We start from the raw sequence: 72,089 nt of genomic DNA on the forward strand, positions 1-72,089 counted from the left end.
ATGTTGTCATCAATAAAGGTGGGTGAACTGTAGTGGTGAAATTGCATGTTTTTGCACTAACTTTTTAGAACAAAATGCTTGCATGAATTTTCCTGGATTTGTGAAGAAATAGAACAGCTTGATGCGAAAATTTGCAAGCCGATCTTTCACAAGTTCGTCCGTCTCGAATTATTAAGCAATCCTGTTTATTTAGAATTTCTTTGTATTTTATAATAAAAGGCCAACCTGGCTTTTTGTGCAAATGAACACACCTTTTGTCTCAAGTCCATTATTACATGGAAAAACCCTTAAGCCAATGCTTGCTGCTTTAAACACAGCTTTTAAACATAGCCTGGGATGAGAAGCAACGCCAGTGAACCCACTCAGACTGTTTCGACCTTGTGGGTCTCATCAGTGTGAGGTTGGTTATACTGGCTTTGCAAATTTGCAACATGAGTACTGTAGGTCTTCACCACACATTATTAAGGTTATGGTGAGTAAAAAAGTGACTAAAAACCCTCCACCGTATAGCATATAGCATATAAAAATATTACTTGTGAGCACATTCACATGTCTTAGGTCATACCTTGATGATCCTGATCAGAGAGTGACGCCACGAATCGTGGTCTCCCAAGAATACACGGTTTATGACCCACTGTTTTTAACTCCGTTTTATCCTGTACGTGCATATATTGCCACTGTAACCAATTAATTTTTTGATACAAACTTACTATACTATGAGAGTTTTTTGAGCTTTTCTTTTCCACTTTCTCCATATCTGAGGCCCTGTGATCCCTCACGATTAGCAGCAGGCGCCTATTCCCGCAGGGAGGTTACCTGCTACATATTCTTTCATTATTAATCCTGTTCACATGCTTCACTTGTTTGCCTTTTTTTTTGTGTCTATTTTGCACACTTTTTATCCGATTCACTAATTTGGCTAGCTTGATTCACCAGTATGTATGCGTGTATGTGTGTATGTGTGTGTGTGTATTATGCGTATGTGTATGTTTATTATGTGTATGTGTATGTATTATTTGTATGTACACATGTTTTTGGGCTTTTGTTTTAGTTAGATGTGTGTGTATATATACTGTAATGTGTGTGACTATTTATATTTCGTTCTGAGGAATGCTTATAGGGAGAAGTGCAAATCTGATCTATAATAAAATAAACTACCATATTGGCCCGGATATAGTGCGGCCTCGCACATAATACGACCCCTACAGTTTTGAAGGTGTTCTACATGAAAAATAAAAGGTGTCAGGCTGCACATATAATACGAGTACTGTTTTCGGAAGGACCTTTTCAGGGAAAAAACATAGCACTATATTTGGGCCATTACGGCACTTAAAATGTTTGACGGGGGATATGCTTCAGTATTAAAGTGTTTCATGCTGTGTTTAACCCTCTCGGCACCAGAGGGAATTGCAGTGAAATGGTTAAACACGCATAACTATCCAACTGACCCGAGTGCATGAAACATGAGTGGGTTAGAGAAGTCAGCAGGAGACTGGCAGATGGGGCAGCATTGTGACAGAGACATCAGGACACTTGTACGGTGACACTGAGACATCTGGACACGTGTACGGTGACACAGACAACGGGACGACACTGAGACATCAGGACACTTGTCGGTAACACTGGGACACTGAGACACCGAGACACTTGTACGGTGACACTGAGACATCAGGACACGTGTACTGGGACACTTGTACTGTGACATCGGGACACTTGTACGGTGACACAGACATCGGGACACTTGTACGGTGACACAGACATCGGGACACTTGTCTGTGTCACCGTACATCGGGACACTTGTACGGTGACACAGACATCGGGACACTTGTACGGTGACACTGAGACATCGGGACACTTGTACGGTGACACTGAGACATCGGGACACTTGTACGGTGACACAGACATCGGGACACTTGTACGGTGACACAGACATCGGGACACTTGTACGGTGACACAGACATCGGGACACTTGTACGGTGACACTGAGACATCGGGACACTTGTACGGTGATACAGACATCGGGACACTTGTACGGTGACACAGACATCGGGACACTTGTACGGTGACACAGAGACATCGGGACACTTGTACGGTGACACAGACATCGGGACACTTGTACGGTGACACTGAGACATCGGGACACTTGTACGGTGACACTGAGACATCGGGACACTTGTACGGTGACACTGAGACATCGGGACACTTGTACGGTGACACTGAGACATCGGGACACTTGTACGGTGACACTGAGACATCGGGACACTTGTACGGTGACACTGAGACATCGGGACACTTGTACGGTGACACAGACATCGGGACACTTGTACGGTGACACAGACATCGGGACACTTGTACTGTGACACTGAGACATCGGGACACTTGTACGGTGACACAGACATCGGGACACTTGTACGGTGACACTGAGACATCGGGACACTTTGAATTTCTGTTTCAATTGCAAAATGAAAAGGCCTGGTGTTGATTACTGGACTGAGTTACATTACATTGCTGGCGCATCTTGTAGTTTATCTGCATTTTGTTCATTTGTGGACATTGAACCTCTGAGAATAACGTCTCGCCTGAATTTTAGGATTTTCTGCAGCAATCCCCTCCACTCCTTTTTGGAAACCCTTCTCTCTTTTTTTTTTTTTTTTAAAAATATCAAACGGGGGGTTCCCTGGAGCTGAACCCCACTGTTTATATGTTGGAGACCCCCCTCATCTCAGAGGTACAGTACTTCACTTTATATGTGCTGGTGTTCCTGGAGCCTTTTAGGAAATGAATATGGCTCAAAGACAGCACAAAGAAACGGCATTCTGCTGCCACCCGGCGGATGTAGGAAACACTGCAGCAATAGATGCCTTTATTTTCAATTGTAAAGCTCCCCTTTCCAGCTCACACTGTCAACCAATTACACTTCCAACTCAAGGAACATCACTTGGGATAACTAGAACACCCAGCACGTACGTACTGTATAGCCCTAATATATTTAATACATTAGTTAGTGCGGCCTATACAACATACTTTCTGTATCACTTGGGATAACAGTGTGTGTCCCCTGGAAGAATCTGCCTGCCCTACAAAAACTAATATCACCACTCCCACCCACAGGCTGTGCCTGATATATATATATATATATCTAAGTATACATTACCGCATAGCAGCAATTTTTATGTTGGCTAATTTTACTAGCTAATCACCTATCGGTCCACGTCACAGGGTTATCTATGTCCCCTGTTACTAATTCTATCACTAGAATCACGTGAGTGCAGTTGTAGGTCCCCCATCTTTTTAAAGGTACATAACGAATACAAATGATTTTTACTACTCTCACCACTTCATGGTGAGCGCTACACAGTATCTCATCATCTGGCAGACTCTACCCTACAGATTCCTTCCCTCTACATTACAGTACCTGCATACAAGCCACACTCCCATAAACCAATTGGAAGCCTCAATGTCATCATTGCAGGAAATTGTGGCCTCCTATTGGTCGACCCCGGCAACCGTCTTTTCATTTGACCTGCGCAAAGGTACACATCTCCTGAAGAGGGGTCCCCAGAAAATAAAGACTGCATAGAGGTTCCACTCTAGGGGACCCGCAGGTCATAATTCTGCAAACAAAATTGGCATGGGGGCTGCTACTGTGACAGATTAAGCAACTGGCCATTGAAGTGGATGGCACCCTTAATGTTCATGTAACCTTGGGCAGGTCACATTGCATTGTACACCAAACCATTAGATTAAAAGTTCCTGGTTGCTGGGATTGGCTGTATTGTTGGGCTGTATACAGCTCTGCTCGAGTACAGATTCTAATGACTGCTATCCAATGTTACTCCAGGGGGGATACTTCTCAAAGCATCATTTCAACCAAAGCTACAGTGAGTACTGTGGCAGGTCCCAGAAGGGCCCAGATCTGCCGCGGCCCCATCTCGCTTCTGCCATAAACGTTACACAGGTCTTCAGAGCAACAGGCATCAGTCGTCTTGGCAATTATCCAGCTGCTGCTGGTGCTGTTCTTGTAACATTCTGTCTGGTCCGAACATCTCTTGGTGATTATCACCTTGAGAACTTTGAGAGAAAAGAAAGCAAGAACAATGAATAAGTGTTTTTCTCACTTGGAGAAACTTCTGTGTAATATTTGTCTAGATGTTGGGTTTTTAGTTATCCTAGTGTCGTAATGTTCTAGATGCAAGATCCAGTTTCATCCACTTATTGCATTTGCTCTTCAACTCATTTTCCAAAGGGGCCAGATCAGTAAAGATTTAGGAGCAGAAGGGCCACAAGCTTGTTGTTTATTTTTTGATATACCAAAACATATGTTATTTAAACATTTTGAGCATTTATACCAGCTGTACCATAGACATTTACATGAGCGTATGCTAAAAGTACGTTTCAGTGTGACCAACTGCATTCGGATGCTTAAGCAACTGGTAAGAAATGACCAAGCACAAAGAGTCGAGGGCCAGATTGGTTGATCCGGGGGTGCCAGTGGAAGAGCCCCGCCCTATGTAATCATGTTTTATATTTGCTTCATACAGGAAATGTTATCCCTTTTTGGGATTAGATTGTAGTTGCCTCACTGACCATTCCTCCAATCAACTTAAATCATGAATCATTTTGTTTACCCCCTACCGGTAATGTCAATCCTGTTTCATACTTTCCCCGCCAAACAATTTGTAATGTCACTAATAAATGTCACCCATTGGTCCCAGTACAGATCCTGGCAGGACTCCACTGGTCACCTTCCTCCTCCTCTGAATTTAATCCTTTGAACACAACTCTGTTGCCTATCGTTACATTTACAGCATGTCTTATCCATTCTACCACCTTTGTGTTTTCACCTTTGAAAGTTTCTGTAGGACCTTCTCCTCTGTAAATTGACTTGTGTCCAAGTCATTTCCATTTATATTCCTGTTACTCAACTGTGGTCCCTCTCGTTCACCTTCTGCTGCGAAGTCTGTACAAAAATAATGAAGGTGGTCTGCTAAACCATCTTCACCTGCAACAAGTCTACTCCCTTCTGTCTTTAGTATAACTGTTCCTTTTTCTCCTATACCCCTTCTTCTGCTTGGACCTTTGCACATCTCATTATATGCTTACAGTTCTCTATGCTCCTCTCTCTGAGTCTTTGAAAACCGTAGCGTCTTTCTTTTCCTTGTAATTTTACTAACCTGCCTGACACGTCTGGCGCTTTTACTATTGCATCTTTTCATTTTTTCTCACTGTTCCTGCACTCCAATCAAATAATCCCCATCTCCCTTCCCCACCTGTCAAAGAGTCTGTTACATAATTTCCCAATCTGAAATGTCAGCCCTCCTAAAATGTAAATCTTTAGTGTTTGTGTGGTATGACTTGGCCTCTGTCTTTTGTATACTAAATCCCACAGATAATCACTGGAAACCAAGTTATCACCCACAAGTACTGTACATCTGATTCTCTGTCCCCATTGGTCAGTATTAAGTCCAGGATTGCGAGTTGGCTCTCTCACTGATAGTTTGAGAGATGTCCTCACTTTTGACTGTACTTGCGACACATGCCAGTCCCCGTCTGGCAGATTTAATTCTCCCATAATGATTACTTCTTTAATTGCTATCTTAGTGATGTTATCTATTAATAATAATTATTGTATCCAATGCCTCTGGAAGGTCTGTAGACCACCCCAAACACGGATGACAGCCTCATCTCTTTCTAGGGTTACCCAAAGGACTCGGTCTTTTTCTCCAGTACCAGAAACTGAAGTCGCCTTAGTTCTGTTGTTTTTCACAAATCTTCCTTCCTACCCTCTCCTTTCCAAACACAGTGTGACCTGGTATAGGTGTGTCCCAGTCCTGATTTTTATTGTACCATGTATCGTTCCTTGTCATTATTGCAATTAGTTATGGGATTTAATTTCCCTAAATACGAGCATTTGTACATATTGCCCAGAAGGGTTTTGTTACTGCCTAATCTTTCCTGTTTCCCTTGTACACCAGTTTTTTGCCTGAGTGTCTTGACCTGGATAGGTTTCCTGCTGCAATATCCCATCCAAGCATTACCAGAGGATAGGGCGTTGGGTTTATTGTGACTCGCTTCACTGCCTCCCATAGCTAGTTTGAATACTTGCTAAGGAAGCATCTGAACTGCTCATTAGGTATTCTGCTTCTCCTCCAATAAGGATGTAGGCAAAATCTTTTATATAGACCCATATCCTTCCAGGTAGAACAGCTATATCCAATAAATCCAAAACCCTCCACCTCACACCACTTCCTCAACCACACTTTAAAGTCTGTGGTGTGAAACACCGAGGATGCTACCTGCCTAAGAGCTGTCCCTAACTCACTAAAGTCCACCGACACTATCCTAATCTCATTCCTAGCCAAGTTATTATTTCCTAGGTGTATAATGACATCTACTTCAACCTCCTGTCTTGAGGCCTTAATCCAAGCATGTGTCCCTACCGCTCTGAGCAGTAGCTCCAGGAAGGCCCCTTACCTCACTTTTACCACTCACTACCTGCTCCAATAGCTATGCTGTGCCTCTTACAAAGGAATCCCCCAAGATGGGTTGCCTCCTTTTCTGGGATCCAGTTTTCCTCAGTTTCTTCCCTATTAATTAATTAAAGAACACCCCACTGCAGTAAGTGCCCCAGTGGTGCAGTGCTGCACTGCTAGTGCAGCATAAGGCCTCCTCCTCACTGCTCGCAGCTGCGTGTGCTACGGCGTGCATGGCACGAACAAGATATGGCCCTCAATGGGGCTGGCCCCAGTTACTACCTGCTCGCGCCGGCAGAAAGCGCAATGCGCGATCACCTTTCCCGAAAGACAAGAAGTTTGTCTTTTGGTGCGGCGGCCAAGCGGTGGCCATGTCACAACCGTGGGTCAGCAAATGAGGGCGAACCAGCCGCGCGACATCATGGCCACGCCCTGCCCCAACCCCCCGTCGTGATATCCTGCTCTTCTCTGGACACACGTCCCAGACCACAGATCGCGGCTCAAACTGGTGCATGCGCCGCCAGGCAGTGACTGGGGCCGTAGCCTGAGTTGTGAAGTGGTACAGATTGCGGGATGTCACTGCCAAAGCCCACTGAGGCAATGCTGGTCTCTGAAGTGGTGACTGTTTGGGGAAAGGGGATACAACAAAACCTGCCCATTTCAGTCTTCAGCCTGGCAATCTCCTCCTGCAACATAGAGAAATGCCTACACATGGGACAGTAACTGAACCGCCACAGTGTCGCACGGAGCAATACCGCCTTCCATTCACTGCACAACACCAAACATTAGAACAGATGGTATACGCTATTGTCAATGCTGTGTCAATTCCCTCTGTGTTGCAACTCCTGCTTGTGTAAGCACGCACACAGCTAGCTGGCAGCCCGGCACTTGGAACAAACAAACAGCTAACTGGTACTGTGAGCAAAGTGGACTGGTTTATGTAGGGCACACAACCAGTCACACCAGGGCAGCTCCGTCAGGCGAGGCCAATTTCAATTGACCTAACTCTAGCACACTCATAGCAATCGCAGGGAAGGAACATGTATACAAACAGCTCATGCATGCTTAATATAAAAACATGAAGGAAAAGGTACAAGGAAGGGGGTCAGCATTGCAATCTATAGCAGACTCCCCTGGAAGCAAATGGCTCCATACAAATGCTGCCGAGGGATCTGCAAGGAAAGGGTTAGTGCAGCACAGTATTATGTCCAAGTTGTTCTATTAGTCCGGGAGTGGCCAACTCTAGTCCTCAAGGGCAACCAACAGGTCAGGTTTCAAGGATATCCCTGCTTCATCACAGGTGGCTCGATCAGTGGTTCAGTCATTGACAGACACTTTATTGAGCCACCTGTGCTGAAGCAGGGATATCCCTGAAACCTGACCTGTTGGTGTCCTTGAGGACTACAGTTGGTCACCCCTGTAATAGTCTATTGCTCTTCCATAGATCCACATTGAGGCACCAACATAGAGTGTGTGCATCTGCTGCCTCTATAACTGTGTCTGCTAATTAGTGGCACCATTGGTTACAGTTTATTTACTATACTTTATTTATTTACAGTAGACTGTGTCAAGATGACCGTCCAAAGACTGAAAGCCAGCCCCAAACTGGGATACTCAATGATTATTTTACAGAGATGTCACAACATAAAGCAACCATTTGTTATACTGACTTTCCTACAAGTGTCATTTACTATCTCCGAGCTGCTATGAATTTTCATAAATATCATAGAAGCCAAATTAAAAATATATATATATATATTATGTGTGTATTTGAATTAAAGAAAGGTTTATGCTGGGAACATAAACCCCCATTATATAATAGAACATATAATATGCATTTTGGATGAGATTGTTAATATATTTGAACATGGGGAACACAAACGCTCAAGGGAATCCATGAATAAAATGGCTATAAAAGTGACATGCCCAGTGCGCTCATTTGCATGCCACTACCCAGAATCCTTATCTGCAGCTTAACCACTATATGACAGTGGGGGGAGTAAAGCAGGTTTGGGGATGTTGAAGACATCCAAATATGTGACTTTTTGTCACCTATGGGAGCAAAGTTCAGTTGTGTGTGCAGTGTACATTCCCTATCAATGGGAGAGTTTGTGGCAAACCATATAATACTCACATATAGTTTCTGTCCTGGATTGGCACATGGTTTGGTTCTCGGTGCATGTCTCGGGCGGTTTCTGGTTACATTCTTTGTTGTCTTTCACGTTGATGCATGAATAACATTGCAGGGAAGTTACTGAAGCAAAAGCAAGATCATGCAGATCGGTAAACGTTAGTTCACATTGACCACTCATTGACCACTTGACACAGCTACCATGTCATACTAACAACATTGCAGACCGGTCAGTAACCACATCTGTAGGATGTGTCCTGACAAATTAATTTGATAGATTTGGGCCTTGTTTCTATGCCGTCACCGATAAAGTATTTCATCCTTACCCCTTGAGTGTGGGGACAGCTACTGCTGCCCCTGTTGTAGTACTCCCAAGGGCTTTCAACTCGTTTTCTAAGGGAGATGGTGTCTGGGGCTACCAGTGAGCACCGAACGCAACCTGTAATGGAAGAGAAGGACTCCTCTTCCATTCGTGTCATCAGAGACGCCACAATCCCATGGTCGCTACGAGGAGGAATCGCGTGATCGCGGAGTGCCGGAGTGGTTGGGGCACTCTGCTGCCGCGACCCCAGGATTAGGTTGAGGCCCCGGTATCGACTTGCCAGGTTGGCAGCACATGCAGCTGAGATCCCCGGTCTGCGGTGAGCTGCAGGGGGAAAGCCGAGGGGCGTGCCTAGCGCTCCGTTGCAAGTCGTGAACACAGATTTCCTGTCTTCAGAGAAATCTGTTCGCACAACGCGGCGGGCAATGTAGGTAGCGGGCCCCATTGAGGGGCGGCTCTTGTCCCTGCAGCGCATGCCATGGCGGACGCTGCAGCAGGCAGCGGGGACCTGGCCTTAAACGGGAAGCAGTTCCACTAAGCGGATTAAAAAAAATGCAAATTTCTGGTGTGTTTTCCTGATCTATATTTTATTGGGGAGTTGTCCAGCAGTTTCTACTGTGGAGGAATATCGATGCAAATATATTTCCTGTCATAGTGATTTTCCAAACACTGTTAGAACTTTTCACTGATTACTGCAATTTTGGGAACATTTCTATAATTTTTCTTCCACTCACAATAGCCCCCAATTAAAAAAGGAATATATTTTATGTTGTGATGTTGTGAACTAATGATATGTTGTATAGGTAGATATACATATTTTTTTACACCAAAATCTTACAAAAGTATATGTGTTTTAAAATAAAGTTGACAGAAAATAAAGATCCCCCTTGTAAGCCCATTCACATGTCTGTCAGGTCCCCAAACCTGCCGTTCCCCATTATCGCCTCGCATACAGGGCTTCCATTGCAGCCAGGGATTCTGGGTAATGACATGCAAATGAGCACTGTGTGTCTCTTTACTAATCCCACTTTAACACGGGCCGCTATCAGCTTACGCTTGCGTATTACGCAGCTTTTCCAGCGCAGCTTGAATTAAAGTAAACTAATGTTTTAAACTTTTGTAATCTATCCTTAGTAACTCAAATTCTTTACCCAATCTCTTTTGTAATAAGACTATTTGTAAACTGTATGTAGCTGATCCAGACTTTCAGCCACATTGTTACTTTGCTTAAGCTACTGTAATTATGCCGCCCTCATTAGTCAGCGCAGAAGAGCAGTAATTAGCCGGGTTGCTTAGCATCACACAGCTGAACAAAATAGATTTTTTTTTTCTTTTCATTTTTACACAGGAAGCAAAAACATTTTGACTTTAAAGATGATTAAATCTGTCTGTCAGTGATAACGGATACGCTGCTTCTTTCAGTTAACCGTGTCCTGCTCTGCGGAGCTGCCCCTTTAACAAGACAGAAGCTGTGGGGAGATACTCCGCGTCCTGCAGTGTAACCTTCTATATGAGATGGGCAGATCTTATTACAGTCCTGCTACAGGCCAGTGACGCATACACAACTCACCTCTGTCTGTGCCCCAGAGACCAAGCACTAGCCAAAGGGCTGGAAGTAGCTGCCTCATACTGACTCCTTCAGCGGCGAATATCACACGGTCTTGTTCCTGGTTTGGTTCCGGAGTTTTGGGGAAGGCAGAAACTCAACCTTCAAAGTTTCCCATCAAACCGGGACACTCCTTGCCACTGACTCACAATGGAGAGGCTGGGAACACAGTTATTATTATAATAATGATCTCTAAAGATGACTCGGCAAGAGGTTGCGTCAAATATTCAGTTGTTTGCAGACAGTGCGGGTCGGCCGGCTGGTGCCGCTGGCAGCAAAAGCGTTAACGTTGTCAAAGCACGAGAGCCATGGTGGCCAACTCCAGTCTTCAAGGGCCACCAACAGGTTAGAGTTTAAGGATACCCCTGCATCAGCACAGGTGGCTCAATCAGTGGCTCAGCCACTGATTGAGTAACCTGTGCTGAATCAGGGATATCCTGAAAATCTGACCTGTCGGTGGCCCTTGAGGACTGGAGATGGCCTCCCCCGCACTAGAGGTTGGTATCACAAATAACTCTTTTACACACGGTGGAAAGCAACCCTAGGACTTGGTCTCACATCTGCACTCAGGGTTGCCACCACCCCGTTTTTGACCCAGAGACTACGGTTTTCGGGCACTTATTTCCGGGCTATAGGTTAGCGGGTGGCGGAAGCATGTCACCCTGCAAATCCCGTCAACATGGCTGCGCAATGTCAAATGGCGCCGCATTGCCATGTCTAAGGGGCACTACGTGACGTCACAGCTTCACGTGACGCCCAGTTTCCATGGCAACGGGACACCGCGTGACGCTACTATGTCACGTAGCATTGTGTTGCCATGACAACGGGGCGTCACGTGGCGCCACTATGGCAACTTGACACCGCGTGACGCCGTGATGTCACGTTGTCATGGCAACGCACTCCATTTCAAGTCGCGGAGCCATGCAGACCGCACCTTGCAGGGAGAGAGGATGCCGAGGGAAGAGAGAGGATGCCGCCGGTAAGAGAAATGCATATATAAAATAAATACATGTAATAAAAAAATGTATTCTAAAAAGTCTCCGGGTTAGACTTCAATAGAAGGTGGCAGCAATTTGTGCACTTCATACACATGCAGTGGGTTTGGTGTGTATCATACACACTCACATATTTATACAAGTGGAGTGTACTTATCTGTTATGAATTAGAGCCTTTAAATACAGGATTGGTATCTTTGTTGGAACATCCGCTTTCCTTTTGTTCTTTTTGTCAATTATTTGGAACTAGGTTCCTTTAAAAGCTGCTACACTTCCACAACAATATCCTGTTTAGTTGGCACGTATTGTGCATTGATTGTAAGGGGAACCTTATCACAGTTAATTTCATTCATTTTGTGCCAAGTGTTGTATATTTGCAAATTTAGTGAGTCACTAAGTCATCACACATTGGTCTTTATTTAATTGATATCCAAGTGATATATTACTACACCCCTTCATTCCCTTTCACCACAATTAAATTAATCACATATTTCATATTTCAGCCGTTGAGAACGTCAGCGCTGATATTATCTTGTTTGTTTTATTTAGATGTACACACATACACACACACACACACACACATACACACGCACACGCACACGCGCACACGCACACACACACACGTGGCAATGAACCCAGAAGAAAGCCCAGCTCAGCAGGGTCACGGAACCTAGCAACGAAACAGAAACAACCCTGCACCGCACAAGCACTCACAGAAAAAGTACAATTTAAAGGGGGAAAGGACCATGCAGATATCAAACTAAAAGGGCTCTCAAGGGATATTCTTCTCCCCTGAATGAACAAGAAAGTATCCTGTAAGTAGGGATATTCCTTTCCAGGTTGGGGCAATTGAGTCTGTATACTGCGCAATGGTGTTTTTTCTTTATCTGTAATTACAGACAGCACCTGGGAACTACGCCTAGAAGAAATTCCACCTCATTTTATTGTTGATGAAACATTCTACTATCAGGACTGACTTTTCAACCAGGACTGTCTTTTGATATGGTACTGTAATCATCATCACTACACTTTGCGCCGGGGACATTCTTTGTATTTGTATTTGTATGTTATTGGATTGGAACAATCTATTGTTTATTGCCCCCTTGGCTGCATATGTAATCACACCAAAGTAACTCAATTGATGTAATCACATACAATTAGTTCATCACTTGGATCAAGCGCTGATAGAGAGTTTTCTAGTTAGTATTGTATTAAAAGGGCTTTCAGCAGGCAAAGAGAAAACATTTTGATGGATTACATACTGTAGTCACAAATCACAACTAGATAGCAACGTAGTACAAACTAGGGGCCCTTGTTAAAGCAGTATATGACAATCAGAGCATGATAAATTCATGAATGCTGGGGTTCTCAATTCCCGTCCTAAAGACCCCTCAATAGTTCAGGTTTTCAGGATATGTCTGCTTCAGCACAGATGGCTCAATCAGAGCCTCAGGTGGCTCAATCAAAGACCGAGCCTCTGATTGAGCCACCTGTGCTGAAGCAGGGATAGCTTTAAAACCTGACCGGGGGGGGGTCTTGAGGACTGGAGTTGAGAACCCCTACATTAATGCATATAAGCGAAGCATGTATTGCGTACGAACAAGCACGCAACAGCGCACGACGTATCGCAACTAAACAGCACCGATCACAGGGACGCAGATCACAAGCACAGCCGGGCCCAGACACACAGAAACAGCATCATATACTGTAATCCCTGTGAGGTTCCATGATCAACACGGGATCCCCAGGCCGCCTTTCACTATGAATCCCGTAGGATCTATGTCAGCTCTGTATAGCAGCAGCATCCTCCTCCGCCTGCTTCAACGCTGGCCTCCTCACATAGGGGGAGGATACGACGTCTTCAGTGTTTGTACATACTCAGCTGTGCAATATGGCAGGCGTCAGCTTATAGGGGTTCTTGTTAAAATGAAGACATGCAAATGCTCCACAAGTGGTATTTTTAGTGAAGGGTTTTTGTCACTTTTTTAACCCAGCATAAAACTTATATAATGCTGGGTATCCATATTGAATGAGGCTATCTCTCTATACAGTCCCGGGGCAATTCACAAAGTCCGGTCCGCACAGCACGTCCCATGGTATCCATGGCAACCATGTACACTGCGTCTGTAAGGGCCTCTGTCCATGGGCAGGTAACACAGGTGTCATGCCCGTACTCGCTGCATGGGGTGTCATGGCGACCATGTAAACAGACATACTGCAGCTAAAGCAATCTGCGTGCTTTCAAAGCAGAAGATGTCTAAAGTCAAAACTTGATATGAAACTCACTTAGGAGTCAACCGGTAAAAAGAAAGCAGTTCTTTTCCATCATAATTAGCACAGTGGTCATCCACTTTAGCCACCAGAGTCGGCATCCATCCACTACGAGATATTGTAATCCATGTGGCCAGTCCTAGCCCAGGTTTAAGTCCAGACGGGCAAATAGAATTCAGAGAAAACTTTCAAGTTTAAAATCCCCGTTCAGACATCTGGGTGATAAATTGAGGCGGTAAGTAGGAATTTAGACCAGGGTAATGCAGTTGATGTGGTCTACTTAGAGTTTGCAAAGGTTTTTGATACAGTTCCACACAAGGTTGATGTACAAAAAAAAAGCAAATTGGACTCTGTAAAAATATTTGCACATGGATTGAATACTGGTTGAAAGATAGATAACAGAGGGTTGTCATAAATGGAACTTTTTCAGGTTGGGTTAAAGTTGTGAGTGGAGTACCTCAGGGATTGGTACTGGGACCCCTGCTTTTTAACTTGTTTATTAATGACCTTGAGGTTGGCAAGGAGAGCAATTTTGTAAATTGTGTAAGGTAGTAATCAGAGCAGGATGTAATCTCTCTCCAGAAGGACTTGGAGAGACTGGAAACTTGGGCAGGTAAATGGCAGATGAGGCTTAATACAGATAAATGTAAAGTTATGCATTTGGGAAACAAAAATAAACAGCCCACATACAATTTAAATGGGGATAAATTAGGGGAAGCGTTGATGGAGAAGGATTTAGAAGTGCTTGTAGATTGCAGGTTTAGCAATAGTGCCCAAAGTCATGCAGTAGCTGCAAAGGCAAACAAGATCTTATCTTGCATTAAACAGGTAATGGATGGAAGGGAAGTAAATATAATTATGCCTCTTTATGAAGCATTAGTAAGACCACACCTTGAATATGGAGTACAATTTTGGACACCGCTCCTTAGAAAATACATTATGGAATTAGAGAGAGTGCAGAGAAGAGCCACCAAATGAATAAAGGGGGTGGATAATCTGATTTATGATGAAAGGCTAGCTAAATTAGATTTATTTCCATTAGAAAAGAGACGTACAAGAAGGGATATGATAACTATATACAAATAGTTTAGGGGACAGTACAATGAGCTTTCAAAATAATTATTTATCCCAAGGACAGTACAAAGGACACATGGTCATCCCTTAAGGTTGGAGGAAAGGAGATTTCACCAGCAACAAAGGAAGGTTTTTTTTTTTACAGTAAGGGCAGATACAATGTGGAATTCATTACTCATGGAGACTGTGATGGCAGATACAAAAGATTTGTTAAAAAAAAAGTTGAACATCTTTTTAGAAAGGAAAAGTATACAGGGATATACCAAATAAGTAAACATTGGAAGGATGTTGATCCAGGGAGTAATCTGATTGCCAATTATTGGCGTCAGGAGGGAATTTATTTTTCCCCTTATGAGATATCATTAGATGATATATCACTGGGGTTTTTTTTTTGCCTTCCTCTGGATCAAAAATTAAGTACGGATATAGGATAAAGTATCTGTCATCTAAATTTAGCATACTGCACCGACACACTTTATTCGAGCAAATACCCGGTATGTACCTAGCAGATACCTGGAATGCGCCGCTCCTCACCTCTGACAAGCCCCGTTGCATTTGCCTTCCCAGCCTGGGTTCATGCCTGGCTGATGGGCGGCTGATCTGTTAAATGATAATGATTAGGATTTAATAGGCTGCAATGCTTCGCGTGTCTACCAGATGGCATAAATTCATGAATTGTAATGCAGTTTATATATATATACTGTGCAGTATTGCAGCCAGCGGGAATAAAATGCTTCAATCCCTGCTTGGAAAATAACTCAATGTACTCGGGCAGAAAACAGTCACAAACCTCAATACACCCGGGTATACCCGAATTCGTGGGACTAGCCAAGCTCGAATAAAGTGTGTCGCCAGTGTAGGTTGAACTTGATGGACATACGTCTTTTTTCAACCTCATCTACTATGTAACTATGTAACTTCTGTAGGTAACTATGTAACTAAAAGAGGAGTCCGGCTACCAATTGCAAAAGTGGCCTGTCCCTGTCCCCGCCTCTGTTTGAACGTGGCATGTGGCACGTGCGCATCAAGCATACACCTCACTGTGGCCAGGGAAAGTCCCCTTTCTTTGACGCATCGAGCCACAGACTGGGGCATCCATTCTGTAATGAAAACACCCTCTGCAACCAGTACATTTAAATAAAGAATACAAATAGAATACAATCACAAACCCCCAAAAATGTAGCCAGGCGTGCACCCCAGGAGAGCAATAAAGTATTGAAACAAGAAACAAAGATGGGGACGGGGGTGGGGGAGGGGGAGGCGGGACTCTCCAAAGAACAAAAAAGCACTTGGGGATTTGCAAAAAAAAAATATATATATATCACATATGGTTTATTATCCCATAGTCACAGGAATGAGCAACAAACAATTAAAAAAGAGGAACTTCAAAAGGGTGTCATATCAAATATATGGTAATAGCAATAAGAAACCATGATTTATTATAGGGGTTCTCAACTCCAGTCCTCAAGACCCCCCCAACAGGTCAGGTTTTGAGGATATCCCTGCTTTAGCACAAGTGGCTCAAACAGTGGCTCAGTTGAACTGAGTCAACTGAGCAACTGATTGAGCCAGCTGTGCTGAAGCAGGGATATGCTGAAAACTTGACTTGTTGGGGGGGGGGGGGGGAAGGGGGAGTGAGGTCTGGAGGACAAGCTGAGAACACCTGGTGTAGCAGTCGGGGAGCCTTAAGTACAGAAAGGCTGTCACACAGTCCCTCACTGAAAATATGTTAAACAGTATCCCGGATACTTGTTTGTCTTTATTTATTTATGTCTTTATTTACACTTTATACTTAGTGTAGAGAGGGCCAGATAGGTGCAAAAGCAGCTAGTCCAACAGATATGGCTCTGTGGCATGTAACAGTGCAGGACACAGAGTATATGCAGTCTGACCTGCACCCAGCAAAGCGATTGGATGAGCCGCTCTCACAGGTCCAGGGGTTGTGTGAAGGAAAGAATGTCCCGGAATAGTGAGGGCTGAAGTCTGGAGGATACAACAGGTTAAAGCCAAGTAAACATGGGAATCACATCATAGGCTCTCTGACCAGCAAGGACACCCTGGTGACCTCACCCACTACAGGGGCACACGTCATTGTGGCCAGGGAAGTTCCCCTTTCTTTAAAGCGTCTGGCCACAGGCTGGGTCATACATGTGTAACGGGTTTTCCCCCACCCACTCGAAGATAATACTGTGGAGGTGTAGGAACATACAAGGTTACTCAGGTGTGGTGCATTACCTGTTGGCTCACAGGAGGGCTGAGCTTCCGCCACGGGGAACCTGGGGTAATTGTACTAGGGTGATCACTTACAGCATCTTCTCTCTACATGCATGTTATACATCTCTGGGTGCAACGCCTCCACCTGGGAGGGATCCCAATGGAGTGGGAGGAGACCCTCACAGGAAACAACAACACAAAGCGAGCAAATATAAAACAGAACTGCCTTTACTGCATAGCATAACACATCAACATACCCATGACTCCTCTCTAGAGGAGCCACACATGGCGTCTCACAGGACGCTAACCACTATGCGCCACGGCGGACGCTAACCACTCTGCGCCACGGCAGGCGCTAACCACTCTACGCCACGGCGGGCGCTAACACCTCTAGGCGTCTCGGCGGACGCTAACCACCTCTAGGCGTCTCGGCGGACGCTAACCTCCCACAGAGTGATCCCACCCCGTGTCCAGTAACCCCACCCAAATGTCTCGCACACCCAAAGTCAAATACCACTGTGCATGTGTATGTGTGACTGCGCAGCCACTATGTCTGGTGATAGGCCTGGTTGGTGCACGTGAGTTGCAGGTTACCTGCCCGGGCTCCAGCCACGGGTACCGTGATATCACTGGAGATCCGCCCAATCCGACGTTGTCCTCCACACCGCGTTGGGTGAATTCCAGCGCGGATAATATCACCTTAGTCCCAGGGTCGTTGGTGGGGTTCTGAGCCCAGAACCCACCTCGCAGGGCCGCACGGATTCAGCACTGTGTCCCTAGCTAAGTAACCAATTAATGGGGCAGTGTCCCTATCTAGGGCCTGTCCATAAGCTCCACAAGCTACTAGGTGGCTCAGGACCTAACTGGGACTGGCCTAATGCAGAGGGTCACTGACCCCTGCATCCACCTCTTACCCCTAGCTGGTCCGGATCCTGACTGCCTGCGTGGCTGCAAAACCCTGCGAAATGTATCTATATCCCTCTGGGGAGATCTGCAGCCCTATTGGCTCCCTGGAGTCATGTGGCTCTGCCCCTGTGCACCCTGGGGGCTGTCCTTCCCGCCTTGCGCATGCGCGAGCTGTTTGGGGGCCTCTCGCGCTAGCTAGCCTCATGCGCATGCGCAACAGCGCTGAACATGGCGGCGCCCTGCTTCCCGAGCCGCCGGTACCCTCGCAACGCGACCGCGGCCTTAGTAACAGCCCGATCGCGTCCCCGGCAACCGGCCCGCTGCTTGCCTAGCAACCGCTCCGCTCGCGTTCCAGGCAACCGGCCGCAACTCCCAGGTAAATGCTGCTCGCGCTGGCAGAAGGGGGGGGGGGGCAACTATACCACGGGGGACCTGGCTACATCCTCCCCCTGGTGAAAAACCCCAACGACCTCGCTTGGGATAATTAACTCAAACTGTACAGAAATTATATAATAAAAATGAATCAAAATATATAACTTAGCACAGGTATAACTCTAAACGAGGTTGCATAACTCGGTGAGCATCACAATCACAGACAGTATCTTACTCCGAGAACACTGCTGAGCCTCATAATGGGGTGCCCCCATTTGATCGTAGGTGACCCGAGTTGGAGGGTACCGGATTCGTTGGCTCCGACGGAGTTGCTCTTCTGCGACTCCCTCAGGGGAGTAGTACACATAGTCCTGAGGCTCGGCCTCTTCCCTTGAGGGGAGAATTGTCTCTGTACAGTCTCTGTTAGGCACAAAGCTTGGGCTCTGTGTATCCAAAGGCTGGCCTGTTGGTGCCACATTAATTAACGTTGGCCTACGAGGCCCTTTACCCGTAGCTCCTTCGGGAGATGCCCCTTCTGGGGAATGGTCCCTTTGAGAGGGTCCCTCCATAGGGTCTTCATAAGCTTCAGAGTGGGTCTCGTTAGTTACAGTCTCTTGACCCACCTCTGATAGATCGAACTCACCGTTGAGCGGTGTGGCCTGTAGTTCCTCTTCTTCGTCTCCCACTTGGGGGATGGGAAGAAGGTGGTTACGATGCCAAACCTTTACCCTGCCATCAGTGTCTCTGATGCGATAAACCGGGAGGCCGGGCATCTGTGACTCCACCTCATATACGCCGTCTCTCCACCGGTCCGCCAGTTTATGTTTTCCGGGGATTCCCAAATTACGAAGTAACACAGCATCCCCAGGACGTAACTCTCGATACTTGACTTTATTGTCATATCGTCTCTTGTTACCAGCATTCAGTTTGGCTGTAGACTTCTCAGCCTGTTGGTAAGCTTGTTGCAGACTGTCCTTTAGCCTTTGCACGTACTTGAAATGAGTGGTATTGGGTATCCCATCCGTTGATACTCGAAGACTCACATCTACTGGGAGTCTTGCCTCCCGCCCAAACATGAGGAAGTACGGGGAGAACCCAGTGGACTCATGGCGAGTACAGTTGTACGCGTGTAGCAACGTTTCTACGTGACGACTCCATTCTGCTTTCTGCATTCCCTTCAGAGTTCCAAGCATGTCCAACAGGGTCCTGTTGAATCGTTCAGGCAAAACATCTCCTTCGGGGTGGTACGGAGTCGTCCAGGATTTGGCGATGTTCAGCATTTTAAGTAATTCTCGGATCAGAGTACTCTCAAAATCTCGCCCTTGGTCGGAGTGAAGTCGGTTTGGAAAACCGTAATGAACGAAGAACTTTTCCCATAGAACTTTCGCGACCGTGATTGCCTTCTGGTCTTTTGTAGGGAAGGCCTGTGCATAGCGGGTGTAATGGTCCGTGATGACCAGCACATTACCGATTCCTCGACTATTAGGTTCGATACACAGGAAGTCCATACACACCAGGTCCATTGGACCAGAACTCTTAAGATGGGCCATGGGAGCTGCTCGGGTAGGCAACGTCTTGCGTTGAACGCACCGGGAACAACGGCGGCAGTGTTGTTCCACCGCTTCCCGCATCTTGGGCCAGAAAAACCGGTCTCGGACTAGTCCAAAAGTCTTCTCTACACCGAGATGCCCGTGTTCGTCGTGTAGAGACTTCAACACCATATATCTCAAGTTTTGGGGTAGAACTAGTTGTCGCCTATCAGGGTGGTTATGATATTGGACTACCCTATAGAGCAAACAATTATCTATCTCGAACTTGTCCACCTCACGCATGAGTAACGCGACCAGATCTCGGGGAGCACTCTTCAATAGAGCGGGGTTCTTTCGCTGAACGGCTTGTCGGATGATGCTGATTACTGGATCTCTTAATTGATAGTCCACTAAGTCTTTCCATCTTATGACTTTGTCCTGGGTTATGTTCATCCCTGCGGGGTCGCAGTAGGCAGCAGGGATCGCCTGCGACTGGCACCCTAACGAATCGGCAACTCTTAGTTCAGAGAATGCGACCTGATCATTGATGACGGCCGCTATACTACACATTGCTCGCATCCCAGATCCAGGGATCTCTTCCCATTCATCATCATCAGGGGTAGCACTCAATCCTGGTCGTCGTGATAGAGCATCGGCCCCAATGTTCAGAGGCCCTGGCTTGTACTTCATGGAGAATCGGTAGTTACATAGTGTCGCCAGCCATCGATGTCCGGCTGCATCCAATTTGGCGGAAGTATTGATGTACGTGAGGGGATTGTTATCGGTCCTTACCTCAAACGTAACACCATAGAGGTAATCATGAAGTTTCTCCGTGATCGCCCATTTAAGAGCCAGGAACTCTAACTTGTGTACCGGATATTTCTGCTCACTGGGTGTCAGACTGCGGCTGACGTAGGCTACAGGCCGAAGACCTTCGGGGTGCTTCTGATGCAGGACAGCACCCAGTCCATTGAGACTGGCATCCACATGCAGGACATATGGTTGTTCTGGGTCAGCATATGCAAGCACTGGTGCTTCAGTCAGACTTTTCTTCAAGTTCAGGAAGGCCCGTTCACACTCAGGCGTCCATTTATCGCCAAACGGTTGACGGGCCGACGTGGCCTTTCTCCCAGTATCTTCAGGGTATATCTTCAGCAAATTGTTCAGGGGTTTAGCTCGTCTAGAGTACCCTTCCACGAACCGACGGTAATACCCACAGAAACCGAGGAAGGACCGCAGTTCCGTGACATTATCGGGACGCGGCCAGTTCACCACAGCTTCTACCTTGGCTGAATCAGTAGCAATCCCCTGGGCAGACACGATGTGTCCCACATAGGTCACCGAGGTGTGACAAAACCTACACTTGTCGAGTGATAGCTTCAATCCTTCTTGGCCAAGACGATCTATCACCTTCAGCAGCCTCTCCTCGTGTTCTTCTAAGGTCTTCCCGAAGACAATGATGTCGTCCAGGTAAACCAGACACTCCCGAGGGTTCATGTCCCCTATTGTCTTTTCCATCAGCCGCTGGAAGGTAGCAGGGGCTCCACATATACCTTGGGGCATACGCGTAAACTGGTAGAAGCCCAGGGGACAGACGAAGGCAGTCTTTTCCTGATCCTCTTCACTCATGGGTACCTGGTAGTACCCAGATCGCAAATCGAGCACACTAAACCATTGGCTCCCGTTCAGAGCATTCAGGATCTCTTCAATACGAGGGAGATTGTATTGGTCAGGTACCGTACGATTATTCAGCGTTCGATAATCGACGCACAATCTTACAGATCCATTCTTCTTCCTTACTACCACTATGGGTGATGCATAAGGACTCCGCGACTCCGTCAGTATTCCAGCGGTCTTCATCTCCTCCAGGACATCCCTTACGTCGTCCACATCCCTGGGGGCGATACGACGAGAACGTTCACGGAACGGAGTGGCGTCACTCAGCCTAATAGTGTGTTGGGCGCTGCGGCTGCGGCCCACATCCATCTTACTGGTAGAAAATACTGTTCTTCTATCCCTCAGCTTGGCCGTCAGTCGACCCTTCCACTCAGTTGGCAGAGTCGAGTCCCCGAAGTTGAAGTCCAGGTCGACTAACTGCTCACCTACTGCAGCGGCGTTCACCTGGGGCACTGTTTCTACCGGGCTGACGGGATATATACTGCCCAGACTTTGTCCTACATCGATGTCCATTGGAAATGGAGAGATGTTTTGAATATACACATGGGTTCGGAGAGGAATTCGGGTCGTCCACTCTCTTACTTCAGGTATTACCCTATATCCTCTCTGGATCTCTTCCTCAGGGTCACTTTCCAGAGAGAACAGATGATCCGTCTCCTCCCGATCCGGATAACAGCACCAGACGGCCAGGCGTTTCACTCCCTCTGGTGAAATGGTCGTCAGTCCGCGTTGACGATTGTAGAGGTCCCCATGACGCTCCAAGGCATATACCCGGTGGCACTCTTCTCGTAAGACGGGGTCTAGGAGCGAATCGGCCAGCGGCAGCTCGTTGGTCTCTTTCAAGTAAGCTCGGATTATAGCTTGCACTATGTCCTCGTTGGTTCCCAAGATGATGGGGTACTTGCAATGATCGTGGGGCTCCGGGCATACCATGGCCGCTACCTGCATAGGGTGCTTCTTGCCGGTGTTCAGTTGGAGTATGTCCAGCTGGACCCTTGCAATCCCATCGATGGGGTAGTCTTCATTACTCAATCCCCTAACCTTCATATGTTCGGCCGGCCTCAGAGGGCAGTGTTGAAGGTGCTGGTCATAGAACTTGCGATATATTATGGTCACTTGTGACCCGGTGTCCAATAGAGCCGAGGCGTATATCCCTTCTATTACCACGGGCACGATGGCCGCAGGGCCCACTTGACTGCAAGCTTCACCGGGTGAGGCGTCATCACTGGGGCCAGCGTCAGCAGGGGAATCCGAGGGGTGTTCACATCAGGCTCGACGGTCTGTGCTCAGCATACCATCGATCGGGCTGTGCTTCTTCTGTCGGGAGGTTTTTCTTCCGGTTGGTCCTCCTTCTCCGGACAATAATACGAGATGTGGCCCTTCTTCCCGCAGTTGTAGCAAGATACCTCACGGCGGTCCGGACGACCCTTATACGTGGATGAGGACCGCTCAGAACTACGACTTTCCCGAACAGATGACTTGGGGGTCGCTTCCTCCTCTGGTGTGGAAGGTTTCTTACTCTTTGGGGCCGAGGGGGCCACAGGGTCATTCTTGGGGGTAGTTTTGGGTTTCTTTGATTCATGGAAATGGCGCTGCACTTCATGGTCTCTTATGTAATCCATTAGTTCCCCGTATTTAGGGGGTACTGCCGCGACCGGGGCGGCCCGCATCATTATAGCTATGTTGTGGTCAGGCAACGACCCCTTGAGTAGCTGCTTGAACCGGTAGCGGTCCGCTTCGGCCGCGGAAATGATATGCTTGTCCAGGAGGGTGCCCAGGGACAGCTGTAGGTCACAAACGAAGGCAGATAAATCTTTTCCTTCACGTTGTCGGAGGGCTTTGAATTGAGCCAGTAGCTCATCTTCGTCGTATTTTCTGGCAAAGGATTTAATTAGCATTTCCACTAGTTCCTGGGCAGTAACTTCTCCTTCCACGCTCTGGTGCGCCCGCACTAACCGAGCGGCGGGGCCTCGGAGGCACTCAACCAGTCTTTGTCTCTTGCTGGCTTCAGAACACGACCACTCCTCTATGATTTGAAGCGTATGGTCCCTCCATGCCTCGATCCCCTCTTCTCCCGTGGGCGTCGGCAGAATCCCAGAGAAGGCCTTGAGTTTCCGGTAGTTCTGTGCTTGGGTAGAAATGGTTACAGCTTCTACTAGTTGGGAGGCTATCGTGTTCACGTCAAGATTCCCACTAAGGGCCTGACTACTGCTCCCAGTTCCTACGCTAGGCATGGTTGGGGTCCTGCCAGGCCGTTGATCAGGGTTGGGTGGGATGAGCGGGCTCCCTGCCCAGCTGGCGGCACCTCCTAATCCGCTTGGGGTGAAAGAGACCCTAGGGGGGTCCACCCGGTGAGGCGTACTGGTCACTCGTTGGCTTGGGTGTAATACAGTACTAGAGGACGCTTCTTCAGGAGATTGAGAGTCAGAGTAGCTCATGCGGCAGTCCTCTGCGAAGGGCTCGGGTAGGTTTAATACATGGGGGGCCGTTTCTAAGCATATGTCACTCATGGTGACCAGGAGCCAGGTGATCCCCTGGCCGGCAACATCCAGTTTATAGTCTATCACCCGGGCGGTGGCCAACCCCAGGCAACTTCTTACTTGTGCGCGCACTGCAGATAAGTCTGTATCAATTGCTACCCCTGTCACTGCAATCGCGCGTCTTGGGGATACTTGATGCGCTAAGGCCCAGGCATGGACATCCTGCGGTGACAGCACGGACATGATGAAAATATGAATCGGACAATTTAGAAAAAAATGGAACAGGGCATCCCAGGACTTGATCTCAGCAGCGCCTCCAAATGTAATGGGTTTTCCCCCACCCACTCGCAGATAATACTGTGGAGGTGTAGGAACATACAAGGTTACTCAGGTGTGGTGCATTACCTGTTGGCTCACAGGAGGGCTGAGCTTCCGCCACGGGGAACCTGGAGTAATTGTACTAGGGTGATCACTTACAGCATCTTCTCTCTACATGCATGTTATACATCTCTGGGTGCAACGCCTCCACCTGGGAGGGATCCCAACGGAGTGGGAGGAGACCCTCACAGGAAACAACCACACAAAGCGAGCAAATATAAAACAGAACTGCCTTTACTGCATAGCATAACACATCAACATACCCATGACTCCTCTCTAGAGGAGCCACACATGGCGTCTCACAGGACGCTAACCACTATGCGCCACGGCGGACGCTAACCACTCTATGCCACGGCGGGCGCTAACACCTCTAGGTGTCTCGGCGGACGCTAACCACCTCTAGGCGTCTCGGCGGACGCTAACCTCCCACAGAGTGATCCCACCCCGTGTCCAGTAACCCCACCCAAATGTCTCGCACACCCAAAGTCAAATACCACTGTGCATGTGTATGTGTGACTGCGCAGCCACTATGTCTGGTGATAGGCCTGGTTGGTGCACGTGAGTTGCAGGTTACCTGCCCGGGCTCCAGCCACAGGTACCGCGATATCACTGGAGATCCGCCCGATCCGACGTTGTCCTCCACACCGCGTTGGGTGAATTCCAGCGCGGATAATATCACCTTAGTCCCAGGTTCGTTGGTGGGGTTCTGAGCCCAGAACCCACCTCGCAGGGCCGCACGGATTCAGCACTGTGTCCCTAGCTAAGTAACCAATTAATGGGGCAGTGTCCCTATCTAGGGCCTGTCCCTAAGCTCCACAAGCTACTAGGTGGCTCAGGACCTAACTGGGACCTTGGGGGCTGCTGGCCTAATGCTGGTCACTGACCCCTGCATCCACCTCTTACCCCTAGCTGGTCCGGATCCTGACTGCCTGCATGGCTGTAAAACCCAGCGAAATGTATCTATATCCCTCTGGGGAGATCTGCAGCCCTATTGGCTCCCTGGAGTCATGTGGCTCTGCCCCTGTGCACCCTGGGGGCTGTCCTTCCCGCCTTGCGCATGCGCGAGCAGTTTGGGGGCCTCTCGCGCTAGCTAGCCTCCTGCGCATGCGCAACAGCGCTGAACATGGCGGCGCCCTGCTTCCCGAGCTGCCGCTACCCACGCAACGCGACCGCGGCCTTAGTAACGGCCTGATCGCGTCCCCGGCAACCGGCCCGCTGCTTGCCTAGCAACCGCTCCGCTTGCGTTCCCGGCAACCGGCCGCAACTCCCAGGTACATGCTGCTCGCGCTGGCAGAAGGGGGGGGGGCAACTATACCACGGGGGACCTGGCTACACATGCGTCAGTAATGGTGGTATGGTGCTTTCCCTGGCCACAGTGAGGTGTGTTTGCCTATAGTGCACGTGCCATGTCTGACCAGAGGAGGGGACAGGGATAGACTACTTTATTTGTCCCTTGTGCTGCAGACGTTTGCTTGTTCTTCCCAAGGACAGTACATCTTTCTACGTGTGTGTGTGTGTGTGTGTGTGTGTGTGTGTGTGTGTCAATCATGTCCCTCCAGTTTTTTTGCGGGGACTGTACTTATTATAGATGCTGCCTGACAGGTATTTTTCAGCGTGACTTGCATTTAATTAAACACTTTGCATAGAGCCCATGGCTGCTGGTGATACAACATATTCCAGTATTATTCAGAATATCACAAGGTTTTCATTAGGATTGGATTCCCATGTCACAGAATATCACAACATATCCTATCACAATGCTCCCGAGCGAGCAATGACTCCTGCTACATGGTGTATGTGTATCACACTCTGCTCTAGAAACCAGACAGTTACATGTGCACATTTTCAGGAAACATGTGTGTTGTCTGACATGGAAGGATTGTTGGAACAACAAGGGGAAAACTTGAATAATTTTTCTCAGTCCTTCTTCGGTAATCATAATTCAGGCCTAAAAAGGAAATCAATATTTTGCCCAAATTACAACCGGGGACCCTTCATTACCACTTTTGAGGGCCTAGTAGAAAGGGACTTGAGGTTATTAGCCCAAGGTTTCTCACAATCCTCCATACAGGCAAAAAACTTAACATACACTGAATATCAGCAATTAGAACAACTTAAATCTAGAACAGATATCATGTTTCGTAATGCAGATAAGGGTGGGGCTTTGGTAGTTCTGTCCACTGCACAATATAGACAGGAGGCTCTGAGGCAGTTGAGTGATGTCACACATTATAAACCCCTTAGAGGGGATCCTACTGTGAATTTTTCTCTACAATTAAAAGAACTTATTGATTTTGGAAATTTTTTATATGTTATTGATAAAAAGGAAGTAGATTATTTGAGCTGTCCACATCCCGTGATTCCGGTATTCCACCATCTTCCAAAGATCCATAGGTCACTGGTCGACCCTCCGGGCCGCCCTATAGTGGCTAGTATTGGATCTTTGGGAGATGGGTTATCGCGGTATGTGGACAGCTATCTCAAACCACTGGTATTTCAATTACCATCATACATTAAAGATTCAGCAGATGTCATGATCGATCTAGGGGACGTGGTCTGGAAATCACATTATAGATGGGTCACATTAGATGTGGTTTCTTTATATTCAATTATACAGCACCAACATGGGTTATCAGCGGTTAATCACTTTTTAGATATGTCACAATTATCCACTTCACTTTGCACTTTTCTTTTAGAATCTATCTCTTTTTTACTCACTCACAACTATTTTTTATTCGATTCACGATTTTATTTACAATTATTAGGCACTGCAATGGGCACGAGTTTTGCACCATCATACGCAAATTTATTTATGGGTTTTTGGGAGTCACAGTTTATATATCACAGCACCAACACTTATCGTTCTAATATCATATTCTTTAAACGATACATCGACGATCTCATAATGATATGGGACGGAGATGAATCGTCGTTGAATTCTTTTGTTAACACATTAAATAATAATGATTTAAATATCAGATTTGTCCATGAACAGAATATTAATTGTATTAGTTTCCTAGATCTCCTCCTCTACATCGATCATGACATGACAATTCAATCACAAATATTCCGCAAACCAAATTCCAGGAATACATTGCTCTCTGCCAAGAGCTGTCACCCACGGTCATTGGTTAAAAGCATTCCCAAAGCGCAATTTTTGAGATTGCGCAGATTGTGCACAAATGATGAGAGTTTTATTGTACAATCGAAGGAACTGACAAATAGATTTCTGGAAAGAGGATATACCCAGATAGATATCCAAGAAGCGTTTGAGTCAGCTGAGTCCATGGATAGACCAGTACTCTCAAGAAAGCAAAAGAGACCAAAAAGTAAACCACCTTTAGCATATGGTGAGGAATGTCCATTGTTTATTTCCACATATAGTCGCCAAGCACGGAATATACGTGACATAATTATGAAACATTGGGCTACTTTATCTTTAGACAAAGATCTAACAAAATTTGTAAAAAATGGTCCTAAATTTACATATCGGAAAGCGCAGACATTGGCGTCACATCTTTCACCCAGCTTATTCCAAACAAAATCAGAATTTACAAACATAAGGGGGATACCCAAAGGTTTTTTCCAATGTGGAAACTGTTCAATGTGCAGGTATGCATGTAAAACCAAGACCATAAAGTATGATGATAACAAAAAGAGCCATGTTATAAAAACATTTTTAAATTGCAATACCACCTTCACTATCTACTTGTTACAGTGCGGGTGCTCTATGCGGTACGTTGGCCGCACAAAAAGATCTTTAAAAACACGCATCGCGGAACACGTTCGCTTAATAAAAAAGAATGATGTTACACATCCAGTGCCCCGACATTTCTCTAAGTGCAGTGAGGGTGGTATTGAGAATTTTTCATTCATGGCCCTTGAACATGTTCCTCCACATACGAGGGGAGGAGACAGGGAGGGTACGCTTAATCGGCGTGAAATGTACTGGATATACACCTTGCGCACTCTCCACCCACTTGGCATTAACCAGGAGTGGGAACTTAAACACTTTCTGGCTGCTTGAGTGGAGGGGGAGTATGTGTGGGGGGTGTTACTCCAGTATATTTATAATTATGGAATATTGCTATGTGTGAACAAGTCCTATCTAGGAAGTTTTGTTTGGCTTTGGTGTATATATTATGTCTGCCACATCGCATTTCAATTTATACTGTTATTTGATCTGAATATGTTATGCCTTGTGTATAAGGATATATGCTATTTCTTTATAAATCCATCAGGAGACGGTTGATCCACATCATCCGATTCTAATATGACAGATTATGTAATTCGTGTTGTTCTATTAATTATATATTATGTGATTATGTACTATGTGAGCATTACAATGTCTTTGTTTTTAATCCCAAGCTTTTTACTGGTAATAGGTGTTTATGTATGTCTATTAAGTTTATATATGTGGGTAATATGTATTTGGTCCCTTTAATAGGATGACGTCCAACTCTGACCCTGTGTTGAGATGTGGGAGGCACTTGCCAATTAGGGAGGTGCCTAGTGTACACGTCATTTCCTATATAAGATCCGGTATTGTGTGGGGATCTTCACTCTTTGAAAAAGTCTTTCTATAGACGAAACGCGTCAGAGTGGTGCTATGTATGCTCACTGTGGAGCTTAATAAAGTTTTTTGAATTTTCCAAGCGTTGGTTGTGTGGAGTGCTGTGACCGCGGTTACCAGATCCTCCCTCTTACACGTCATATCCGGATAGGAGCACGCCGACACCACGAGGAACAAAGATGGCCACCGGAGCGTTCTTGTAGCTACAGTGCAGAACGGGTGTCGTGAGTACACAAGAATATATGCAGTTATGTTTTAGGCAGTTGTGAGGCTACTTGGCACCGCACTGTGATTTACTGTGGGGTCTTTTCTTTGAAGAGGCTCCGCTGTATCTCTATGGATTGACCAGCCCACTGCCTGCATTCTCACTGCTTTCCTCACTAAGGACTGTATAACTTACTTATCAGTGGTGTCAGCTCCAAGTTTTATGGGACATATGCAGACTCAATAGTGCTGTGGTTTAGGAGACTCGGTACTCAACGGGTTAACACCCAAGTGTTTTTTATTCAGAATATCACAAGGTTTTCATTAGGATTGGATTCCCATGTCACAGAATATCACAACATATCCTATCACAATGCTCCCGAGCGAGCAATGACTCCTGCTACATGGTGTATGTGTACACTGGCGACACACTTTATTCGAGCTCGGCTAGTCCCACGAATTCGGGTATACCCGGGTGTATTGAGGTTTGTGACTGTTTTCTGCCCGAGTATATTGGGTTATTTTCCAAGCAGGGATTGAAGCATTTTATTCCCGCTGGCTGCAATACTGCACAGTATATATATATATACTGCATTACAATTCATGAATTTATGCCATCTGGTAGACACACGAAGCATTGCAGCCTATTAAATCCTAATCATTATCATTTAACAGATCAGCCGCCTGTCAGCCAGGCATGAACCCAGGCTGGGAAGGCAAACGCAACGGGGCTTGTCAGAGGTGAGGAGCGGCGCATTCCAGGTATATACCAGGTACATACTGGGTATTTGCTCGAATAAAGTGTGTCGGTGCAGTATCACACTCTGCTCTAGAAACCAGACAGTTACATGTGCACCCCCACAAAGTCAGCGTTGAATTTCTTAGAGGCTTCTGAATGGAAAAGTGTTTTGTTAACGAAGTGCTTTCTCGCCCCCTTATCTCACCCAGTCCTTATCAGTGAACCAGTAAAATGAGTGGGAGGGGCGACTCTTGTTCTTGCTGGAAACAGTGACATCACACAATGACATCACACAAAAGGGATGGAAACCAAACCCCTCCCAAGTCTAACTTGAAAAAAGAAATATAAAATACTTATAGGTGTCAGATTTGGGTAAAAAGCTATCAATCCCCCAAGATGAGACCCCTTAAATATGTCACTGGAATTAGTACACCTTGGTCCTGGAAGGGTTTGCCCCTTTAAGTGCACGTACTGAACCACCACCCACAGTGTTATCACAGCATATAACAGCTATACCGCAGGAGCAGGGTTTGCTCTGTGTGCGCTATACAAGACATTGAGATCCATAGTTAGATATTTAGCTGTATTTAGAACAAAAAAAGACATCTGAAGGTTGATACATCGCCTTTGGAATGTTTGCTGAGCAGTGCTACATTTTATTGAACCAACATAGCAATAATTCAAATATATATTATAATATCTCCATAACAATGTTTTCAAGACTGCAACTATCTTCAAATATTATGCCAGCCATAGATATATAACATAATATATTAACTGCTTTACACACAGATGTTGCCAACGTTATTGCATCACATGGCGCTCTGCAGCGGGAGAAACACAACGCACGAGCGCGAGAAGCCGCCATTATTTTGAACCAGCCGCATGTTAGGTCGGACTTCTTTCCTATTTAACCTGCGGGAGCGCGCCGCAGGACGCTAACGTTTGGGTAAATCTGCATGTAAAGCAATCTGTATAATTATCTGTAGTTAAACCGTATCTCTCATCTGTATCAGTAAAGAGCTCTAACCCAGGCAGTCTTCAATGTGCAAAAGCGGAATCTTTTGTATTCCCTTTTTTAAATTTTATTTTTAATTAAAGAACAAAATAGGTATTTATTCTGGTGATTCCATCAACGTTTGGGCACTTAAATACTTTCTTTAACAGGTGATGCTGTCGATATAAACGCGTGTCGGTGAAGGAAAGAATATGTAAAGGAGAGCAGGATACACGTGGCGATCTATCCTTCCTCAGTATATAGTTATATAGTATATAGCGTAAGTATAGTTAGAGTGGATACAGCAGCGAGCAATGCGGTCCCCCTGTGAGTATCCGAGGCGCTACTGAGGTCCCCCTCCTCCGTTTTAACGCCCATGTTCTCCATTGTGTTGCAGAAGTTGAAATTGCAGCAGTAAATGTGTTTCTTTGGCTTCCAAATGCTGTCATCTAACCCTTCACATTCAGCAGAGCTGGCACATCCCTTGGTGGTTGAGATTTTGGACACTGGAAATGTAGAAATGAGAACAGTTACAATGAGAAATGTAGAAACGGGCCATTAGTGATTGGACAGCTATTACAAAAAGCTAAAGAGGGCTATATACTAAGGCAACGGTGCAGGTAAATGGATACAAGTAGCGTAATTTTCATCTTGCGCCTCTGCTCCAATATGTCAAGCGGTTCTCTGCCGTTATTGCCACGTATGTGTTATTGCAATTGGGGAATGTCAAAGGGATGAGTTAGGGAGGAGTTACATGGGGCACAGATCCGAATGAGATGCATCTTATTGTATGACACCTTTTCACCCTCTTATCTGCGTATAGAAATCCGCCAGGTTTTAGGTGCCGTAACTATCTGCCTAAGATGTAAAAACTGTTTTGTTACATTTGACGCAGCTGTCCTCCATAAATAGTGCAGTGCATTAAGGCAATTTTGGAGCAAAGAGCGTGCGTTATAATACATAGTCCGCTTAGAGAAGAACAGCGGAGAGAATCACTCGAGGCCATGTTAAAAGGACTGTTACTAACTAAAATATACTGAGATTATACTTAGAAAACAAGGACCGGATAACAGTGTCATTATGACAGTGTCATTATGATTATGACCATAATGTTTATGGCACTGGAAGTACAATGGAGGGGGAAGTGCAGTGAGATTCATTACAAATTCTTCTTCTGCTTCTCCTGCTAAATCACAAGCCTCTGTTCCTAGCCCCAAGCCCCGCAGGACAGGCCGGTGCTATTCCAGTAGGGGTGGGATCCAGTAGAATTAGTAATGAATCTCAATGCCCTACAGCATCTCATCTACTTCCATTGACATAAAGGACAACACACAGAAACATATGACCGCCTCTCGAGAAGTAATTCACAATCTCATTTGATTTAATTAAAAAAATATATATAATCCTATACATTTCTTTTAACACTTTAAAGTTGATTTATCAGGGTCCTCTTGCTGCAATATGAAGGTATTAATTGTGTAAAGACAGCACCAGGGTTCTCAACGCAAACAAGAAACCCTACTGAATTGGCACCGGTAATACCCCAATTTTGCAGCTGGAATTTGGATCCTGCAAATAAACCCTTATAATGTTCCTTTTTAAAAGACGTGTTCCCTGTCAATAATGTTTTAATTGGAGAAAAAGCTTTAAATCTTCAAGGGGAATGTCCTATGTTGTCCTTTGATGGATTTAATACAATTGTATTGTCACACCGTGTGCCCATCATGGAAAACCTTTTTAACATCTTTGCTGCCAGAACAGCAGTTTTGCAAGGTGTTTGCAATACAATTTTGTATCAATATACACAGAATAGCTACTTTGCACTCACAAATGTTAATTCCTGGGATTCCAGTCTTTTTCTGTTCGATTTTGCAGAAGGGTTTTTCTTCGGTGCAGTTTTCTGGAGGCCGTTGGTCACACAGTGTGGTGTTGCTCAAATTAAGACACGAGTAGCACATGGTGGCATTCCCTGGCAAAGAAAGAGATATGGCTTCTTAACCAATTGTACACTGATTTCAGTCTTGTCAAGTTCCATCAGTCTCACACATCTGTTGCTGAAGTCACACTGCCCTGATAGTTCCGTCTCAGTATCTCACGTTGGGTGTAATTGTGTGTTTATGTCATTCGCTCAGCTATGAACCAGCATCACACTAAGTTAGTTTGAAGACGGGACATCTAGTAGAGTGCTGGTAACACATATTCTGACCATTGGATCCCAGATACCTGAGCTCACGGTGGGGAGAGTTGGAGAATTTGTGAATCCCATTCATTTGAGAAGGATTTGATCTCTTCTCCAGCAAGAGGCAACAACTCCATAAGGCCCCCTGAGAGCTGAGTTAAAGAATGAGCACTCATCTACTAACAAGAAGACTGTGTAAGGCTTCTACCATCTCAGTATCTTCTATTTCAAGGGTTGCCAACAGCTACCAACAGGTCGGGTTTTTAGGATATCCCTGCTTCAGCACAGGTGGCTGTCTTTGACTGAGCAACTGATTGAGCCACCTATGCTTCAGCAGGGATATCCTGAAAATCTGACCTATTGGCAGCTCTTGAGGGCTGGAGTTGGCCACCCTGCTCTATCTAGCTGCCGCGACTAAGGGCAGCTGATACTTTCTCTTTGCATTTATAAACTTAATTGTGCTAAAGCTGCAGTGCCACGCAACTCACAATCCTGGAATTGCAACAACAAAAAGTTAAACAGTCCCATTACATTTGGAGGGGTTGGTAACCCTAATGAAATCTTATCATTTTTTGGTGGCTGTGGGAAATTAAAATATCAGGCAAAAGATAGTGATTACCTCATGGGGAGCGCCTGACCAAAGACCAAAATCAGTGAGATTTGGGGATTTTGGGCTGAAAAATTGCATTTTAATAGAAGAGTACAGATTTTTTTCTTTTATCAATGAGACTCCATTGAAGTTTATAAGACCGCTGATGCTAACAATCAGTGAGTGACTCTAAATGAATGAGAGTTGACAGTTCTGTGGCATGCAAATCCCATGCGCTAGGCTGTCTAATAATAAGGTCATAATAAAGGATGAGCTCATTTAGACGTTGAAGGTCCAGTTGGGGTTAATACTTGTACCTGATCCCTTATCGTGGGTTGTCTAAACAGTGTAATGGTTATAATGAACCTTGCCCTTGCTTTTAATAATACTACATGTTTTTACTAACGATATATTTAAAAAATCCATGACCCACAGAATGGTGTTAGACAAAAAGATGAAAAACTTTTTATTGGATAATTATCCTTATGTGCCCTAATAAAGCTGATGCGTAGCCTCTGTAGTATTGCTATGATTGGTATAAAGCTATATTGAATTTGTATTTGCTACAGACACTTTTGTTGCTTAATATAAATGACCCATAACAGGTAGTACAAAATAATACAAAGGAATATAATGTTCGTGGCTGGGTGAATAGAGCTAATACAATGTTTATTATGGTGTTCAGTTTTTCCCTATTCATCAGTTGTCTACCCTTTTAAGACCTGTGCATCATTTGAGGTATGTTAAAAAAGCTTTGCAAATTCAGAACTGCCTTTAACTACTAATAACAGCAAAAACACAACAGAGAATACATTATACATTATGCTTTTGGTAGCACTCACATGGGCTCATACCTTAAGTTTCAACATTTACTGTGATCATGGCTGAGTTTGTGTCACTTTATTTGTAGACTCAAATAATCTGCCCTGTATGCATCAGGATCTTGACTCTGAGTGAGGAATTGGTATAAAATTTGTGATTAATGGCAGGGGGAGGGGGAGAATATGATGTCTGTGGTTAGTTAGTAAAGTCTTTGCTTGGAGTCGATAACTGGGCAAGTCAGTGGACAGGGATGTTTTTTGGGGAGATGAAAGTTGAAAGCTTTAAACTCCATCCATGTCTCAGATCACTATGTTCACAAACTGCCGTCCAAAAAATGATGGAAAGTGTGTCAATCACCCAGATGTGACACCTTAAACATGTCACCACTATTAGTACTGTACTCTTTGGTCCTAGGAGAGACTGCTTCTTAAACCATTTGAGTGCCACCGGTGTGTCCGCACTCAACCATGTGATTGCTTGGTGTAGCCATCACGTGTGGGCCAGCAGGACATCAATGGCCGTGGAGGGTTTTCCCCTTCCGTTGTGATCACGTTCACCACTTCATTTGATTGGCAAATGTGATCTTATCCTAGAAAACAAGCGTTTAATTCCCATAGAGTGCCATCCTTTACGATATGCCGAGTACATCTCATATCTCTATATCGCAGATCGCTGCACTCTTAATAATTGTTTGGAGAACCAGTATGCATACAGTATGTGGCTTCATTGTCCTTATGATGTTCACTGGATGTCTCCAGGACGGACAATGAAGTGCAGAATACCTTCTCACATGGATTAATTACTAGATTTCTATATATTTATAACGTATAGAGTGGTCCTTTACATTAGGCCTGTATATATAAAAAAAACTGATTTCTGCACTAATAATAGTCATAGAAAAGCTGCAGAAAGAGATACTTGCAGTGAAGTGAAAGGCTGCGCTTGTAGTGCCTGGCGACGTCGACGTCGCGCCAGAACAAATACATTGAAACCGTTGCATGTGCTTATTGTAGGCGCGACGGCGACCGCTATAGTAAGTAGGGGTTAACCCACCCTCCCCCGCCACCCACCAGGGAGGTCTAACACCCACCCCGGCACAAGTACCCCCACCCTCTACCCATTGATTGCCACAGTGATATATCATACCCATATACTATGGGCATGATACGCCACTACAGCAGTCAATGGTCAACCTATTAAAACAATCAAACACAACAATACACAATGAAAGAAATAAACAAGCACCTAAACACCACAAGAATAAAAGAGGGTGTATCCAAACGTTTAAACACTCTTTATATAGGGTGATATTCTTCAAAGTATCAGTGCATCTGACTCGATGGTCATTAGTATTGTTGCGCTGCAAGGACAGCACATGAATCCCTATCGATGTGGTGGGAAATGGCAATAAAGTCCGCCATACAAGTGTTAGAGAACAGAAATGTAAAGCGGCTGAGTCCAGTTGTTCAATCAGTACTGATCTTCTATACGCCACCCTCAGTGAGTACCCTTAGACGTCCGGCTGTAATTGTATATACCGGGTAATATATTGCAGTTATATGCTCTCAGCTAGTGAAGCCACCTAAGATTATTGTGTAATTGCTCTATTTAGTGGCAACTACACTTATATTGATGTGGTGTGTTACGAGTGCTTCATTCGGTAATTAGGAGGTAAAGGAGTTTACCACCTAATTATAAAATAGTTTATTATCCTAGCTCCGAGAGATCAGCTACCTGGGGAAATACACTAAAAAGTTCTACTATACTAGATGGATAGTAGGTAACTTTGTTACTCCATAATATGATATTTGTAAGGTTGTGTCCCACCCTGGCAACAAGCAGCTCATTTAAAAGCAAAAAGTAATCCAGTTGAAATTGCTGTAGTCAAATGTACTGTAGGCTGTGCCTGAGGCTAACTGTGTTATGGGGTGTTTTCAACCCGTAACCTCGAAAAATCGCAGCTTATATCTGTCTGACCAGGTTTGGGAGATTCTGTGTGCTCCAGAATAGTGCTGCTTGCCTATTTATCAACTCCGGTTGGTTACGGGAGTCGTATGGAGGCTATGCCTGAGGCTAACTGAGTTATGTGGTGTTCAGAACCACTAACCTCGACAGTCGCAAACATTTAGCGTATCTATTGAGGCATTAGAGATCCGTAAGCTCAGAGTGGTACTGCCTGTGTGCCTGTCAGCTGACGGCTTTCTCAAGGCTTCTGTTATTATTCTAACACTAAAACCGCAAAAGAATTAAAATGTATATTATACCAAAATACTGCAATACAATTAAAGAAACACCAAACCGACAAAACAAATCAAGAAATAAAACCGCTAACCAATCCAAAAATGTACTAAAAACAAGCCATCCAAATACCAAACAACTTAGTGAAAACAATAAACAGAAATAGAAAAAATAACAATCAATTGTAAACAAGCATTTGACAAAAAATGCATTGCCTGCAAATGCTTGTTTTCATTTGATTGTTATTTTTTCTATTTCTGCTTATTGTTGTCACTAAATTGTTTGGTATTTGGATGGCTTATTTTTAGTAAATTTTTTGATTGGTTAGCGTTTTTTTCCTTGATTTGTTTTGTTGGTTAGGTGTTTCTTTAATTGTATTATAGTATTTTGGTATAACATAATTGTAATTTTTTTGCGGTTTTGGTGTTAGAATAATTGTATTGATGTGTAGTTAAGGCTTTTTAGTTCTTTTATTCTTTTGGTGTTTAGGTGCTTGTTTATTTCTTTAATTGTTGTGTATTGTTGTGCTTGATTGTTTTAATACAGTAGGTTGGCCATTGACTGCTATAGTGGCTTATCATGTCCATATTATATGGGTATGATGTACCACATTGCCAAATCAATTGGTAGAGGGTGGGGGTACTTGTGCTGGGTTGGTGGTTAGGCCTTCCGGGTGGGTAGCGGGGGAGGGTGGGTGAATACCTTAATTACTATAGTGGTTATGAATCACTAAGGTGATTAAGGGGTTAAGGGCCATTAGATTGTATTTTTTCTTGTACTCTTGCTGCCAACGGAGGACATGGACCTGGAGTATGCTGATGAGGATGCCCTTCATGATGGCAGGGGTAAGTAGAAGTTGTATTTACTTTATGCTTGCTGGCTAATGTTTAATTTTGAATGGGCAAATGAGCGATTATAATAGTAATTTTGCCCATTACTGTACTGTACGTGTTGGGGTTGGCGGGGCGGGGGGGTAGTTGGGGTTAGAGGAGGTGGGTAGTAGGTTTGTTATGTTTTTGCATGTTTATTTTGGGTAGCGAGGATGGGTGAAGTTGGCATTTGGCCCTTGGTGGGTGTTTAGGCCTTGCGTTTGGGCAGCTGGAGGGGTTCACCCCTACATTACCTTAGCGGTATTAACATAAGGTAATGAAGGAGTTAACTCCACCCGCAACCCCCCGCAAGGCCTAAGCACCCACCAAGGGCCAAATACCACCTTCACCCACCCCCGCTACCCACAATAAACATGGCACCGGTAGTTAACTCCTTCATTGCCGTAGCGGTTAGCCACTAAGGAAATGAAATTGGCTGTAAATGCATTTTTCCTGCATTTGATTCATGACAGGGTTCTCCGGTGCTGATATTAATGTGTATCAGCTTCGGAGACCCCTGGCATCAATCCAATGCAGGAAAAAAGGAATGTGTTTTTCTAAGTCCCTCTCTCGCCGCCGCCTCAGAAGCTTCTTCATAGCATCACGTCAACTTTTTCTGGCGAGAGGAATTTGGGAGGAAATCGCCATACTAGAGCCGGAATAGGCCTCGATAAGCTAATCGAGGCTACTAAAATTGCACGAGTTTCAAAACTTGCCGATAAGGGGCTTATCGCGGCTCACTTGGAGATGTGTTTTGGACAACTGCAAAAAAGTGCGATTAATGCATTTGCCGCCCACTTATCGAGGCTTACTGAATCGCTGTAGGCATTTTTGGCCAATAACAGCTAAAAAGCCTCGATAAGTGGGTTATGAAGGCTACTAGAATAGGCCCCTGAGTTTGAATCAGGGGACAATGGTTACTTCCCGGTGTCGGCTCCTTGGGTCCTTGGCAAGTCACTGTAAACTAATCTGGACAGGGATTGTGTCTATAACAATCCTATGTGCTGCGTATGAATCGCTGTCCTGTAATAGTGAAGCAGGAGAAAAGCGCTATATGTAATAAGATGTTATTATTATTATTTTCTAAATAGATACTGGCATGTCCGTTATTTGGTATTTCCACCCCTTTCTGACCACTGTTATTTTGACCTGTCAAAGTTCCCCATCTGGCTGTGAAAAGGTTAATGTGTAAAGGTGCCAGGAGTAGTGCCACTAACAGCACTTCTTTACAGGTGTATGTGACGCCCAAAGTGGATGAACAAGATTGTTCTGCACCGCCCGCGTGTGAAAGTGAATCGGATCACTGAGTGCTTAACCACACACACACACACACACACACACACACACACACACACACACACACACACACACACACACACACACACACACACACACACACACACACACACACACACACACACACACACACACACACACACACACACACACACACACACCATTCACTAAAAACCGCAGTCTGGAGGACAGTAATAACCCATCACAGAGATTTAGGATTATAGTGTTCCCAGTGTGTGTATTTAAGTGAATTTCATTCAGAGCACACAATCTAGTGTGCTCACCACTTTAGTGTTCCCACGGGAAAGAAAAAAAACATTCATTATCATCCTTAAGCAAAGAGGCGAAGCATTCATATTAAGGTTTATTTAAAACCGCTTAAAGCAACAGTCCAAGCTACCATTTATTTATTTTATTATTTCCCCCCCTTTAATATGCGCATTAATACAATCCATACAATGATAAGTAATTAGCTTAGTTGCCAATCGATTCATTCTCCTGTGATCGATCGGCGGAGATTCGGCTCAGGGGGTTGACTAAATGACTGCAGAGGAGTATTGACTCAGTATCTGTGACTTTATAAATGGTTGCTATAGAAACAAACAAGGCTTGTTCCATTATAATACATTAAAAATGTCATTCAGAGATGTTTAAAGAAAAAAAAATGCTGAAAGTATTTTCACATAGTACAGAACTGATTTATTAAAAACCACACATGTAGGTTATTGCTCGGTCTGCAGCTGTAAGGAAGCTGATTATGCTGCTACAGTAAGTCGTTTCACCTCTTTTCTGCCAGAGAGGCTGTACAACAGTTACCCGCTTTAATGCTGCAGAAGCCGACAACAGTAACCCCTTTTGCATCAGAGAGGCCTGCAATGCACTATGGCAGGGGTTCTCAACTCCAGTCCCAAGATCCCCCAACAGGTCGGGTTCTAAGGATATCCCTGCTTCAGCACAGGTGGCTCAGTCAAAGACCGAGCCACCGATTGAGCCACCTGTGCTGAAACAGGGATATCCTTAAAACCCGACCTGTTGGGGGTTCTTGGGGCTGGAGTTGAGAGCTCCTAGGTTAAGAGTGGAACAAATACTTTCTAAGTTGGATGGCTCACCTAATCTCTGCAGGGCATTTGAACCCATTTTCTTTTTCAAGTAGTCTTTGCCATAAGTCACCTTCTGGTGCTATGGGACGCCTTCCAGCTCATTGATTTGAATGGGGTGTAAGGCGTCTTATGGTAGAAAACTGCGCAGTAAACATGGCCCTAAATGTCAAGGCGTACCTTGTAGATGCTTAAAAAAATAACATTGCTCCATACACTTCTAACATATCTTTGGTTACAGGGGATTTAGAGAGAGGTCAACAAGGAGTCGCTAGAAAAGGTCAAATAATACGTTTAGGATGACGATCTTACTCACCTGTGGCTGAGCCCAGCAGAGCAAAGCATGTTAAGGCTGCTAGGTGCACAAAGGTCATTTTCATCCCGGCAAAGACAATCTTCTGTTTTTTATGAATTGCAACAGGTGTAAGCTGTGTCTCAGTAATAAATCACCAGGGTCCCATCTAAACCCCAAATCCCACAGTGGCTCAATAATACTGGACTGTAGCAAATGAGACAGAGATATCGGGCACTAACACGTCACCTTTGTCACACCTCAAATTTATTCTCCTCTTACACAATCTGGCTGTCGCTGGCCAAAATGACGATCCCATTGGAAGCTTAGTTGGCTATTTTCGACATCGTTAATTAAACGACCTCGACCAAAAAAAAAAACTAGAATATGTTGTCACATAAAATTGTGTCGTCATCGGCTTTGCAAATCACTCAATGCTTTTTAAATGGGATAGACTGATATAAAATGAAATTGTTATAGAGCACGTTACAGGGTTTATATTGGGTATTATAGGGTGTGAGGGATTCTGACATCCAGGAATTCCACCGAGTATTATTAGTGAGTATTATTAACACAAAAATTAACAACATATACTCTCCAACTACACGTATACAGGATTTACCAGGTTTTCTACCTTTTTTGGGGGTCCTGCACCTAATGAAGGTTAGTGGTACCAGTACCTGTAGTAACCATTTTTGCCTGTGTGAAAGAGCAGGGGATTGATCCTCTGCTACAATTGGTTGAATCTCGGATCCTGCAGCTATAATTAGAGCAGCTGGCAACTGATGTTACATGCTCTACATGTACATGAAAAAGGAAATCAGATACATTCTTATGTCAGAGGGTTTTCAACTCCGCTCCTTCTGTGCGTCTACATACAGTAGTAACATAGAAATAAATCAAATACTGAAGTTATATGTTAACATAGCACTCTGTAGGTTGTTCTCCCTTGCTTGGAATCCTCAAATCCGCATAGAGAAAGGATCTAAAGGGGATTTATTTGAAAGCAGCTGTCCCAAGACTGATTCCTCAGCGTACTGAATGGGGTACCGGGTCTGATTAGACCCAAGTACTTTATTTGTAATCTTTTCTTTTCATTCAGTCCTCACTCTTACATGATCTGGATTTAGCAGGACGCAATGGTCCAGATAAACTTGATAAATGGCGCTAAACCAGATAAAATAGCGCTAAACTTTACAGTATGATTCATACGAAAGGGAGTAGAGAAGTGTGAAAGTTTAACACCCTTTTCTGGATCTGGGCCAATGAAACTAAAGCATTAGCATGTTGTGTACGTGTACATATCCCTGCTTGTTATGCCACCTCTGACCTTATTGCAGGCTTGCCTTTTTCATAGCTAGGATTCCTTTATGCTTATGTCGCCATGTAGCCCCCTGCTACTAAAATCCTTTGCCCTATGTGCTGTCTGTTTAGGATCACCGAGCAGTGCTAGGGTTAAGTCTCTTGCACATGGGCCTGCATGTGTGATGTCTGACCAGAGACACAAAGTAGCCAAGTGCAGGTGGAGGAGTCTGGCGCTGGAGTCACATGTGAGCAGGATTACCACCTCTCCGGGTTTGACCCTGAGACTCCAGGTTTCAGCCACTTACCTCCAGGCTACGGGTCGGCGTCGTCAATCTCAGGGTGGCGGCGGGGTGCGGTGTGGTGTGGCGGCGTCTCCGGCATTCTCCGTTCTTCTCCTGCAATTTTGCCCTTCAACTGCAGTGAACATGGCTGCCCGGAGTAAAATGACGCCACGTTGCCATGGTAACCAGACGCGACGTGACGTCATGACGCTACACGACATCACATTGCCATAGTAATGTGGCGCCGTGAAGCTTCATGACGTCCAGTAGTGTCCAGTTACCATGGCAACGCAGCGTAATTCGACGCCGCGCAGCCATGTTCCCTGCAATTGGAGTGGGAAATTGCAGTAGGATGCCGGGACATGCCACCGCACCACCACGCCACACAAAGTAAGGGATGTTTTTTTTATCCAGGTTGGCCTTCAGTAGAAGGTGGCAACCCTGCGTGTAAGGGGGCTTGGACGACAAGGCCTGTGATGTCAGCTGGGCCTGCCCAGATATTGAGGGAGAGGGATTAACCCCTCCCCAGGTATAAAGGGCGAGGGCCCCCTCACTAGTGGTCTGTGGATGTTCTCTCCCCTCTGGGGGAAGAGAGTTCTGAGTGAGTCCTGTTCTGCCTTACCCCTTAGGGGGTGAGATGTGTCTGAGTACAGAGAGAAGCCAAAGCTCTGGCTGATCTGCCTCTCCCCGTAGGAGAGAGGGAAGGATACCCCTGGGCCAGGATGCATTGTGAGGAGAAGGACTATGTATGCTGTAAGGATGTATCTGTGCTGTGAGACCCCGAATAAAAGACCAGTTGCATTGTAGCTGGAACTCCAGAGTGCTTCTTGCTAGAAGGAAGGTTTCTGTAGGGATGAATCTCTGCCCCTGGCAGAGCCCTGTGGGATGGAGGTGCTGCAGCAACCTGAGGAAAAGACCCCTTCACCCCAAGCGCCCTACTACCTCTGCGGAGACTCAGCCTCCTGGGAGCCAAAAGGTTAGCACCATAACGATCTGTAACACACAAATCTCCCTGGGGGTGAGGGGGGGGGTGAGGGGGCGGGGGGGGGAGGTGAGGGGGCGGGGGGTCGAGTAGCTTTGAATTTTTTACTGTACTAGCCTCCACCACCTCCTCTGGGAGCCTGTTCCATGAATCCATGAAGGACTTCCACAAATGTCTAATTGACCCCCCACGCTCCAGCTTCGGACCTCTTGCTTTAGCGTCAGACTTTCCCTGAAATATGTTTTTTCTCCTATACCCTATTTATTTTCCCCAAAAGATTTTAAACATTCATCTACATGTCGAGCTCCTTTAAGTCTTTACCTGATTATTTTTACTCTGTAGACCAATGTACGATATACAGGTGGAATTCCCCGCAAAGTGATCTAGCTGTTTTTCGCTTACAAAGGCAGAACACCTGCAGTAGAGGGTTCACAGGACAACCCCGGTTTTTATTTCTATGTGGCTTCTCCCCACCAATTGGAGAATAGAAGCCTGAAGAAGCTCCATGCTGCCCTAAGCTGGCATGGCCCAAGGAGGTTATTAGTGTAGTATAGGTATCCGGTGGTGGTGCAAGGAAAGTAAGCGCAAACCTTAACAATATATATAATATTAAAAAAAAACTAAATTAATATCACCAAGAGGAGATGCAGCTGGTGTGACCCAAAGTAACGTCTGGGGGGAGGACACAAAGCGCAATAATCCTCTCCAAGTTGGAAAGTCACTGGGAATCTCAATTTGAAATGAGCAGCAAATGTAAAGAAAAAATAAAACATATAGTGCAACACAATTTAATTAATAAAAACACTCGAGCAAGGAGGCTCCAATACACTCACATGCTCCAGGAATAATAAAGGCAATTTAACCACTCTGGGTTCAGACGCAGTAGAATGCTCCGGTCAGCTGCTACACATCCACCGCTTCCGCATGCAGACGGCGTCTGACGTCACGGCCCAGCTCTCTCAGCGTTCCAGCAATAGAGGAGGATCGTCGGGCTCCGTGGTATTAGGTAGTATAGGTATCCACCTATGCGCTAACAGTATTTACACTTTTAGTGGGAAGTGGGTTAACTAGTTGCCGAAAGTACAGCAACCCATAACCTCTCCGCCACTCAAAGGGTTAATAATATAATCAAATCCCATACCAAAAATTGTAATGTCAGCAGGTCAGATGCCACCTGATGACAACATCATGGCTAACGTGTCGAGTAATTCCTAGTAATATAAACATTAGACGACAGCTGTGAGTTTAGAATTGCAAAGCCAAGAACCTCTGGTGGTAACTGTACAGCACTCATACGTTTAAGGCAAAGGTGGGCAACTCCAGTCCTCAAGGGCTACTAGCAGGTCAGGTTTTAAGGATATCCCTGCTTCAGCACAGATGGCTCAATCACTGGTTCAGTCAAAGACTGAGCCAGTGATTGAGCCACCTGTGCTGAATCAGGGATATGCTCCCTCACTGGCTCAGTCTTCAATGGAGCCAGTGATTGAGCCACCTGTGCTGAAGCAGGGATATCCCTAATACCTGGCCTGTTGGTGGCCCTTAAGGACTGGAGTTTCCCACCCCTGGATTACGGTGACACATTTAATTGGGAGTGACTGATTGGCAGTGTAATTAGAATTAACATATATTAATAGATTGATATTACCATTAAGACATCCTAATGACTAATGAGTCATGTTAAAGGTGTCAAATAGAGAAAACAATCCCATGATCCCAGTTGCCAGTTCAGACCTGAGATCATCCAACACTGATCACACAGTTGTATTTTGTGTCTGTAGTACAGAAGCAGTCCTCTCATCCGTTTTATTTTGCAGGATGGGAGCCAGGGGACTCCTTCTCCATCAGCTGCTTAACGACCGTGCGATGATGAACGCGTGGCCAGAATTCTCCTATGGTAAAATAATACCATTGCATTGCCAAAATGTGCGGGTTTGGCACACTGCACCGACTGGCAGAGCTGAAATGAAATGGCTTCTAACAAAAGCCCTAAAGCCCTAATCACACTGTTTGGAAAGGGCCGTGTGTCTGTGTCTGGGCACGGAAATGCACGTATCGCAGTTAGTGGAATAGGCCTCTGTGTCTCCATATTGGAGGTAAATCACTAGAGGCTGTGTGGGAAGAGTGCACGTCGCATCTCCAAATGACACTCTTAAATTGCACTTATTAGTAGATAATCCACACACCCTTGTTGTGTTAGTGGAAATAATCAACCATAGTACATAATTAGAGATAGGCGGAACAGTCAAAATCCGTTCCCTGGAATTTCCCGGACTTTCCATTCACAATCCGTTCCATGGGGTTGGGAGAGGGTAAAATCCATTAGAGTATTGGGTTAGAATCCGCACTCAGATTCTATATTGAACCTGAAAACTGCACTGCGGACTGTTAAAAATCTCCTATCTCTTCTCTCTCTCTTCTCTCTCCTCTTTCCCCCTCTCTCCCCTCTCTTTCCTCTCACTCTTCTCTCTCTCTCTCTCTCTCTCTCTCTCTCTCTCTCTCTCTCTCTCTCTCTCTCTCTCTCTCTCTCTCTCTCTCTCTCTCTTCTCTCTCCCTCCATTTCCTCTCTCATCTCTTTCTCTTCTTTCTTTTCTCTCTCTCTAACTTCTTTCTCTCTCCTCTTTCTCATCTCTCCCTCCTCTCTCTCTCTCTCCAATCTCTCTCTCGCTCTCTCCTCTCTCTTTCTTCTCTCTCCTCTCTCTTCCCTCTCTTTCTTCTATCTCCTCTCTCTCCTCTCTCTTTCCTCTCTCTCCTCTCTCTTTCTTCTCTCTCTCCTCTCTCTTTCTTCTCTCTCTCCTCTCTCTTTCTTATCTCTCCTCTCTCTCCACTCTCTTTCTTCTCTCTCCTCTCCCTCTCTCCTCTCTCTTCTCTCTCCTCTCCCTCTCTCCTCGAATGTTCTGAGTGTGGATTATTAATCCACCATGTGCATTGTCAGTGATAGAAAATGCAAACCCGGAAAAGGGGAGGTTGGCCTTTTTGAGACAGATTCGCGGATCAAAGGAACCTGTCGATCTGAGGAGGATCCAAATCCGTCCCAACATTTTGCCCATCTCTATACATCATATACCACGACCTGGCAGAGTTTCATGTTGTGCATGAAGTAGTCATGTCCACCACACATTGTGTTGCAAGTTATTCTTTACGCCATGATGGTCTGTTGGACCTTGTGAATACTGGCCTTTGTTTGGTCAAGAAATCCATGCAAGTTATATTACACAGGTGCCTGCCTGTGTGAACGAACCAATGACTTCTTAGCTGCATAGACCGGAGTCGAAGTGTCTTCAGAGAGTGGTGCTATGGTGTTCAATTTGAATAAATTGTACATCTCCTTTGGGCAAAGCTCAACAAATTCATAGGAGATTTATGCTTTAAAAACAAGACTGTTTTTAGAAAAAAAAAAAACATATTCTTTTTTTCTTCTAAAAAGGATGTTGAACTACGGGTTTGTACATTCAAAAGTAGTGGCAACCCATACCTAAAAATGCTTTTCTCCCCCAAGCGTCCCCTACCGTAGCCTTTATTTCAAATAAATCCCAAGTATCTCTCCACGTTTGTATAGATGAATGTTTTTGGAGGTATATAAAGCTCAGTCTCACTCCCCCTGCTTCAATCCTATAAATATATATATATATATATCAGGATTTAGTTTAGGACCTTTGACCATGGCTATTTCCACCCCCACTACAACTCACCGCTGGGCAGTTCGCCGCTGTACAATTTGCCACTCCGAAATGAACGTCGGCTGCCTGGTCCTGTGCCCTATGGCACGTGGCTGCAGCTCCACCGCGTCATCTTTAAATGTCCCACGGGCATTTAAAGAGGTCGTGGGTGATGGCCATGTGCACCATCGGAGTGGGACCACTGGATTAGGAGCAGTGGGTTACCGGACAAAGTTTATTTTCGGAGGAGCTAATTATACAGCGACGACCTGCTCGGCGGTGAGTTGAGCGGCGGCGGACCGCCGGCGGCAAATGGTCCCATTCTGAGCAGGACTGCTGCTTTAAGGAATGAAGAAAGAGCAGAGTTAAATAGTAATATTAAGGTTTGCATTAATTAAATATAGATTTATAAATCACCGGGCGATGTTTGGGTTCAGATCTGATTATCTCTACTATATTCTGTTTTATCATTTGTGCTGCTTCTCTGTAAGCAACGTGCCCTTGCATATAGCATCATAATGATGTAATGTCAGTTATGTTCAACAATTGTTACAATCTTTGTCATTGATGCGTGTATGCCACTGTACCAGGGAGACTATCCCAGAATCCTTTGTGTGTCTCATCCTCACAGTTTGTTGGCTCTCCCTCCCAAGTGTTGGCAATGACATCATCCAGCTCAAATTAAAGCTGCTGTTCAAGCTGTCATTTTAAAACAATCTACACACTGACAAGTGATTAGCTAAGTTGCCGATCGATCTGTTCTCCTTTAATCGATCGCTGAAATTCGGCTGGGGGTTTGCTGAATGCATCTTGGGTAAAGTTCTGGAAGGAAGATCATGTGACCAGGCAGTCATTAGATACAATTGGTTCACTGCTAGAGAGAAGGCAGGGCTCAAAACGGTGATGCTGTTTCAGAAGGGGAAGGGGATGTGACTTTGTATATGGTTGCTATCGGAACAAAAATGCCTGTTACATTAGAATACATTAAACATTTCTTTAAAATTGTTTACTTTTTTAAATGCTCCAAGTATTTTCTCATAGTACAGAACTGATTTATTAAAACAAACACACACATGTAGGATATTGATTGAACTGCAGCTTTAAACCTTCAGATGATTCCATCTGCCATGTTTTTGTATCCCGGGCAACAGCTATTTTCAGAGACACTTTCCATGAGTGAAGCACACGTCTCAGAAACTATTCATATCATAGAGATGTTGCCCTAATATTGGATTTATAAAAAAAGGTGGGTTCTCAGATTCTCAATGCCTGTTTCATGGAATATTTGGCAGTTCCTATAATCCATGCAATGTTCCTGCGCCATCTAGTGGAATGTTACTGTAATACATTGTAGTTGAACGTTCCAGTAGTATCTCACACCTCCAACGATCATGTGGCCACTTATATGTCTATCTCTGCCCCATGCAGATGTATTCATTAACATTATCACTGATAGCTAAAGTCTGAGGCATTTGGCATACTATTGACCGGTGATTATCTCTCGCTATGGCCCCTACCCTTCGCAATTTATGCCAATCCGCCAGCGGGCACTGGTTTTGCATTAGATATACTCTGTCACCCCGTGCTCAGTTTCTTGAGGTGTCTCACTGATCAGCGGGGACAATTATCTGCTGTTACTCACCGATGTGAAGGCTTTCTATTTATTTACTATACCCCTTTCATTTTATCTTGTTAAGAATCAATGCAAATTGTTTTTATTTTCCCGATTACACACACACCCCCTGTACGCTCAGAACCACCAATCCATCCACCAATCCATCCACCAATATTTGTGTCAAAAAGATGTGCTACTAGGTTTGTGACCTCAGATATAAACAAAAAACAAATACCCATCGTGCTGCATTCAGTATGACCGATTAGGGCCGTGACGTGGCTGAAGCTTAAAATACTTTGGCAAAAAATGGAATTAAATAACCCTCACTTATGAGAAGATAAACAAATAAGTATTTAACTATTTAATTGAATGTGTCACATTGGATGTAGCACTATCGCTTTTTGTCTTTTCTTATATATACTGTATGAGGTCACCATCCTAATAACGCTCCTTTAGACACAAATATACATGGTGTGGTGGATTTGGGTTCTGAGTTTACAGGGGCTGTGTGTGTTTGTAAATTTCTATTGGTAAAACAATTTTGACGTTAGAGAAACCTCCTCTCTGTTTCCAAGCTCAGCTATCCCACCTTTTTAATTGCAGTTCTTGATAAGCGCCTGTGTAGGACCAGTCCATTACAGACAGCTCTCCCCCATTAGAGAGGTTCTGAGAGCTTTGTGCAGGTGCAGCAGTGTTAGGACCTGCAGCATTGTTAGGACCTGCAGCAGTGTTAGGACCTGAAGCAGTGATAGGACCTGCAGCAGTGTTAGGACCTGAAGCAGTGATAGGACCTGCAGCAGTGTTAGGACCTGAAGCAGTGATAGGACCTGCAGCAGTGTTAGGACCTGCAGCAGTGTTAGGACCTGCAGCAGTGTTAGGACCTGAACCAGTGTTAGGACCTGCAGCAGTGTTAGGACCTGAACCAGTGTTAGGACCTGCAGCATGGTTAGGATCTGCAGCATTGTTAGGACCTGCAGCATGGTTAGGACCTGCAGCATTGTTAGGACCTGCAGCTGTGTTAGGACCTGCAGCATTGTTAGGACCGTGATGTGGCTGTAGGCTTAAAATACTTTGGCCATCGAATTGAACTACAGTAAATGACCCTCACTTATGTGAAGATAAACAGTTAGGTATTTAACTATATCATTTGTCATGTTGGATGCAGCACTGGCGTGTTTTGTCTTTTGTTGTATTTTTACAATTACTCACATTTCAGTCTTAATTGTTCTACTTTTTAGCTATTATTTATTTATTTATAAAATATTTTTCCAGGATGTAATACATTGAGAGTTACCTCTCGTTTTCAAGTATGTCCTGAGCACAGAGTTATAATGACAAATACCTGGTTACAAATACATACAGTAGTTACAATGAGTGAAAAGGGTTTGATAGTACATTATATACAAGACATTGCATGCACAGTAAGGTCGCGCTTAAAATGCCGGCGACGCGATCGATGACGTCAGCCGTCGCCGCTCGCGAAAGTTGTAATTCACTTTCTGGCGATGTCACGGGCGACCAGGTGATTGCTTGGTCCAGATGCTGTAACATGTGGCAACAGCCTCTAAAATATCAAAATTGACCAGCTTCCAAATTTCGCGTTGCCACGTTGCTCCCGTTGCTTTGTCACCATCGCGCTTACTGTTACCGCTTGCGACAATGCATTTGATTTGGAGCGACGTCGCCGTCGACGGCACTATACGTGCAGCCTTAGAGATAATATATATTATGGGCGTATGTAATAGTTACAGACCAGATTAAAATGTGAGACAGCTTTCGTTTTGAAAGAACTTAAACTGGTGTGGGCTGTGAGAGTCTCTGGCGGGTTGTTCCAGTTTTGGGGTGCATGGTAAGAGAAGGAGGAGCGGCCGGATACTTTGCTGAACCTTGGGACCATGAACAATCTTTTGGAGTCTGATCTCAGGTGATAAGTGCTGCATGTGGTAGGGGTGAGGAGCTTGTTCAGGTAGCTGGGTAGCTTGCCCAGAAAGTATTTGAAGGCAAGACAGGAAAGGTGAACTTTATGCCTAAACTCAAGTGATGACCAATCTTGTTCTTTGAACATTTTGCAGCGATGTGTGTTGTAATTGCATTGGAGGACAAAGCGGCATATAGAGTTGTAGAGGGTATCAAGTTTGCTGAGGTGAGTTTGGGTTGCTGAGCTGTATGCTATGTCCCCATAGTCTATAATTGGCATCGGCATCTGCTGTGCGATGCGCGTTCTTACCAGCGGGCTTAGGGAGGATCTGTTCCTATAAAGTACACCTAGTTTGACATAGGTTTTGGATATCAGGGTATCAATTTGCAACCCAAATGTTAAATGGGAGTCAAACCATATGCCCAAATATTTGAAACTAGTAACAGGGGCTAGGATAGTATTAGAGTTGGTTCTGATCTGTAGCTCCTTCATTGGAAGCGTTAAAAATGTAGTCTGGTCCCAAATACCATTGTTACAGTCTTGTCAGTGTTTAGATTGTGGTATGATGATGGTCAGCGCAAACTTGTGAAGCTCCAAGTAGTGATGAATGATGAAGCAAAGCCGAATAAAATAAAATAAAACACAATAATTAGTGCATGAATCTGTATAGTCAGGGAAGGGGGGGGGGGGAGGAAAGGGGAAGGGGAGGGGTAGGAAAGGGAAAGGTGATAATAAAATAATGCTATATAGACAGCAAATGAAACATAGGGTATATGTTTCAATGACTCACACGGGCTTGTGTGAGTCTTCACCCTCAGCGGTGGATGTGGTGGTTAGATACAATTTCCTAAGGCGGAGGAATGATAAATAAAAGAAAAACTCACACGGCCATATGTGAGTTGGCTCCCTTAATGGGTGTTGTCAGCATGCTCTGATGGTGTGGCTGCGTCTCAGTGTTCAACCCCAATAGGTAAGGTGTGTGGGTGGTTCCTCTCCCAGACGCCCATAAACCAAAGGATGGGCAAAGTCTGGATTAGTGACTAATACATTTTTTATTGATAACAGTAAAAAGGTATAAAAACGCTGAACACACTCACACAAATGACAGACGTTTGCCCAGCATCAGCCGCGAAGCTCTCCGGCAAAACCTCCTCCTCCGTTAGTGCTCTCACCGGCGCGTCCGACAGTGGAGCCGGAAGGGAGGATCTGGACCGGATGTCCGGCGGCTGTCGGGGTCCCTCTCTCAATGAGCTCCGGCAGGGAACTACGCGTTTCGCAGTAAGCTTCGTCAGGTTCCTGCCGGATGCTCATTGTATCTGGTATATATAGGCGCAGGGATAGCCATAACGTAATTACTTGATAGTTTAATTAAAAGCAATCAGAAACCTGACTGTCTATCACCTGCTTAAATTGACTCCCTTTCTGCATTCAATGTGAAGCCCAAAAAACAAAGTGGGTTATTTTAGTAATTAAAGGGATTAGTCGATCATAATATATTCGTTTAGACATTGTTCTTAATGTTCCCCTGTAGTAATGGAACTGCTCATAATGCTATTGTTAACGGACCAAAAAACCCCACATACAATTAAAACAGTACTGCTTCAAAGTTTAGAATGATAACACACATTCAATAATAAAATTGTGGCTCAAGTTATTAAGCCTACTGTACAAGGATCACTTATTTAAGGAACAGTCCTTATCTCACATAAAATGAGGATTTAATATCATCAAGCAATTTCTATTTATAGTATTTATCATTTCTATGTTAATAAATTTGCAAGTTGGCATAACTTGGTGGAAATTTGGTACCCATGGCGGTTCCACACTTCTGCATAAAGTAGGCTCCATCGAAATTAAAAAGGTTATGCTTTAAAATGAAGTTTATACTTTCTAAAATGAAATTATTTTGTTCGATATGCACAGTGGGATCCCTATTGAGTGTTCGTTCAATGGATTTGATTCCATCCTCATGTTTAATGGATGTGTATAGCGAAGTGACATCGCAGGTACACATGACGTAACCCTGTTGCCAATCAACCTGCTCTAGTAAATTGAGTACTTGGGTAGTATCTCTGAGATAGGATCGCATGTCCGCCACGTATGGCTGTAAAAAGATGTCTATATATTCGGATAATCGAGACGTGAGCGAACCTATCCCAGAGATAATGGGTCGTCCTGGAGGTGCCTTGACGTCCTTATGAATTTTGGGCAAGAAATAAAATATGGGCATGACAGGGAATCTAACATTGAGGTATTCGTATTCCCTTTTATTCAGAACCCCTGTCATGCTACCCTTATCTAGGAGAGTTAAAAATTCTGCACAGAATTCTTTGTGTGGATTTGTTTTTAGGCGTGCATAAGTGATGTCATCAGATAGTATCCTTTCTGATTCCCCCTTGTAATATTCAGTGTCCATAATAACCACCCCCCCCTTATCAGCTTGTTTAAATGTGATTGCTTTATCCTTTTCCAGCTTCTCTAAAGCAATTTTTTCTTTGAGAGTTTGATTGTTCGTTGTTATTTTGGTTTTACTTGAGGTAAGTTTTTCAAAATCCTCTTGGATTTTTTGGTGAAAGACTTCTATGTTGTGCCTTTCGCCCAACTGGGGTAAAATTTGGACTTCGTTTTCAGATTTGAATGTTTAAATTCATCTTCCTCTATTGTGGCAATTGTGTTGTTTCTCACTATTTCTCTACTCTGTGCATCTTTTGATAGGAAGAATTTTTTGAGGGTGAGTTGTCTGATGTATTTGTGCGTATCTATATATAAATTGAAACTGTTGGCTTTGGCAACTGGTGCAAAATTAAGTCCCTTTTGTATCAGGTTGCATTCATCTACATTCAGTTCTCTCTTACTCAAATTAAAAATGTTACTCAGATCGCTATTTTTTTTCTGTGTGCGTCTTCCTCCCCGCTTTCCTCGTGGGGCCTTTTTCTGGTTTTTGTATTCGGGGAATCTTTCTCTTTCTGGTCTTCCAATGCTAAAAAGCGATTCTGTGTGACCAGACGGGGTGCTTTCAGTGATGGTGCCTTTTCTAAAAAAGGCCCTTGGTGCTGACGTGGGGATCTCTGCTCTCTCCCTTGACTCTGTTCTCTGTTTAGTGTTTAGAAACAGTTTGTTTTGGAAAAACCAATTTTCAAGTCTCAAAAAGTCAGTTTGAAGTATGTGTCCGAGATCAGAGAGGTTAGGGCTGTGTTAATATAAGATTGTGTCATCCGCATAAATGTGTGTTGAGGCTTCTTTACAAGCTGTAAGAAGATCATTCATGAACACTGAGAAGAGTAGGAGCCCCAGAACAGAGCCTTACGGGACAGTGCAGGTGATATCCATGGATTTGGAGTTAGTGCGCGAGATAGACACATGTTGGGATCTACCTGATACGTAGGAATGAAACCAGTTTAAAGCATGCTTACCTATTCTAGAGCTCTGGAGTTTGTTAAGCAGGATAGCATGATCAACAGTATCAAAAGCCTTTGCAAAATCTAGGAATATTGCACCAGTGAGTTGTCCCCGTTCCATTCCACACTGGATTTCATTGCAAACTTTTAGCAGGGTAATTACCGTGGAGTGTTTGAGGCGAAAGCCAGATTGGAAATGGCTAGGGAAATTTGTCTTGGTATAGTAATCGCTTAATTGGGAGTGAACACATTTTTCCATGACTTTGGATAGTATTGGGAGAAGAGAGATTGCAAGGAACAAGGTATATGTGATGCTCTGAAATTGTGACCAGTCCCTAAAATGGAATATCCAAATACATAAGTCCACAATGGGTTAAATGACCTTGATAAAGTAACTTGTGTACGAAACGCGTAGGTGCGTTTACTTAGTCCATTTTTGCTGTATGTCCAGCATGCAATAAATCAATTCTTTTTTGTTACTCCTGGAGTGGCCTGGTTTTCTCTCTTTTTCCTGGACGGAATATACAGGACATCCCTGGCTGTGCTCTATCTACGCTCTCTATCTTCGAGAAGAGAGATTGGCCTGTAGTTCGAGACAGTGTTATTGTTCCCACTTTTGAAGATTGTATCAAGGCATATTGACTGTACCCCTATCTGGTACTTATTTATGGACCTACACATGTTTAGTGTGCATACAATTGGGGGCTACCCTATTTCTCCATCCTTTTTGGAGGTTTGAGATACTTTTTTTTGTGTACTCCTCCCCCTAATGCCCCCATCTATTTCTCAGGCGAGGAAGCGTGGGTATCATCTTTTTGTAGTTTGGCATTTTTATTAGTCCTGAAAAAAAATAGTATATTCGATATGTAGGTTTGTTTCTATCCCTTTAGAGTGGGTGGTCCCTTCTAGACTCATGGTGTACAAAAGGAGGGCCCCAGAACTCAGACTGGGGTAGCAAGACTAGGTCACCCACCACCCCAGTACAACCTCGGGGTTAAAGCAAGGTGCAATTCCCCAAAATATTTTGAAAGTGAGCCCTATGTGACACCCTTTGAAGTAGGTTACCAACCTTATTTGTATTATTTTTTTCATAGCGGTTTTTTACTTTTAGTTTTATTGAACAAGGCCCAAAGCCTACAGTAGAGTGTTCACATGGCAACTTATGCTGTTTATTCTCACTTTCTCCACTAAACCAGCCTGCACAGAGCTGTCTTCCATGCTGGTGACATAGGATCAAATGTCTTATCTTAATCTTCTCCGATAAGGTTCTTTGAGGTTTACTGACATGGGTGGATTGCTCTATCGGGTGATCTGGGCTGCCATCGGGTGTTCTGGGCTGCCATCGGGTGTTCTGGGCTGCCATCGGGTGTTCTGGGCTGCCTCGGGAGGGTGGAGAGAGGGGGAGGGGGAGAGTCAGTGTGGTGGATCATGTGGTTGGCTGGTGCTTCTGCCAAGCTCCCTGACAGCCTGCGATATTCTTTCCTCCCCCTGTCAGCATCGGGATCCAACTTCCACCCGACTGGAGGATGGAGCTGGAGGAGGGAGCTGCAGATTCCCCGAACCGTCACAAGGCCGCAGAATCCCCTGCAGCCAGTAAGTCCAAGACAGTTGTCTCAGCTCTCCCCCCACCCTGCACCCCACTGTACCATTTAACCAACAGACAGAGCTCATGAGTTTTAGTCTTCAATGAGTTACAGTGCCCACTGGTCGGAAATAGCTTACAAAGTCCATCAGTGAATTCAATATTCAGACTCACATTTTTCCATTTCCATTTTTATTATATGACGCAGGTATGTGAATTATTCCCACTGCATAAATCTCAGAGCATACATATATGTATATTTACATTTTTTTTTACTTAAAAAAAAAGATATTAAAATCTGACATATAGTCTGTGTATGCCACCTCTGCTTGAATATATAAGACAAAAACCCATATTGAATATGCTGCGTAGCTGAGCACTTAAGTACTGAGAAGCAGCTTCACATCATATTGAATAGCGGTCGGTCTGCGGTACAAAAGCATTTCTGGTTGCATTGTCAAGTGAAGATATTCTACCCAGTTAGAACATCTTCAGTCTTCCTATTTATTGCAGCCTTCATAAATACAATCTGTGCGTTGTATGATCCTATACATGTATAGTAATCTGCAGAGTAGGGTCTCATTCCCATGTGTATTACAGACAAATCCAGAGAAAGATAAAAACAACCTTGGGCCTTACAGTATGCGTGACAATAATCTGGGCTCTGCCATTAACCATTGGTGGAAACCATGCTCTAACATGTCAAACGAGACTTGCCATGTTATGTTATCACCAGCTCTGTGAGAGCACAAGAGACACTAACATCTCTCGTTTCTCATTATAACCAGCCGTTGAGAGCATTCATTTCAGGTTTGGTGACACAGACGCGCCCATCAAACCTCATTTAAAAAGTAGGGGTATAGTGACGATACGTATTTTATGAGAAGTTTAGGGTTGTGTAGTCTCACCCAACTGTTTGTAAAAAAAAAAAAAAAAAATGCTGCAGAGGGGGGGATGCATGTCGAGCTATAATTTACATTTAGTGCTAGTACGCTATCTTACACCAGGCGGATTTATAGGAGCAAATTTTGGTACATCCCATTATATTATACTCTCCTCCTATAACCGCTCCTTGAAACACTGACTGGGGCGAGTTGAGCTAAATTGGGGCAAGCATCTTGATACAGTGACACAAAGTCAAAATGATGCACATTGCACCTGTTTGCGATACTTGATACATTCCTCGTTAACGCCGGGGATTCACTAAGTAATGATGTGGAGATCGCACCCGGCATTAACTGCTATTCAAGTCAATGGCACTCAATGCCGAATTCGGTTGCGATAACCAACATCGTAGCTTTGTGAATCCCGTCCTTACTGATGAAGTTCTATTGTTTGAAGAAAAAAAAAACCTGCCATTGACTTTGGAGATTATACGGCCCTATAGATCATATTTACAAAGCAGTAGTACGTACTGTATTGCACTTTAGAGCCTGCTGGGGTGGGTGGGTACGTTGCATGGAAGGTGTTTTACGGAGTGACCGGAATATGTCTTCCAGCACAGATGGGGTCTTATGGAGCTGTCATTTCTTGGTAAATATGGTTTGTAAGTGTTTGGCTCTTCCTATGTCCCTGGTAAAGAAATCAGAAGATGTACAGTAATACACGCTAACAGCTCCTCTGGGATTAGTGTGAAAGTCAGTCTACAGTATGTTCTTGAAGGCAATAAGGGCCAGGATAGCTGAAGTTGCCAGGATAGTATTGCTCTGTAGGACGTTCTGCCCGCTTTTTGGGCTCGGAGAGTTGCACAGGTCTCCAGTACAGCAGACGGTCTTCTTCGAAGCCAGCCACACATTGAAGTTGTCTTTGTCACAGTCACCAGGGTTGGCGCATCTCTTGGTTATGTCTAATTTACCAACTGCATTAAAAAGAAGCAGAGGGTAAACAAGTGGACACATTACAGAATTAACAATTAGCTGGGAATGTTTCGTTACTATACAACAATCCTTTCATTAGAAATACATATGTAAACCTTGATCTATGGGCCGTATAGTTTTGTACATAGTGTTGACAATGTATTGAGCGCTATATATAGAATTTTGCAGTTATTGCTCTAAAGCGCTTTCAATCTCATTTTGGTGACTGGGTCACAGGAAGATAAAGTAAGAGACCTGACACTGCTGTTTGAACTGAATTTTCCCACTTCCAAGGTAATTACTTCTGAGCTGGCGTTATGTCTTTTCAATAGTGAGCGTTGGCAGGTGCCCTAATCTTTCATTAAGGGACGAGGACCTAGGTTTACCAAACGGTGCTAGCCGTAGCACGCAACATCTTTTGGAACATGTAAACAGAGACAAAAAGAGAACAGCGCAAAAAACCCATTGTGTAGTATATTTAAATAATTTTATAAAGGGTAAGGTGAGTATTGCACGTACATCAAAAAGAAGGGTTAAAAGCAAGACATGTTAGGGACATGTTACCACTCGGCAGGCACAACGGGATACAGGCACCAGGAATTGGACGTCCTCCCTCAAGATGCTGGTATCTGGATGCAGAGTATACAGCTCAGCTCGGTTCACAGCGTTGGGGAACCTTCCCGCGCCTTCACGGAACTCACAGCAGTTGATTTCGGGGGTAGATCACCGCGTCTCTTCCTGCTTAGTCCACGTTGGCGTGTGACGTCATCCGGCAGCGTCTCTCAGCCGGTCGCGTCTTTAGTGCGTCACTCCTTGGCGATTTGCAGTCGGGCAGTATACAGAGTCCCATACAGGTCCCGCAATGAAATAAATGTCCCAATATAATGCCGCAATGGGAGTATATGTAAAGAATAAAGGACCGCGCCCTCTCCTACGCGTTTCGTACTTTCGTACTTCGTCAGGGAAGTACGAAACGCGTAGGAGAGGGCGCGGTCCTTTATTCTTTACATATACTCCCATTGCGGCATTATATTGGGACATTTATTTCATTGCGGGACCTGTATGGGACTCTGTATACTGCCCGACTGCAAATCGCCAAGGAGTGACGCACTAAAGACGCGACCGGCTGAGAGACGCTGCCGGATGACGTCACACGCCAACGTGGACTAAGCAGGAAGAGACGCGGTGATCTACCCCCGAAATCAACTGCTGTGAGTTCCGTGAAGGCGCGGGAAGTTTCCCCAACGCTGTGAACCGAGCTGAGCTGTATACTCTGCATCCAGATACCAGCATCTTGAGGGAGGACGTCCAATTCCTGGTGCCTGTATCCCGTTGTGCCTGCCGAGTGGTAACATGTCCCTAACATGTCTTGCTTTTAACCCTTCTTTTTGATGTACGTGCAATACTCACCTTACCCTTTATAAAATTATTTAAATATACTACACAATGGTTTTTTTGCGCTGTTCTCTTTTTGTCTCTATCTAGCTTGGTGTTTGAACCATTCCCACTGATCAGCAGCATAAAACTTCACTTATCAGGTGGTATTATTAATTTATATATAAGTCACTATTTTGTTTTAGCACAGACCACATTGAGCGCAATTCTTTTTGTTTTCACTTTGGAACATGTAAATGTAAGAGTTCTATCAGTGAATGTGAACCTGTAAGCCTTATTAATTAGTATATCCATAGACAACTGCAACCCAATATTACTGTGATTTATAAAAAGATTCATATCAGTCCTAATAACTGAAATCAACATAGCAAAAATGTCCGTCAGCAATAATTTTTGCGCCATGATAATAAAATAATAAAGAGGAAGTGTACAGACACAATGAGCCAAACACCATCGAGGCATTCACACAGACCCAATAAAGAGCATCGAAGCTCGATCCGGGTTTGACCCGGAGACTATGGGCGTCGTCTAGGTATCTCCGGGCTACAGGTTTAGTATTTAAATCTCCGGACGAGGTGTGAAAACTGGAGAGCGGCGGCAGGAGAAGGGGACGGAGGACCGCCAGAGCAGCGCCTTATCTATATTGGCTCTCTGATAAGGACTAAGGATAAAGAAAACCCTAGATTGACAAACACTTCCCAATCAGATATCCCGGGGATATTGAGTACTCCGACTTCTTTGTATTTACAAACCCAGTCTCTTTTCCATTTTTAAAAGAAATGAGAATTTATTTTTAAAAGAGGCTCTCCCAAATTCTGCTTTAAGGGCATTAAATAATATGGTGCAAGCTTTTGAATCGGAGGTGAAAGAACTTTGCTGCATTATTTAAGATACTCATTATTTCCTGGATCACGGCACAGTATTCCTGCGTTTCTGAGACACTCTGATCAGTGCTCCCGGTTAAATGACGTCTGAATCCTGCATTGCATTTTTAATAATATTTGACACTGGTTAGGAACTGAATGTCAATCTCCAAGGATCTGAAATCAGTGGCTGCGTCTTCACTTCAAAGGCTAATAGTGTAAGCACATTACCACTCTATTTTGTCGTCGGGCTGTCATCATCAAAAGTGTTTAATACAGTGAGTTAGGAAGATGGCTCATAGCAGATTAGTGAGAGCCGGACCTGTGTTTGCCAACAATAAAGCTGAATTGCTCATTCCCCCGCAGCGTTTCTGAGTGACACACCCAAGCTTGTGAAGCTCTCATACTTACACAACTCTTCGCCTTTAGTTAGGCAATAGGTAGTGGACGCGTCACAGGTTGCTACTGGCAGCAAGTTGCATTGCGTGTTGTTTGATACTTTATCGCAACTGTGACATTGCAGAGATGTCACTAAAAGGGGAAAAAGGGAATATGAAAGGGTTATACACTGTAAGTAGGAATATATCTGCGTGCCATGCAAGAACTTGGGGTCATGGCTGCACTTTAAACTATATACAGTATATCAGTTACCCCCCCCCCCCCATAGAATTCACTATTAAAGTCCAATCATAGGATATTGGGCCAAATATTTACTTAGCAGTCGTATGCCATAAAACAGCGTACTGCCCATTCAAATCAATAGGGTGTTTTCCAATGTGGGATGGATTCTTACGGCAGAAGGCTGCTTAGTAGATATGGGCCAATACAGCATAAAAGGTAACTACCGTAGATGTTATTCTAATCGACAGGCAATGCAGTGTTTAGCTACATTGAACATTCCATCATTTCCCTGCCCAGCGCTTCATTGGAATATATCCTCATACCATATTCTATAATAGAAGTGCAATACCCCCCTTAACCCTTCCCGGCCAGAGGGACAAGCAATGTATTGTAGTGCAATGTGTTTTCTGGCCCCGATGGGCGTGAAGCAGTTAAAATCCCTACAATCGCTCTGGATTCCAAATCCCTTTCTATTACAGAGAATTACCCCGAAGGTAAATGGCTTGAACTAAACCCATGTGTACTATATTGAATGAACTAACACCACACATGGTTATTGCATAGACCAGGAGTGGCCAACTCCAGTCCTCAATGGTTACCAACAGGTCAGGTTTTAAGGATATTCCTGCTTCAGCACAGGTGGCTCAATCTGTGGCTTGGTCAAACTGAGTCACTGATTGAGCCACTTATATCCTTAAAACCTGACCTGTTGGTAACTCTTGAGGACTGGAATTGGCCACTCCTGGCATAGAGTAAACTTTCCCTAAATAGTTTACAGACTATTAAAGGTAATAAAACACTCTTGCTGCAGAGACTGACATCAGCTCACCCAATAGTACGGAATAAAACTCTCATACAGTATGCTATTGCAGTGACTTAGCTTAAAAAAAAAAAAAGAGAGATACTCGGGTACTCTGAATAACAAAATACTTGCAGGTTCTGGGCTCAGAGGGACATCTCCCGAATATCCAGATGAAGAGAAAGAGTATCCCTCCAAAATCATGTCTCCGTGTTATCAAATGTATTTGTGAAAAGGAAAGATCCAGCGCTCCACAGATTTGCAAATGTATTTGAGCACCAATGTTTCTGTTCAATCACTGCAGGGCACCATTCCCAAGGTGACCTTGAGAAAGGTGCACTTTGTTGGGCTGAAACGTTGGAGCGCTAATACATTTTAAGCCACTGATAAATTAATATTGAGGGGATACTCTTTCTCTTCATTATTGCAGTGACTTAAACATTTACTTTCCATATCAAATAGAATACAACATTTTTTGTTTCGTACAAACCAAGCCTGTTTTATCATAAGACATATAAAAGTCCACTTATTGCTCTGAGCTATCATAATCATCATCATAATCATCATCAATCAATATATAAGGTGCCAACATTTTTTAGTACAGCCGTATCATGTAACATACTGTACAAAGAATATAATTAGTGATATTACAGAATGTAAATTCCAGTTACTTAACTACTGTAAATTTAGTTAATATATACTTGTAAATGTTCCATCATTTAAATGAAATAATGACTTCCTTTTACTAATTTGCCAGTACTGGATAAATTGTCTCATTTGAAAGGTAACATATTGGAATGTTCATTTTAACTATGTATCTCATAATCGTTTTAATTGAACTTTATTCTATAATGTATGACGTGTTACATTCTTTCTATGTGTCATTTTATTATGTTACCAATTCATAATTGATTGAATTGTTTATTATTTAAACTCTTTATCAGTTGAAAAAAGTTTAAAAACACAGTAATATAATAACACAAATTGGTAAATAGCTCGGTTTTGACTAAAACATCCCTAAAATGTTTGACGGACAACACGCACATGAATTCCAGTGAGAAAAATGCCCTGCTATTAGACCAAGTGGGTCTCTAAAATTAACACACAGTCGTACACTGTTAAACGAAATCTTTACTGATTACCCAACTTGCACATGTTACTTACCACCAACTATACTCCATAGAGCAAGACACGAGACTGATACTGCAATAAGCATCTTCATTGTAAGGTTGTGGGTAATAGAACTGTAATGAAAACGAACGCCCTTCTTCTCCTTCTTGTAGAGACCCCCAGCACTGAATTTGCAGCTTGGAACACCAAGCTGGTGCTTTAATAGAGTCTGTAAAAGCGAACACTCCCACATCACATGGTCCATAAGTGGTTGGGATATAGGGTGGGGTCCGTGATGTATAGCTATGAAAACTTTTTAAAGGGTTTGGTTTTGTTTTTTTGGGATCCCTGGCAAAGCTAAGTGAACAAACTAAAGTCCCATCCTTCCCCTGGAGCTTAGGCAGACGTGTCAGTTCTTATTGAGTTTCGCAAGCCTTGCTCATTTGGAGTTGGTCTTGTTCAGCGTAAGTGGTCCCATCGACTTCAGTGGAGTCTCACTGATATAAATCAACACCATTTCCCATCGACATTCTCTTATTTGGTGCAGAATTCTCAAATATCACTAGCTGAGGGTAACGTCCATGATCTAAGATGCAGGCTAATAGGAAATAGTAACACAGGGTGCTTAAATGGGCAGTTCCCCCTGTATGTTTTTGTGTGTGCAGATATCCTTACAATAGGGTTGTCTGTATTCACCTCTCCAGTTTTTTTCCCCCTTGTCGACTGATTTTTTTCAAAACCGTGTATTTTATTTCTAGAAAATGGGCTTTAAAAAAAAAGGGCTCTGTCTCGCCGTCTCATGAGGCGTCATCCATGCTGCCAAAGACCGCGCGGCACGATCACATTGCCTTACGGCATTGATTACACCCAGAGACCACGCGGGAGCTCACGACAGCAGGAGGGGGCGCTTATTGCACGGGGAATCAGTTGGAACTGATTTTTCGGCGCGGCGGACAGGTCACGTGGGCGGTTCACCCAATTAGGGCGCGCCAGCTCCCTGACATCACAGACACGCCCCCTAGACACGCCCCCAACGGCGCATCTACCACGTTTCACGCGGGTGACGTCACGCAGGCACGCATGCGCCATCGCGCGTATAAAGGCTGTATAGACGCAGCCTTAGGTATCTTTTACACTGCCGAGAGACCCTGAGACAAGTTCATTCTGCATTATCCCGCCCCCATACATCATAGCCATGCTCCTGCGTGTCATAACCACTGCACATCATAACTCTGCCTGAGCGTGTCACAGCCCCCTTCTCCTGGAGAAGGGGGTGTGTGTCATGTTTCATCAAGAGCCCTAAATGCTACATACAACACCTCAAACACACCTCAACACATGTGGACACACTCGGCTCTGTCTCACGCAATGACATTTCAGGCAAATATCATTTTTGCGCATAAACACAATTTTCGCTGCAAACGGGAATGTTGGCGCGCCCATCGCTGCTTCCTGATATAGGTGTCAGATTGGGGTAAATAAAGCATCAGTCTCCCAGATGTGAGCCTTTAAACATGTTCCCTACCACCATTCGTTGCTAGGAGGGATTGAACCTTTCATCGAATGACATATTTCCTTTCTCAAGAAAGGAAAATGCGTGTTAGTGCATATTAAATAGGGGTCTGTTGAGAAAGAAGGAGATATGGGGGAGAGAGATATGGGGGGAGGGTGAGGGGAGAGTGAGGGGTGGGGAGATGTGGGGATGGGGGAGAAGAGAGGGGGTGGGGGAGGGTGGGTGGACCTTCCCGAGACTTGAAATTGTGTGAGTCGCACTGAATTTGGAGTCAGTCTCCCTGATTTTTAGCCTCAGCCTGGCAAAGATTTCAAAGGAGTCTCACTGAAAGAAGCATAATATTTTTTTTTATTTCAATTTTTTTAATTGTTTTTCACAAAATACACACATTTCATACATTTCGTTATACAAACATTGGAGGAGTACTAACTGTCATGTACAACACAGTAAATATTCAGGAATCATTGTACCTGTTCAAGTTAAATATGTGACTAGTTGTGTTGAGTATTGCCTATTCACATACTCCCCCATTAGGTACATTAAAATGGAAGCGGCCGCTTCTTTGTGTGCATCTTTTATTGTCTGGGAAGAAAAAAGAAAAGATAGGGGGAGAGAGAGGGGTGAAAGGAGAGGGGGAGGAAAGTAGAGTTGGGGAGGGAGAGAAAGGGAGGGGAGGAGGGGGGGAAGGGGGGGTCCAGCCCAATTGGCCCCTTAGTTTTTTCCGATAGCTTTCGTAGTACACTGGCGACACAGTTTATTGCACTGCGGCCAGATCCGCAAGCCGGGAGATTTCCCGGCTTGCTAGTGGCCGCCCCTCGGCGTGCCGCGCGTCACCGACGCGCGGTCACGCGTCATCGGGAGCGTGCGCCCCCTGCACGCGCGTCCAGGGCTCCCCGAGGGAGCCCTGGTGTCCCGCGATGTGGGGGACGGCGGCAGGGGGTTCCGGGGGACCCGGCGGACCCGGCAGCGGGAGGGAGAGCGCCCCGATCGGAGGGCGCTCTTCCGCTGCTTCGGCGCGCGCCCGTCACCCTCTGGCGCGTGACAGGCTACTGCTGCGGCCGAGAACGGGCAAATGCTCGAATAAACTCGGCCGCAGCAGTAGTCTGTTACACACCTGGCCATATTTCCCATGTCTTATGGAACTTGTCCATTTTTTGGGTTAGTTTTGCTGTAAGGAGCTCCATTGACTTTATTTCGTGGAGTCTTCGTAGTATTGTCTGTTTGGATTGTGGATTTATTTTTTTCCAGGCAGCTGCCACACAACAGCGAGCTGCCGTGAGTACGTGTATTGTCATTTTGTTTTCTGCCGTCTCTAGCTCGTCAATTGGTTTAGCCAGCACCATGGTCAGCGGGTCCATCTCAACCTCCACCCCCAGGTATTCTCGGATTAATGATTTGATCATGACCCAGAACACCTGAATCTTTGGACAATTCCACCAGATGTGAGCCATATCTCCTCTTTGTCCGCATCCCCTCCAGCACAAATCTGGGGTCCCGGGGAAGATCTGGCTCAACCTACTCGGGGTTAAGTACCATTGAAATAGAATTTTATAAATATTCTCTTTGGTGGTGGTGCATATTGATGTTTTGGAAGCTGCCTCGCAGATATCCTCCCAGTCTTCCCTATCGATCTCTATGTTCAAATCTTCCGCTCATTTGAGCATATAATTGTGTTGGGAACAACCTGCTGTTCTTGCCAGGCCCAGATACACTTCCGAAATCAACCCCTTACAGTAGTATCCTTTCCTGCATAGGCGCTCAAAATTTGTTAATGGTTGAAATGTTAATTCTTTGGAAAGAGTTTGCAGGTAATGCCTGATCTGCAGGAAGCCAAATATTGGCAAGTTCACTGTTTGGTGTTTTTTCTCTAATTCCTGAATCGATAAGATCTTTCCGTTTCCTATAAACTGCTCTGCTACCATTATCTTTAACTTTTTAAATTCACTGAGTCTCTGTGGGAACAAGCCTGGGGGAACTCCGGGTTGTTAAATATGGGCGTTAGTTGTGAGGGTGAGGCCGTTAGGTTAAACCTATCTTTATTTTTAGTCCATATTCTCCATGTACATTTCATTGCTCCCAGCTTTAATGTTTCTGAGAAGGTCTCCCTACCCCTCTCGGTCCACAGGGTGGCCGGGAGTGAGAGAGGTCTCGCATAGGCAGACTCAATCCCAATCCAACAGCTTGTGGTTGGTTCGTTGTTCCACATTATAACTTGTTTGAGTTGGGCCGCCAAATAATATTTCATGATATCCGGGACTGCCAAGCCTCCGCTTTCCTTTGGTGCTAGCAAGATAGTTCTAGCTACCCTTGGTCTTTTATTTTGCCAAATAAATTCGAAGATTTTGTTTTGCATATTTTTGAGTTCACCTAGTGGGATATCAATGGGGAGAGTCTGGAAGTAATACAGAAGTCTTGGTAGGATGTTCATTTTTACCGTGGCTATTCTTCCTAGCCAAGATATCTGATATCCATTCCAGCTTTGAAGGTCTTTTTTTAGTCTCTCAAATAGGGGTGGGTAATTGTATTGAAATAGCGTTTTGTACTCCCGTGTTATTTGTATTCCTAGGTATTTGATTTTTGTGGAGCTCCACCTATAATTGAAGTTTATTTGCAGTAATTTGGCCTCGGGGTGGGGTAGGGATATATTTAATGCTTCCAACTTATCCATATTAGTTTTGTATCCCGAGATTTTGCTGAATTTGTCTAATTGTGAGTGTAAATTCGGGAGTGAGGTCAAGGGGTTGGCCAGAGTCAGGATAATGTCATCAGCAAAGAGGGATATCTTATAGTTTGTCCCCCCAATTTCAATACCATTTATATTTTTATCCTCTCTAATTGTTGCTGCCAAGGGTTCGATAGAGAGGGCAAATAGAAGCGGAGACAAGGGGCATCCTTGTCGAGTACCATTCTTAATGTTTATAGGGTTTGCGTCTCCTCCTGGGAGCTTCACGACGGCCGTGGGACTTTTGTACAGGGCTCTGACCCCTGTCAGATAGTGGCCCTTAAATCCGAATTTGATTAATGTTTGATCTAAAAAGTCCCATCTGATCCTATCGAATGCTTTTTCCGCATCTAAACTCAATAGGATGGCCTTCGTGGATGAGAGATGTACATGGTCGATTATGTTAATGATTTTCCTGATGTTATCTGAGGCCTCAAGAGAACACACAAATAATCAAGAGATTATAGCAGCCCCCTATAATTGCACTCAAGGAAGATGACACAATAGGTGATGTCACTAGAAATATAAGGCAATGTATAGCCAAATCCTGGTATAGGATACTCAAACAAAAAGGGTCACACTACTATATGAAAAATAATTTTTTTTAATAATCTATAATAAAAACCGACGAAACACTATAAAAATGCATAGAAATGCATACATAAAATCCCCAAGTGTGTTGGGTAACGGTACTGGATGAACAGTATATGTTCCAAATAGCTGTCTTGTAATAAACGTGTGTGTGTGTGTTAGGCTGCATACTGGATGCTGCAGGTGAGTACAAAAACGGTGGGTAATATGATGTTCAATTACACCTTAAATGGCACTGTGGGTAACCACTAGTTGTAATAATGAGCTGAATGATTAGGATCCTAAAACCAGTTCGATAGGGTCACAGAAAATAGATGGTTCTAATTAGGATAACCCATCTGTGTGACATATGGCTACATATAGGACCAACTCAATAGGGTCACAGTGGACAAATAATCACAGCAGAGCCCTCGGCTCAAACCACAGAACCCCAAGTAAGTGGAGTCCCTGTTGCAAGATTCAACAGTTACACAAACGGAAGTGCTGAAGGGAGTCAGCGGTGCATAGGTGTATAAATGCACCCAGCAGAGTCTATGTAAGTAACCTCTGTGCGTAGGGATACCCGCCTACAACTGGTGTAAATCGGGTAAGACCCGCTACTGGAGACTAAGGATGAATCCCTGAGGAGTAATCATTCAGAGTGGGTCCCAACGGTGCACAATACAACCTGTTCACGTTGAATCTCCTGCAGCCTGCTGCCTAGAAGCTCCGTGTACCATAGGGAGCTGCCGTTACTCCAGACCACACATCGCGCATGCGTCAGCGTAATAACGTCATGACGTTTCCCCGATGTACGTTTCGCGCGTCATCACGCGCTTTCTCAAGGGGGAGGAGTAGGTAGCCTGCCTGCCGGAAATAAACCCGACTTGATCTATGTGTATTAGGCTTGGTAGTATGGGGGTTAATCTATTGGCTAAAATTTTACTGAAAAGTTTTAGATCCGAATTAAGGAGGGCTATGGGGCGATAACTACCGCACTGTAGTGGGTCTCTCCCTTCCTTTGGTATAACTGCTAGATTGGCCTTAGACATAGATGCTGGGATGGTTGTTCCCTCCAGAAACTCGTTGAACATATCAAGGAGATATAGAGCTAAAATTAGCTTGAATGTCTTATAATATTGATTGGAGAACCCACCTGGGCCTGGCGTTTTGCTAGGTTTTAGTTGGGAGATGGCATTTAAGAGCTCCTCTTGGGAGATTTCTTTGTTTAGTTCTGCAAGATCCCCTTCTGAGAGGCTTGGAAGGTTACATGAATCTAAATATTTAGCTATAGCTTCCTCGTTAGAGGATCTATTTTTTGGAAACTTTAGATTATATAATTTAGAGTAGAAGTCTGAGAATTCGGCTGCTATCTGTTTCTCGCAATATGTTTTGGCACCTGTCTTTGTTTGTAAAGCTGTTACTTGGGCTTTCGTTCTCAGACCTCTTAGCTTGGATGCTAATAACCGGTCGGCCTTATTCCCTTTATCGTAGTATTTTTGCCTGGTCCACCGCAGCGCCCTCTCCACTTCATCGAGTTGTATCTGTTTGAATTCAGATCTGGCTTTATCTAATATTTTGAGTAATTTTTTTGAGGGATTAGTTTTATGTTTTTGTTCCAGTAATTGGACCTTTCCCGCCAATTCGTTGTACAATTTCTGTTGTGCTTTTTTCTTGTATGAGGCTATGGAAATGATATTCCCTCTGATTGTAGCCTTATGGGCCTCCCATAGCATCGCTGATGACTCTACGGAGCCCTTGTTCAGTGTAAAGTATTTTCTGAGTTTTTGTTTAATTTCTATTTCTACATCTGGTTGGTTTAACAGAGAATCATTTAGTTTCCAATTGTATTGGCTATTTTTATAGAAGGGGAGGGAGAGCGTCAGCGAGACCGGGGCGTGGTCCGACAAGGATATTGATCCTATATCTGACTGGGAGGTTGCCTGGAAAATATCCTTAGTACCCAGAAAATAATCAATCCTTGAGTAGGTCTGGTGCGGGGGGGAGAAGTAGGAGTAGTCCCTCTGACCCTGGTGCTGTGCTCGCCAGATATCTATTAATGCGAACTCTTTCCGTATGTTACGGAATTCCCTAGCATTTTTCTCCGTAGCACGAGGGAGGGGGGTATCTAATGTACTCATCCTGTCCTGGTCGGGGTCTACAAGCATATTTAGGTCTCCGGCCAACAACAGTGTAGTTCTAGGCTGGGGAGCTAGGCTGTCACAAAGTTCTCTCAGGAAGTCAGCTTCGGCCTCGTTTGGGGCGTATATATTGACCATAGTAATATCCACCCCGGACAAGGTGCCTTGGAGGATAAGAAATCTGCCTTCCGGATCTGCAGTTTCTTTTTTTAAAGAAAATGTAACATTTTGTTTGAACAAAATAGCTACCCCTCTCTTTTTGGTTGGGCAGGATGCATAGTAGGTCTGAGGGTAATATCTCTGGAAGGTATTGGGGGGGGGGTTGTCGTGTTAAAGTGAGTTTCCTGTAAAAACAGGATGTCTCCCTTCGTCTTTTTGAGCTCCTGAAGAGCGAGCCTTCTTTTAAGTACTGAGTTTAGTCCTCTGACATTTAGGGATATTAGTTTGTGTTGTGTTATGGGCCATTGTTACCTGGATGGTATGTCAGGGCTTCTGTCAGTCCCTCCACTTTCCCATGGTGGTAGGCGTCTCTACAGTCATACCTTGTCTTGACCTCTGAGTGGCCTTTTTGTGGAATCTTGGTTTCTGGAGACCCTGGTCGTCTGCGTATGTGCTCGTCCCTGCTGGGTGTGAGTGGATAGAAAAACAGGGTTGTGTTCATTTTTATGTGCGACTTTTCTTTTGTATAGAGTACCTGGTGCTGACGAGAGCTGGTTCTGCAAGATCGTCCCCTGTGTTCTCTGGGCACGTGGATGGCTGGGGGGGCATGGGGGAGATGGGGGAGGAGAGGAAAAAGAGGGGAGTGAGAAAAGAGTGGAAAAAGAAAAGAAAGTGGGCTGTTCAAGAGCCCAGTTTTAGAGACCCTCATCTCTCTAAGGATGAAGGTTGTAGGCCTATTGCCTCTGGGAGACTTCCCTGAGTGCCGCTCTCTGAGAGCCATCAGGGAGGCCAGAGAGCCCTCCTTCAAAAGGCATTGCAACTAAACATATTAAATCACATAAAACTTGTTCAACCCTATAACTTCCGGGTCTAACGTTGTGGGACCCTTAACTAATTGCTTTCATAACCTTATGCTTATATGTCATGCTAACCTCTGTTTGGCAAGGGGTAGGGGTGTTCCCCGGCTAGGGGAGGGGGGGGCAGAAGTGGAGGGGGGAGGGATATGACCAGGGGGGGGAGGAAGGGAGGGGGGGGATAAACTGGGCCAGGGGGGAGCACGTGAGGGTAGGAAAGGAGGGGTATAGGGGATGGGAAGGGGGGGCGCTGGGGGAGGGGGAGGTCTATACAAGTATCACCCCCTTGGGTACCTTTCCTGGAGCCCTTTCTCTTGTTGGCCTCTATGGTAGAAAGCCTAAGACCTCTTTTGGGATCCCCCTTCCAGAGGCTTCTCGTTTCCTCCCCAGGTGAGCCCCCCAACTGTGCCCACCAACATTTGCTAAGGGTACAGGGTGCAACCCGGGAGGAACCGAGCTGTTGTGGGTGAACCCCTTGGCGTAGAGGTGGTTCCAGGTAAGTATTTACAATATTTAGCTAACACTGGATACACACGAGGGAGTTTTTTCGTATAGCTTCAGTCCCCATATGTCTATCTTTGGGCTTGCCGTCAGCCTCTGTCTATTTTGTCCGAGTCTGACTCCGCAGAGACCGCCGGACCAGCTCCTGATCCATCACGGCGGGGGGGGGGGGCAAGGAGGGGCCGGGCAGGGAGCGAGGGGAGAGGAAAGGGGGAGGGGAGAGAAATGTGGTTCCCCTCTCCCCCAGACAATCATCCCCCCCTCCCGCACAACCAAAGCCCCCCCCGCCCCACCAAACATCATCACCCCCCGTCTACATCGGGTCTTCTGTCCGCCACTCCCTGCTCTCATCCTGAGACTCTTTCTCGCATTCCCGGCAGAGGCCCAGAGCGCCGACACTCCGAAGGAGAGCGACTTCATCTCACAGCAGGTAAGTGGAGATCCACCGGGGGGGGGGGGGGGTAGACAGGGGAGCTGTTTCTCTCTTTTATCCAGGGGGAGGGAGATCTGGGGGTAATGGAGGGTGCAGTCCCGCCTCCTCCGTCGGGTCGGGACAAGTTCTGAGTCTTGATTCTTATTCTTCCCCCACCTGGTTTGCTCGGTGGCGATTCTCTGGGAGGTTTGCGGTACCTTCTCAGTTGGTCTTTGGTTTTGAGCGCCGTCAGCTTCTTCATGGGCAGATCCTCCGCTCGCCTGTGGGATGCCCAGGCCTCTCATAAATCTTGGGATTTCTTCCGGGTAGGATAGAGTGTGGTATTTCCCTCCTGATAGCACAACAATTTTGAATGGGAACCCCCAGCGATATTTTAAGTTGTTTTCTCTCAGTTTCTGCAGGCGGGGTTTTAACTCTCTTCTCCTGTCTACAGTTTTCTTCGAGAGATCACTATAGAGTTCGATTCGTGTGTTGCGGAATTGTAAGGTTCCCTTGTCTCTACTGGCTGCTATAATTTCTCCTTCGTAGAGTAGTAGTGGAATTTAATCAGGACATCTCTGGTCCTCTTGGGGTCAGTAGATTTTGGCCCCGGGGCTCTGTGGGCCCTATCCATCTCCAGTTTATCAGGGGATAAGTCCGGGACTAGGTGGATAAATAGGTCTGTCAGGTAAGTGCGGAGCTGGTCCGTCTCCACGGACTCCGGGACATACCTTATTCTCAGGTTCTGCCTCCGGTCGCGATTTTCTTGATCTTCGGCACTTTCCTTTAATTCCCTTATTTCCCAGTGTAACCGGTTTATTTCGTCCTCTGCGGAGGATTGGGCCTGCTCCAAGGCTTCCACTTTATTGTTCAAAGTGTCCGTCTTAGCAGCCAGGAGGTTCATATCACTCCTTAAGATGTTGACTGCTTTAGTCAGGTCATCCTGGATTTCTCTCCTCATTCTCATGAAGAGGTTCTCCAGGTATTCTTTATTAATGTCGATGTTTGCCATTTCTGGCTGTTGTGTTCTACCTGGGTCTTCCCGCGTGCGAGTCAGGCCGCCGTCTTGCGAGTCCTCGCAGCTCCCTGCGGGACGCTGGTTTGGGGTAAAGTAGCTCGCGACTGTTTGCTGGGCTGCTTTTTTGCCCTTGCTGCTCATGCTCTGTATGTTCCCCTGTCTGCTTATGGTCCCCACTTTATTATTTTTATTCCCTTTTATTTAAGGGGGGGGGGGAGGTGTGAGAGTATTGCGGAGCTTCTGGGGTGTTTCTGGGGCTGCTGAATAGTTATTTATTTATTTGGCTCAACGCTGTGTTGCTGGGGAGGTAGGGTGTTGTGGCACACTGAGGCTCAGGCAGCAGTTGAAAGTTGATGGTTGGGACAAGCAGCTGTATACCACTTTAAGGGGAGATGGTGCCTCAGTGGAGTGTTTCTTTAAGATGGCCGCTTCCTCCCCTGCCGCCACGTGGTGGGTCCCGCAGTCCCTGCAGCCAGGGGGTACTCTCCCCTGCCG

At 45.0% G+C, this 72,089-nt stretch overlaps 3 protein-coding genes across 3 annotated transcripts; all 3 read right to left on the reverse strand.

The window, feature by feature from the left end:
- Positions 1–2,973: 2,973 nt before the first annotated feature.
- LOC142496913 (prostate stem cell antigen-like) lies at positions 2,974–10,668 on the reverse strand. Its single transcript, XM_075604013.1, has 3 exons — positions 10,497–10,668; positions 8,608–8,727; positions 2,974–4,071 (listed from the first exon to the last, which is right to left on the reverse strand). The coding sequence occupies exons 1-3, from the start codon at positions 10,552–10,554 to the stop codon at positions 3,854–3,856; spliced, it is 396 nt and encodes a 131-aa protein (XP_075460128.1). The 5' UTR covers positions 10,555–10,668; the 3' UTR covers positions 2,974–3,853.
- Positions 10,669–30,567: 19,899 nt separating this feature from the next.
- LOC142496914 (prostate stem cell antigen-like) lies at positions 30,568–40,589 on the reverse strand. Its single transcript, XM_075604014.1, has 3 exons — positions 40,348–40,589; positions 32,770–32,910; positions 30,568–31,447 (listed from the first exon to the last, which is right to left on the reverse strand). Exons 1-3 carry the CDS (start codon positions 40,409–40,411, stop codon positions 31,206–31,208), a joined length of 447 nt encoding a protein of 148 aa, XP_075460129.1. The 5' UTR covers positions 40,412–40,589; the 3' UTR covers positions 30,568–31,205.
- A 14,646-nt stretch (positions 40,590–55,235) lies between these two features.
- On the reverse strand, positions 55,236–61,984 carry LOC142496915 (lymphocyte antigen 6 complex locus protein G6c-like). The gene is made up of 3 exons (XM_075604015.1): positions 61,759–61,984; positions 59,586–59,705; positions 55,236–56,918 (listed from the first exon to the last, which is right to left on the reverse strand). The coding sequence occupies exons 1-3, from the start codon at positions 61,967–61,969 to the stop codon at positions 56,704–56,706; spliced, it is 546 nt and encodes a 181-aa protein (XP_075460130.1). The 5' UTR covers positions 61,970–61,984; the 3' UTR covers positions 55,236–56,703.
- Positions 61,985–72,089: the final 10,105 nt, after the last annotated feature.

Source organism: Ascaphus truei, chromosome 6 (assembly GCF_040206685.1).
Source record: "Ascaphus truei isolate aAscTru1 chromosome 6, aAscTru1.hap1, whole genome shotgun sequence".
Taxonomy (NCBI): domain Eukaryota; kingdom Metazoa; phylum Chordata; class Amphibia; order Anura; family Ascaphidae; genus Ascaphus; species Ascaphus truei.

Coding starts and splice junctions, on each gene's coding strand:
- LOC142496913 (XM_075604013.1), bottom strand. CDS start 10,554: ATGAGGCAGCTACTTCCAGCCCTTTGGCTAGTGCTTGGTCTCTGGGGC. Junction 8,728..10,496: donor TCTCTGGGGCACAGACAGAG/GTGAGTTGTGTA, acceptor CTTTTGCTTCAG/TAACTTCCCTGCAATGTTAT. Junction 4,072..8,607: donor ATCCAGGACAGAAACTATAT/GTGAGTATTATA, acceptor TTTCTCTCAAAG/TTCTCAAGGTGATAATCACC.
- LOC142496914 (XM_075604014.1), bottom strand. CDS start 40,411: ATGAAAATGACCTTTGTGCACCTAGCAGCCTTAACATGCTTTGCTCTG. Junction 32,911..40,347: donor TCTGCTGGGCTCAGCCACAG/GTGAGTAAGATC, acceptor TTTCTTTGCCAG/GGAATGCCACCATGTGCTAC. Junction 31,448..32,769: donor AATCCCAGGAATTAACATTT/GTGAGTGCAAAG, acceptor CTACATTTCCAG/TGTCCAAAATCTCAACCACC.
- LOC142496915 (XM_075604015.1), bottom strand. CDS start 61,969: ATGGACCATGTGATGTGGGAGTGTTCGCTTTTACAGACTCTATTAAAG. Junction 59,706..61,758: donor TCTATGGAGTATAGTTGGTG/GTAAGTAACATG, acceptor TTCCCCTTTTAG/TGACATCTCTGCAATGTCAC. Junction 56,919..59,585: donor AACTAAAGGCGAAGAGTTGT/GTAAGTATGAGA, acceptor TTTTTAATGCAG/TTGGTAAATTAGACATAACC.